Source organism: Grampus griseus, assembly GCF_964374135.1.
Source record: "Grampus griseus genome assembly, chromosome: 13".
NCBI lineage: Eukaryota > Metazoa > Chordata > Mammalia > Artiodactyla > Delphinidae > Grampus > Grampus griseus.
The window spans coordinates 43,001,703-43,073,791 of NC_139007.1; positions in this window are offsets into that span (position 1 = coordinate 43,001,703).

Here is a 72,089-nt window from a genome sequence, read left to right on the forward strand (position 1 = left end):
AGAATGCACAGCCTTCAGTCCAGTCTTTGAAAATAAAGAACAGTCTTCATGTGTACCAAGGGAAATTACTAAGAAACCTTGCAGACACTCCCTCTCTGGAGATCTTTATAAATAGGATAACTTTTCACCTGTTTTGTGTGCCGCTCTCTGAAAGCAGATAATAAGCAAAGAAATCCTTTCAAAATCCTTGTTAGATCTCTCATTCATGTTTATTTTCCAGTCTATTTGCCTTTTCCCCATCTTGCTATCAACACCCTTAAGAAAGGACAATCAGAGAGGATGAAGCAAATGGACTTTAGGGTTCCTGATAGAATGGTAACAACAGAATAGTTAACAAATATTCAACCGTTTCTATATTCCAAGACTACTTAGGACTCTACTTGAGTTTTCAAAGGGAGACGAAAAATGTAGCAGTTTTTATAACTCGAAAAGATACATGTACCCCTATGTTCATAGCAGCACTATTTACAATAGCCAAGACATGGAAACCACCTAAATGTCCATCAACGGATGAATGGATAAAGAAGATGTGATACATAGGTACAGTGGACTATTACTCAGCCATAAAAAAGAATGAAATAATGCCATTTGCAACAACATGGATGGACCTAGAGATTATCATACTAAGTAAAGTAAGCCAGACAGAGAAAAACAAACACCCTGTGATATCACTTACATGTGGACTCTAAAATTGGACACAAATGAAATTATCTATGAAACAGAAACAGACTCACAGATATAGAGAACAGACTTGTGGTTGCCAAGGAGTGAAGGAGGGGAGGGAAGGATTGGGATTTTGGGATTAGCAGAGGCAAACTATTATATATAGGATGGATAAACAGCAGGGTTTTACTGTATAGCACAGGGAACTATAATATATTCAATATCCTGTGACAAACCATAATGGAAAAGAACATGAAAAGGAATATATATATATATATATATATGTATATATATATATAAAACTGAGGTACTTTGCTGTCCAGCAGAAATTAACACAACATTGTAAATCAACTATACTTCAATAAAATTTAAAAAACAATTTTTTTTTAAATGTTGCAGTTTTCCTGTCTAGACCAAATCAATAGCCAAGTTTACAAAGAACTTTCCAGGTGCCAGGTCCTCTGCTGAGCACTTTGTATGAATGATCTTATTCAATCTAACAGCCCCTTGAAATAGACACTTTATTGTTCCCATTTTATAGATGAGAAGACAGAGTCTTAGAAAAATTGTCTTGCACAAACTAGCAGAACTAGGACATGCTGAAGGTAAGATTAGTGTATTAGTTTCTTATGGCAGTTGCAACAAGTTATAACAAACTTGGTAGCTTAAAATAACACGAATTTATTCTTGTCCAGTTCTGGAGGTCAGAATTGTAAAATCAGTCTCAGTGGGTTAATATCAAAGGTTCCTTTTGGAAGTTCTAGGGGAAAATCTTTCTTTATCTATTTCAGAATTGATGCTATCCTCATTCCCTGGCTCATGGCCCTGAATCACATTATCTTTTCTCTCCCTGTTTCACATCACTTTGCCTTCTCCTCTTCTTTATCAAATTGCTTTCTGATTCCCTCTTATGAGAATACTTGTGATTACATTTAGGTTCTACCTGGATAATCCAGGATAATCTCGCCAATTTAAGATCCCTAACTTAATTCCATCTGCAAAATCTCTTTTGCCATATAAGGTAACTTTCATAGATTCCAGGTATTAGGACCTGGATATCTTTGGGGGCCATTATTCAGCTACCACAATTAACATTCAAACTATCTTCCACTTTCTTAAGCAGTATAATGTATTCTTCCTAGATGAGTAATTCTTAACAAGCTCAATGACTGATCTTTAGCAAATGGGTGTATCCCATATAAACTAAAGAGGTTAACGTAAGTAATTTTCATGGATAGTAACACAATATAGTGGTATGAGCCTGGCTTATAGTCAGAAAATGGAGTTCTTATCATTAATTAAGACATGCAAGCTTGGACCAAGCCCTGCCTCTCTTGAAATCAGGGATAGTAAAGAGGTTTCAGCGTGTTCAGTACAAGTGGAGAAGGACTCCACAAATCTCTTCAAGTTTCAGGGAAATGTTGAAGCCAATTATCAGTGCCTGCTCTACTTAATCTCTAGTGTTCCTTCTAACTCTGACTTTGTATGATCAATGACTGCATTAATTTATCAATTGCTACATAAAATTATCGTAAAATTTAATGGCTTAAAACAACAAACATTTATCATCTCAAAATTTCTGTGGGTCTGGGAATTGGTGGCTCTGACTCAGACTCTCTCATGAAGTTGCAGTCAAGATGCCAACTGGGGCTGCAGCCATCCAAAGACTTGACTGGGGTTGGACAGTCTGCCTCCAGGATGGCTCACTCACCTGGCTGCTGGCAACTAAGATTCCTTGCCACATAGGGAAATCCATAGGCTACCTGAGTATCCTTACAAAATGTGACTGGGTTCTCCCAGAGCAAACCATCCAAGAGAGAGAGCAAGACAGATACCACAATGTATTTTACAAACTAGCCTTGGAAGTGACATACTATCACTTCCTCTGTGTTCCACTGGTCACACAGACCTATCCCAATACAGTGTACGAGGGGACTACACTAGGGTATGGATACCAGGAGGTGGGGCTGAGGCCACCATAGAAGTTCAATGCCCTGTGTGGACTAGCGCTTCCACAATAGGACCTTCATGTTGGTGTCTATCTATGGAAACCCATATTTCATAATACTATGTGATGACTGAGTGGCTTTGTGGCTTAAAAGGGGTATTAACATCATAAAACTTATATTTTTAAGAAGATTTCTCTGATGGCGAAGCAGAGGGTGAATTCGTGGGGGCTCCTATTGCCTCTCATGTGCCCCAGGCTGTAATACAAACTTCTAGCCTGGCCTGCAAGCCCCACATGTGTGCCCAATGTCTTCTGTCTGTGTGCTGTGCCTCTAGGTACTGTGCCATTCTCATCCTTTCTCAAACGACTCTCTCCACACCATGCCTTCAACAGCCTTCCTAGCTCAAATGCCATGCTCTCCATGAAGCCTTCCCCAATCCCTGAGACAGAGCAAGTAGCTTCTTCTACCATTTCAGAGCACTTTGTTCATCTATCTGTTACAATACATAACATGCTTTCCTTTTAATAATTTGATTATGTTTCTCTCCCCAAATATTCTATGTATCTCTTGAGGACAGAGGCCAAGACCTCACACTGTGGCTAGGATATCAGCTCAATCAACACATGTTTTTTGAATTAATGGGTAGCCTTCTTTCAGTAAGTCATATTTCTAACACACTTAGTGAACACCAACTAAGTGATAAGCATTTTGTTTGGTGCTAAGTCATACAATATTGATCAGTATGGGCAGGTCCCTACCCTCGACATGCAGTAGGAGGATCCTTATATGGTGCTTTTGCCAATGACTATCCTTGTTCTCTCTCTTCCCCACTGCATTTTCTATTTTCCTACCCGCTTCTTGCCTCTTCTCAATTTTCCTTCCTCTCGACTCTCCCCTAAGCATGTCATGGCACACATAGGTACTGCTTAGACACTCTGACAAATATCATGGCCAACAGTTGGTCACTCCAGGTCCAGTTTATGTTGCCTGCGAAGCCACGTGTACATGAAAACCTGTTGCTGTTTCCCAGCTACCACTTAGAAAAAAATGAAGGGTAAAAGAAGCATTCCCATGCCTATATGACTCAACATTTTTATCTTTTCCTGTCTTCATTGTCTCAGGTGAGTTGAATGCTAAATGTTTTTTAAATGTTGGTTAGAGTAGCATCTGTTGTGTTAGTGCAGGTGATATAAGTATGTAGAATATAAATTCTATGACAACAGAATATTTTGTCTCTTCTTTCCCTCCTGTATCCATAGCTCCTAGAATACGGATGTGCTCACTGACTTAATTGTGTTCCTTGAAGCTATAACTTCTTTTCATGTTAAGTTTAGAAATGACCTGTTCTCTTTCCCACTGCAAATGGCTATGTGGCCTCAGTCAAACTCACTTAGTATCAGTCTGAGTTTTCTTTCCTATAAAACAGAGATATTAACAGTTACCTCTCTTGCAGAGGCATGTTTTGAGTATGACAGAAAATGCACGTAAAGCATATAGTTCAGTGTCTTTCCAGAATATAAACTGAATAAATGGTTTGTTGCTAAATTCAGAATCCATCTGATAATCTTATTTCTCTGAACACATAGATTTTAAAAATGCTTACCTCTGATTGTCCGTAATACACCATGTAGAACAGCTTTCTTAAAAGTTGGGCTCTTGATAACTTTTTGAAACACAGGATATACTGAAACAATATTTATTACATAATTAGAATGAACCTGTTGTTATACTAGGCACTAGAAATACAAAGAATAATTTTAAGAGAGCCTATGAATAATTTTAAGTTGATAAACTGATAAATTGGATTTTATTAAAATTTAAAACATTTTCACCTCATCAAATTTAAAATATTTGTACTTCCGTTTTGAAAATAAAGAGGCAAGCCACAGACCAGAAGAAAATTTGTCTAATAAAGGACTTGTACCCAGCATATATAAAGAACACTTACAACTCAATAATAAAAAGACAAACACTTCAACTTACAAATGGGCCAAAGATTTTAAGTCATGTCACCGAAGAAGATATACAGATGGTTGATTAAGCACATGAAAAGATGTTAAACATTATTTGTCTTTTGGAAAATGCAAATTTAAACCACCATGAGATGCCACTCTACATCTACTAGAATCTATAATCAAAAAGACAGACAATATCAAGTGTTGGAGAAATTGGAACCCTCATATATTGTTGATGGGAATGTAAAATGTCACATCTACTTCGGAAAATGTTTGATAGTTTCTTAAAAATTTAAATATAAACTTACTATACAGCAAAGTAAGTCAGTTCTTAGGAATTTATGGGAGAGAAAAGAAAACATATGTCCATTCAATGATATGTAAATGAATGTTCATAGCAGCATTATTCAGAAAGGCCAAAACCTGGACAAAATTTAAGGTTCCATCAACTAGTAAATGGATATTTTGAATGCGGTGTATCCATAAAACAGAGTATTATTCAACAAAGGATCGCACAACTGATACATGCTACAACATAGATAAGTCCCCAAAAAAGCAGTCAGACACAAGAGGCATAATTATTATACAATTCACTGATGAGAAATATCTAGGAAAAGCAAATTTATAGAGAGAAAACGCAAGTCAGTGGTTGCCTATAGCTGTGGGTGGAAGCAGGGTGAACTGTCAATGGACACAAGGGAAATTTTAGGGGTAATGAAAATGTTCTAAAACTGAAATATGGTAATGGTTACACTTCTGTATAAATTTACTAAAAATATTTGAATTGTACACTTAACAATGGGTGAGTGTCATGGTATGTAACTTATATTCCCACAAAGCTGTCTTTAAAAAATTGTGTTACGTTAGACGGCATCTGGTCATAAACTACTTAGTAGCTGCTTATTATAAAGATATCCTCAGGATTTAAAAGCTCTGACCTATTTTTTAGTCTCTTTTCATCTGGTCCCAATCAAGGTAACAGAAAGTTAGTTTAGTTAGGTTCCCCTGAACATGAACACATCTTAAATGTGGAGGCAAAAAAAAAAAAAGTTAGTTAGCTCTCACATGATCCGAACTTGTTAGCCCATCTCTAAAAATGAGTCATGGAGGCAATTTTTTCTTTGCTTACGAAAATGTTTGAGGAAAAACTATGTGCTTGGTTTAGCATAATTGACCACAATAATTATAGTGTATGTGGATTTATGTTGCATGTATAAGACTACTGGATTTTGTATTAGAGGTTGGGGTGGTGCTTGAAATCTAGTCTTTAATCCACAAAAGCCATGTTTTTTTTGCTTTTTTTTTTTTTTATGGTTCAAACTGGCAATTATGGGTTGTAGAAGTATTTGTGCTTGTTCAGATGTTCCATAACCAAGAATTTGAAGATGTCCATTTTCAATGTACATTCAGTATTGAGGAAAGGTGTTGTCAAATCTGAGAGCTGTATCTTTTTTATAATTTGTCACATTTCTAGTAATGGAGTAGAGATGAGCCCATCTTTTTAAGAGAGACCAAGTTTGCATGGAAGTTATTTAGGAAGAAGGTATAATTCAGATTCTTGGAGGAAACAAAAAGTTGCACTTATAATTTGAACTCTATCACTAAATCATTAACGATGGTCCCAGAGCAGCTGTTAGACTAATATGGGTCACCAATTTGATTTCAAATCAATAAGAATCGCATAAAGACCCCATGTGTTCCCACAGAGCAACAGGGTGATCACATCTCTTAAGCTCCTGCTGCCTAAACTGCTACTTTTGCCATTTAGTCAAAATCGGTAAAGGCACCCGAAAGGTACAAGCTTCCAGTCAGAAGGTAAACAAGTACTAGGGATACAATGTACAACACGATAAATATAATTAATGCTGCAGTATGTTATATATGAAACTTATTGAGAGGGGAAATCCTAAGAGTTCTCATCACAAGATAAAAATTTTTTTCTATTTCTTTAATTTTATATCTATATGAGATGACAGATGTTCACTGAAATTATTGTGGTAATCATTGCATATGTGAATCAAATGATTACACTGTATACCTTAACCTTATACAGTGCTGTATGTCAACTGTATCTCAATAAAACTGGAAGAAAAAAAAACAATAAGGCACCAAAGCCATTATTTCAACCCAAATTAAGATCACAGGTTCAGGTCCATGAAGGTATGACTCTGCTGGACATTATCTATATATTACAGAATCAAAGTTAAATAGAGTAGCTTTCAAGTTTGTTATCCTACAGTTTTTCTGAGGCAAGATTATTTCAATTAAGCCTATCTGATAGATCGTTATAGTAAAAGCAGATAGTCCTTACATATGATAAAATAAGCCAAACATTTTCTTTTGTTTCTGTTCTGCCAAGAGCATAAAGAAAAAAGGAGTGTTTAACTACACATCTAGGTCACCTAGTAGCCTGTGTCTAGTACCTGTGGTAATGCTGAAAAGAATTTTGCTCTTTCAACCAGTGGTGAGAAAAGACATGAGACTATCAAAGCCCCTCACTTCTGGTCCTTTCCCTCCAATCCAGAACCACAGCTGAGTAATTAAAGCAGCTTGGTTCACATTTTGGATGGCAAAACTCCAAACCAGTAGAGAGTCTGTCAGAACCTAAGTTCAGCTACTATCTCATCCCATCTGCAATCGATTGATGTCAGCTCCTATTGCCACTGGGACATTCAAACCTGCACATGACCTGGAACCAGTTACTGCTCAGGCAAAAAGTGGACCAGAGGCTCCTGGCTGAGTCAAACCTTGCTTCCCAGGAATTAACTCATGGCACCACGACCTACTCTTCTGTCAGGTTCAAGATGTTGTACCTAAGCTGACCTCTGGGAGTGGCTCTTCCACTAACCTGGAGCTCATCTTGAATCCTCACTTCCCAACCCTTTTGAATCCTTGTCACAGAATGCATTTTTAATCCTTTCCTGATGCCTTCGGACCTCTGACTTCTCACTTCTTCTAGTCTCTCAGAACTCTACACCCTTGTACTAATTCCTGGACTCCTCATATCTGACATTTGCCCAGTGACCCCACATGCTGTGGCTGCCACTGGACCTAGCCTAGCCATGCCATGGTGGAATGGGAACCACTGTCACTGCAATGAGTTGTTGAATTGTCATATTGCTCCACGACCCTCAGTACAGCCAATTGTATTTTGGCAACAGGAGGCTTTAACCTAAATTCACAAGTCCTTTTTCCTTGATTGAACAAACATTTGTTAAGAACCTACTCTCTGCTAAGTATATTGTAAAAGTTACTACCTACACCTAACTCCCCAAATCCACAGCACTCTTCACCCCTCCCCCAAGATTTTTGGTTTCAAACTGGACTGAGGAAGAGTTAGTAATAAATGAAACAGCTGTCCCTGAATGCTTTGCTCTCTGAAGCATGAACCCAAAGTTTTCTCTGATTTATGAATCATAGTCATGACAACAACATTCTTTGAAGTTATTTTCCTTGAAATGTTAGTAAAAGGCATTTCCTATCCTCCTCACAGGGGTTTTATGTAAATTAGTGCTGCTTCTGGAGTGCTTCAAAGGAAGTATAAATGCACAAACTATATGTGTCTCTCTTCATGATGTTTACTTCCAAAACATCAAGACTGGCACTGTCCAACAGAAATAGAATGTGGGCCACATATGTAAGTTTTAATTTTCTGGTATCACCATTTAACGACGTATAAAGAAACAGGTGATATAAATTTTGATGATATATATATATATATATATATATATTTTGCGGTACGCGAGCCTCTCACTGTTGTGGCCTCTCCCGTTGTGGAGCACAGGCTCCAGACACACAGGCTCAGTGGCCATGGCTCACGGGCCCAGCCGCTCCACGGCATGTGGGATCTTCCCAGACCGGGGCACGAACCCACGTCCCCCGCATCGGCAGGCGGACTCTCAACCACTGCGCCACCAGGGAAGCCCCATGCTTTTGTAATTGACTGAACCTGTCCAATAACCATGATATTAGATCTTGCTTAAAGGTAAACTATAGATCAGAAATAATGTTTTTGATTTGTCAAAGCTCACAAGACTACAAAACTAATGAACTTCATCCAATCCCTTGCTTAGATCTTGCCTAAATGTGAAAGGCTTTCCTTTACAGGTCCCGCTGAAAGAATTAAAGATGTCACAGTTAATTAGATAAGATTTTTGATACTAGACGATTCCACCTTTTGAACTGAGCTCTCTCTCAAATGCACCAACGTGATTTATGATGAGACTTCATATCAGCATCAGAAAACAAGTTAACAAGGCTATTCAAGTTAGACTCCGTCCTTTGCATATCTTGTGGTATGTCTGGTGGCACTATGCCCTTGGCAAAGGTCAGAGACACAGACTTGGAGACTGAAGGACTGGTTTACAGTCTTGTGATAATTAACTTTGCAGACATACAGTTCCTGACCCTGAAAAGAGAAGCCTCCCTCCATTGAGAAAGAGTGTCTAGTCTTCCTGTGTAAGAATGTTTTGCTTCAATGTAAACAAACTAGAGTTGAAAAACGAGGTGCAGAAATGCCCTCTTTGGCATAAACAACCAAACTAGTTAGGATATGATTTTCCTGGAATGTGCTGTGAATTCCAAAGGCAGGCACACACTCGTCACAGAACAGGCCGTTTCTCCGATGGTCATAGCCTGAAGACTTAGTTGGACACATTCATGCATTAAATGCCACAAATCCAAATCTGTGTTTTTCATAATGTTTGTATACACACTCAAATATTTTCTGAATCTTAATTAAGAAAAAAGCAAGGCATAGCAAGTATTTGTTTCAAAGAACGACTTGGTTCTGAGCCCATTAGAACCATCCTTATTTGGTAGCCTCACTGAATATTATAATCACCTTCTAGTATCACTGACACCTGTCTTGCTTTTTGTTTTTCCTTTTATAACAGAGATCCAACATACTGACTAAAGAAAGAAAAGTTTCCTCGACTACCTGAGTATCTTAGTACAATTACAGTAGGGTATGGTTGCTTAAGCTCCTGAACATCCATCCAGCAGGGTAGGAATATATCCCCTGCTCCTGACATTTCTATCCGGAAGGGTCTCCATCCATTTACCCTTTTATCTTCTTGCAGGACTGGGATGCAGATGAGGGTACTGAGGTGCTCGCCTCCATTAAGAAATTTAAGGATGCATCCAAAAACTCAATAATCGAGAAAAATAATATTTTAATACAATATTTTTAAAAATCAAAATACAAGCAAAAAATCTAAGATGAACAAAATATCAAAATTTTACATAAAGACTACACTGCCTCACTTGCCTCACCCTAGTCCCGGCCCTGTTCAGCCTCCTGCCTTGGGAAGAGAGGTGAGTGTTCTGTTGGTGAGTTTGAGAGAAGGAACTGAGTGTGCTCTTCCTTCAAAATCTGCCTGCCTGCCCTGCTCTGCTATGTGAGCATAGCTCAGGTGAGCCCCAGGAGGCAGGGGCTGCAGTTGGCCAGAGCTGACAGAGACTCTGAGGTTATTAGCGAGTCCACCTCACTGACAGACAAAGCATGAGGTCCCCCCAGCAGCAGTCTTGGTGATAAGGGTGACCTTTTGCTCTCCAATTGCCTGACTCCTGTGGGTGTGTATCTTTCTCAATAGATTCTGAACTCAGGGGAAAAAGAGTTGTTGGTAGTGATTCCACTAACAGGCAAATAGAACACCAGAACTCCTGTGCAGCCTTCTAACCATGGTAACAAATGGTCTCATGGTAGCCAGATGGTGTGCCTCGGTCTCTCTTGCTTATTTGTCCTCAGGATGATCACGGTTGGGCCATTCAAATGTTAATTAGCTTAAGTTCACAAACTACAAATAGTCTTCAACACATTTTATGTCCTTTTGGGTCTACTTCTGCTTCATCCTGTAGCTGGTACTTGAAAGAAGAATTAGGCATATTTTAGTCAGACCTAAATGATCACAGGCCTAGCTCCCAAGAGCTTCAGAGAAAGCCCATCACCACCATTATCACCATTCATTGATTTCCAGAATATAACATGATAGAACTGTATCAGACTTTCCCTCAATTGGCTTGCAGTCTGAGATAGGTCAAATCAACATATAAAGAGCAGTAAAGTACATAAAAATGAAATAAGTAGTGAATAATTAGTTAAGGGCACAGAAATATCTTCTTAACAAAGAGAATGAATTCTATTGTTACACTACTGGTTTGAGTCATTATTACCAAAGGTAGAAATGACATAGAGACCATTAGAATGGTGTTCCCAGAACAGATGTTCATAGTACAACAGTGGTGTTATACAGTAAAGAAAATAAAATCTACTTGAAATCAGATGGTATGTTTCTCAGAATTTTGAGGCCAAAAGAGAGGTAGAAAGGGTCAGAGTTGGAGTACACCTACCAGACAGGACAGAGAATGACCTGTGGCCAGGTAGGTGAAAGGTAAGAAAGCACTATCAGAAAACATGTGGAAGGCTCCAGAAATTATTTATAACAAACGAGATAGCTTTCTTCATCCACAGTCAATCACCTGCTTTCACATGCCCCCTCCAACCCCACACCAAAAAACCCTCATCATTTGCTCGCTAATGCCTGGAATTTCTATATCTGGGAGTAAAGGCATTTATGGCAAGTTGGGTTAAGAATCATTAATTCAGACATATATTGAGATTGCAAATGGAACTCAATCACACTAACATGTAATCAGCTAATTAATCACTAAACTCTTCTCATTCTAATGAGGCCAGGACTGAAATGTTAAGATGGAAACCTGTGTGTCCTATTTATGTTTGTATCCTCAGGCCCTAGCACAGCATCAGGAATTAGCACGTGCTCAGTAAATATTTGCTGCACGAATGAATGAATGAATGAATGGAGATAGGGCAAGGGCAAGAGAGAGCACTGAAAGAGGGTAAAAGAGCAGAGAAGCAAGCGAGCAAACACACGTGCACGCATGTGTGAGGGAGAAAGGCCAGCCCTGGCAGGCACTGCAGTAAATGCTTTCTCTGTGTTTTTGTTACTCACTTTTCACAACAATCATATAGTATGTTAACCATTAAAGAATGTGTTCATCTGCCAATAACAGAAAGCCCAACAAACTGTAGCTTAAATATATAGGATTATTTTTCCCACATAACAAGATAAATGGAAGTAGGCAGGAGCTAGTGTTGATTAAGTGGTTCAACAAGGTCAAGGCTGTCATCTTTATGAGTCTCTTGGCCCCATATGGCTGCTACAGCTCCCTACATAGGTGTATATTCAAAGGGGAAAATTGGGAAGAGGAGACCACCAGGGTATCTTTCCCTTTCATCAGGAAAGCAAGCCTTCAAGAATCCTTTTCAGACTTCCACTCAGAACTCATAGGTTAGATATGTTCCCTTTGTCCCCTTTTCAGCAAAGAGATTCAGGAAAATAAAGTATTTTTCTGGGCAGCTTGACATTCTGAAGGAAATTTAGGTTTTGTTAATAATGAAAAAGGAGGGGGAATGGGTTTTTGTAGGCAACTAGACTAGTTTTCTATTGCTGCTATAATTACAGAATGACAATTTACCAGCTCAAAATGACATACATTTATTATATCTCAGTTTCCATGGGTCAGGAGTCTGGGTATGGTTTAACTGGGTTCGCTGCTTAGGGTCTCACAATGAAGGTGTCAGATGGGCCATGCTCCTTTCCGGAGCTCAGGATCCTCTTCCAAGCTCACGTGGTTGTTGGCAGAATTTGCTTTCTGGCTGCTGTATCACTGAGGCCCTTGGGTCCTAGAAGCTGCCCACAGTGCTCTGCCACGTGACTCTCTCAATACTGTTCACATGATAGCAACTGCTTCTTCAAGGTCAGCGGGAGAGTCTCTTTCTCTGTCTCCAGTCTGCTAAAACAGGGTCTCATATAAGGAAACATAATCACGGGAGTGACAAGCCATCACCTTTGCCATATTCTGTTGGTTAGAAGCAAGTCATATTCATGGGGAGGGGATCATAAAAAGGCATGGGTGATCGAGGGTCACCCTAAATTGTGAACTGACAGGAACTGACAGTGTCGTGAAGAAACCAAGAGGGGGTTCACTAGAGCTTAGAAGCCCACTCTGGTCATATAAAAAGTAAAGAGGCAGTTCTGGGATTAAGTCCCAGAACTCCACAGATGTCTCACTGGGTTGTCATTTTCAAAAACATCTTCTGCAGAACCCCACTTCTACAAGATAATATTTGGTGTATTTGAGGGGGAAAATCTTGGTGTTCAAATAGGTTTACAGAATGCTGGAGTAACTAAAGTTGAACTGTTTTTTTAATGCAGAACTGTTTAGCACTTTTATTATAAACCTCACAGGAAAGGCAGAGGGAGGTTGCAGCCTTTCCAAATTAATCTAATGCTGGAACATTTTTGTGCATAAACCAATAATAATAATAGCTAACAACAATCGAGCACATTCTATGCTGCAGGCATTATTCTAAACACTGTCACAAGCCAGTAATGCTGGAGGGGCTGCCAGAAGCTCTGCGTGTGTGTCTGTCTGTGTCTGCTGTGTCTGTGTGCACACACACACGTGTGTTCATACGTGTGGTTAGGGAACAAAATATGGGTGATGCAGCTTCTCCCTTTCCCCCACTCTTCCAGACTTCCAATTTCCCATCAATACCTCCAGGAAAGGAGTCTGGAATATATGGTGCACGTTTAAGAGAAGGTGAAGAAGGGTGAGTTTGAAACTTAGAACAGACTAAGTTTGCACATCTTCACATACGCACTATCATTTAAACAACTACTCAGTGACTCAGATCCAGATCTCTTGATTCCAGGTCTAGGGCTCTGCCAGTTGTGATGTGGCACTGTGTGTTAAAGAATGTAAGGGGTTGATCTTGCTAATCATACATTCTGTAACACTATCCATATCTGAAAGTTTATCTGGTAGTAAATGGAACAGATCAGAATCTGTAGCTTTATGGGATTCTTCCTAAAGTAACCAAAATTACTTTATTTTTTCATTTTGTTACAATCTCTTTCTTCTTGACTTCGTTTGGTTGATCATCCACTCCCTGAAATTTGCTTCCTTAAAAGAAGTATTAAGGAAGTTGTTAGCGGGCAGCCAGGAAGTGGGTGTCGCCTTCCATCAAAGGTCAGTGTAGAGCTGCAGCCGGCACCATGGGAAGGGGCCCCTTTGCGAGGAAACAAGACCAAGTATTTCTCCAAGTCCATGTGACAACAAGGAATCCTCCAGAGCTGAACAAGAGTAAATATTCCAGGAATGGCTTCGTGGTTGGTTGTACCATTCCCACAAAGTCCAAAGGGAATTTTTAAAGAACCTGCCCAAACTCTGCCTGTCTATGTAAAAACTGTTAGTCTGATCCTTTGTTTCTTCGTTTCCTCATTAGAACCAATGACAAAATGAGAACATCATTAGGCAGTTAGGAGAATTGCAAATGGAATGATCTGGGACTTAACCAATTCCTGAATAAAATTTATTACCTAAGAGTATATGTACATAACTTATTTTCAGTTTTTTTAAAACAAACAAGAAAATTCTAAGAAGACCTCAAGAGAAAACTTTTTATGGACCTGAGGGGGTCTGATAACAGGTTACAATATTATTCTGGCCTTTTTTAGTATCATTATTTGTTTCAAAATCACCTTACTTTAGATCATATTTTCTTTAGTTACTGCTTTTCCTTTGCACTAGACTGTTGGCCTTTCTTCAGTAAACAAAAGAATTCTGTATGAAATGGTACAAATGAAAGTCAGATATCTGGGGCCAGAATGTCTACAGGAGCCCATGTTCTGGACTCTGAGGGGTAAACAACCACGGGTCACAGGAAAAAAAGAGATGGGGGGAAGAGAAATTGAGACTTGGTCTTCTGTTTTCCCACAGGAAGAGGACTGTGTTTTTCACATGTCCATTTCCACTGAAGATAAAAGCAACACATTTTCCCAACCCACCGGATTGCTCTTGTTGCCCTCCCTTTTCAAAGCAAAAAGGCTTTTTCCTTAACTGGTTAATTCCTGAGGCCTTCTTCCTCACTATGAAAAAGAATTTCTTTGCATCGTATGTGTATATATTTTGAGGACTAACCAGTATTCCAAACTTTAGTGTTCCTGCTTTTCTTTACCACTCACTAATGACAATGATTCCTTAATAACATTCTGGATTAATTATGGCCAGAGAACAAGACTCTACTCAAGATCAGGGTAGACTCATTGCAGTAAGCATAAAGGTCAGAGACTGGATTCGAAATGTTACTGTAAGAAGCCATGAAAGGAGCAGAATAAGGCACTTTTTTTTTTTTTTTTATGAGTAATGACACATTGTGTTTGTTAACTCAAACCATACTCCATGAACGGTTCGGACAACCAAACAGCAGTGAGTCCCAGAAAGGATGAGGACATTAATAGGAAGAGCGAGCATATGAACGGTTCGGACAACCAAACAGCAGTGAGTCCCAGAAAGGATGAGGACATTTATAGGAAGAGAGAACATTAAAAGGAATTAAAAGAAAATATATTGTGTAATCCTTTAGACCAGCGGTTAGCAAACTTTTCCTGTAAAAAACCAAATGATAAATACTTTAGGCTTTGTGGACCACATAGTCTCTGTAGAGTATTGTCCTTTGTTTGGTTGTTCTTACAACACTTTAAAAGGTAAAAGTCATTTTTAATTCTTGAACTGTACATAAACAAGCCACATACAAATTTTGACCCATAGGCTGTAGTTTGCCAACCCCTGCTTTAGATAATTTATACCCAGCAATTAAAATCAATTCTTTCTTTTTTAATACAGATTCAGAAATCAAGATTCCTGGTTGTTTAAAAATAACTCAATGAGGTAATGGCTCAACGTGCTAAAACTTTTATGTGGTTAAAATACAATCCAAGGTGTCAAGTCAAAGGAGCTTACTTATTTGTCGGTTTTTATTTTCTTCCTTCATCTCAAAAATATTTAAACTTAAGAAATTGATTATAGGGTCGAATTAAAATTGCATAGCTTCAAAAGTAGGAAATTTTTCTTCTTTAACTTATTTACTTATCTAAAATCCATGAATATATTATAAACAACAATAGTTGCCTAATAAGCATTAGATGGCTAATTCTATATTTCCCATAAGTGCCAGGAGAATGTTAATTCTTGATTTGGTTATTAAAAAAGGAGAAGGAAGAGGATGAGAAAAAATATACACTATATTTTTTTAAAGAGTTGTGCCATTTTTTTAATATATATTTTTTAAATTTATTTATTTTATTTATTTATTTTTTTTTTTGGCTGCATTGGGTCTTCATTGCTGCGTGCAGGCTTTCTTTAGTTGAAGCGAGCAGGGGCTACTCTTCACTGCAGTGCACGGGCTTCTCATTGCAGTGGCTTCTCTTGTGGAGCACGGGCTCCAGGCACGTGAGTTTCAGTAGCTGTGGCATGCAGGTTCAGCAGTTGTGGCTCACGGGCTTGGTTGCTCCGCGGCATGTGGGATCTTCCCAGACTAGGGCCTGAACCCGTGTCCCCTGCATTGGCAGGCGGATTCTTAACCACTGCACCACCAGGGAAGCCCCAAAAATATACAATATTATAACCACTAGATTAATAAGCATAAAGAACAGTAACCAATAATAATTCAGCTGAATAGGTTAGCTTTTAAAAAGCACAAATGGGGGCTTTCCTGGTGGCGCGGTGGTTGAGAGTCCGCCTGCTGATGCAGGGGACGCGGGTTCGTGCCCCGGTCCGGGAAGATCCCACATGCCGCGTAGTGGCTGGGCCCATGAGCCATGGCCGCTGAGCCTGTGCATCCAGAGCCTGTGCTCCGCAACGGGAGAGGCCACAACAGTGAGAGGCCCACGTACAGCAAAAAAACAAAACAAAACAAAAAAACACAAATGAAGGCAAACACCTTATCTCTTTTTCATCAGAAAATGTAATCAAACAAAGCCATTTACTTCCTTAGGATGAGTCTCAGAAAAGCCCAACAAAGCTAAGAGCAGTCCTGCATGGTGGGTGTGGCAGCAGCTGATTTTAGGAATACAGAGCTAACTGACTTTCTCTACAATTTCCTCACATTACCTTAATGTCAGGGTAGAGTACGTCTACATTTTACATTATGAATTTTACTTTATTCCCACCTCAAACACCGAATTTCTTTAAAGCCTTTATGTGTATTTTGAATTCTACCCTATAATTTATCCACATCATTTTCATACCAGAGAATGGGCAAGTAGTTAAATACCTATGGTGCTACTAAAATTCCCAACGTCTACTTTATAGCTTGATCTGCTCCTCCGGACACCACACACACCCTTGGAGTCACACCCTTCCCGTGCTGCAGGAATCCAACAGAAAAAGGCTGAAGGATGTCCCCTGCCACAGGCCATCTCTTTGCCGGGCATTGAGTCTCCCTATAGGGATGTAGGGACTCCCAGCTCCGAGCTGAGGCTTCTTGATAGAACAGGAGGGAGGAAAAAACCCAGCCCGTGGGAACAGGGCAAACACTTTGTATGATTACATGTAGATTTGTAGAATGTGCTTAGGTCAAGATATGTATAAGTCAGAGAATATTTCAAATGCGCCAGAAAACAGCTGCTTAAAAAACAGAAAATCGAAATATTTGAGCAAAAATTATTTTTTAACACAGATTTTCATCTATTCACTTTTGCTTACAACACTAAATTACTTACATAACATTATACTATAACAATGAGGGGAAACCTACATTATCCTCAGTTTACAACTGAGAAAACTGAGCCTCAGGAAGGGCACATGAATAACTTGCCCACAGTCACGGGGCTAGGAGAGGCCAACTTGAACCCATACCGCTTGACTCCACAGCTGACTTCACCCCTGTACTCTTTTTTTTTTTTTCTTTTTTGCGGTACGCGGGCCTCTCACTGTTGTGGCCTCTCCCGTTGCGGAGCACAGGCTCCGGACGCGCAGGCTCAGCGGCCATGGCTCACGGGCCCAGCCGCTCCGCAGCATGTGGGATCTTCCCGGACCGGGGCATGAACCCGTGTCCCCTGCATCGGCAGGCGGACTCTCAACCACTGCGCCACCAGGGAAGCCCACCCCTGTACTCTTGATGATGCTATTCTGACACTGGACCGCATTAAAATCGAAATATTCCTCAGTAACTTCTTACTGTTATACTGCTTTATGCGGAAATTAACAATACTTCTATTTAATAAGCCATCACTGATTACAGTTATAATGCCAGCTGAAATATTATATTTGAAGAGGAAAGGAAATATATACTTCTAGCCCTTAGCTTCCTATGGCTCGCTTGTACCTGGTAGAATCTAAAGCATCACCCCATTAGCTTGTACTTAACAGCACATCCTTTGGGTCTGCACAACCCCTAAGCTATCTCACCAGCCACCCTCTGTGCTTCCATTTGCTAGGGTCCACCTGCTCCCTCTCATTAATATGCAAACAGGCAGTGGTTTCAGCTCACTCCCAAAACCTTGTCTTGACATAAAGTCATCTTTTCTCTCAGTGTGCTTCTTCGAGTGCCCATTATCTGAACTGTGAAATGTCCCGTAGCAACCTAGATATCTCTGAGAAATAGAAATGTTTCATAGCCCTGACAACAGAAACAAACGGAGTAATTCTCAGGTAAAATGACAGTGCAAGCATGAATCCCCGCAATCTGCTATTTCAACCCTCATCTCACCACAAGGCCTTGCTCAGGCAGAGTCCATCACAGCCATGAATACTTAAGAGCGTGACTCTGTTGGACTCAGAGGTAGCAAACATTCGGCTCACGTATTTCATGCTGCCCTAGTTGTTTTCTTATATTTAGCTCCGGTCGTCTTTGTTAGAGGGGACCTCAACCAGTCCAGCAGTCATTTTTTCTTGCTGCGTAAGCGTGACGAAGTTAACGTGTTGCCCCATTGTGATCTTCTAGCTTTCCTAACAAAATAGTTCACTTTGCAGCTACCAGGATGTGACAGAAAGGCAGTCTGAGCTTCCTGCTTCTTCATGGTTTGGGTATGGGACTTTTGCTGTCAAAAGTTCGGGGTGGGGCTTCCCTGGTGGCGCAGTGGTTGAGAGTCCGCCTGCCGATGCAGGGGACGCGGGTTCGTGCCCCAGTCCGGGAAGATCCCACATGCTGTGGAGCGGCTGGGCCCGTGAGCCATAGCTGCTAAGCCTGCGCGTCCGGAGCCTGTGCTCCGCAACGGGAGAGGCCACAGCAGTGAGAGGCCCTCGTACCGCAAAAAAAAAAAAAAAGTTCGGGGTGGAGGGGGGTGGAGGGGGGTTGGAGGGGGGGTGGGGGGTGGAGGGGTGGAGGGGGGGTGTTGGGGATAAAGTCCTGAGTCCAGTGTGCATTGTTTGTGGTGTGTAGATACCAGGCACGTAGGCAGCCTTTGAACAAGAGGGTGTGTGATTTTTAAGTTTTGAGAAAAATATTCCTATTGACCCTTTTGAGGACTGTGAGAATCTCTGGAGTTGAGTGAGCTCTGTCAGTCTTTGATTGAGTGTCCATTCCCCTTGTATAATTATGAGAAAGAATATTAAAGTGTCTAATTCTTCAGTTTCAAAGCATAGTACACACACAGTTTGCAATCTGTTTATTACTGAAAACTGATAGCATAGAATTGGGGCAATTGTCCACATAAGAGAAGCAGAAAATCCATCATCACAATTTTCTACATTTATCAGAAGACCATGTGATGTTGGCCTGATTTTATGGGTGAGTTTCCTCCAGCTCTATATTCACTTTGTATCAGACCAGGAGAAAATTCCATTCCAACCCTATAACCACTACCCTAATGCCATCCCTTTAATACATCCCTTTAGCTTCACATCTTCAACATTTTTTACCTTGAGTCTTATAAAGTCTTACTTTTGAAAGCCACACTAGATAAACCACAAAGCTGTCAATACGGAGAGGCAGCCCACACATGTGCCTAACAGTGAGGGGATCCAAAAAGAAGAGTTTTTAAAATCAAGATTCGAGTCAAGTTATTTACTTCCTCCTGGTAAATTGCACTCATTATGAAACAGAGACATCAAGGTCCTGTCCTGAGAAGTAACAAGATCGCATTGGTTAAGTGCTCTAAACCCTCTGGAGATGAGTCCATCATTTTACCTCCTGGGTGCATGATTAAAACAAAAAAAATCCAGTTTTCTTTAACGCACAGTACGTAGAGCCAGCAACAGCCAGCGCCTTTATTAATCTTCTTTCTTTCATCTCTTTAGTAACTAATGTTATTGAAGAGAGAGTGTTGTGAACCAAGGCTAAAAGTGACGTAAAGGCAGATAACTAAGAGGCAAATAAGAAACTGATTCCTTTAATTTTTACCCAACACATTAACCTTATAGCCAAATTTCACCAAATTCATCTGTTAGTCTATATGACAGAGCAGAATGAGCAAGAAATTGAGGATAAGACCAAATTAGGTTCAAGCTCTGGTTCTACTGGACATATATCTCTCTTTAGACTTCAATTTCTACATCTAAAAAATGCAATGACAAGCTTTCTTCTAATAATTACAATGTAAGTAATTCAGACCCACACTCCTATTAAGAACAAGCAAAACAGCCGAACAAAATATTTATAATAATAATCCAAGAGATAACAAGATAGTGAGGAATTACTGGACCAAAATCTGAAAGACAAGATTCCAGAGAGGTAAGGCCCAAACACAAAGCTACTTTTGCTCTGAAGTCATCTGCTGATCTAGAAAAAAAAAATAGCAGCAGAACTGAGCTGAGCTTTCAGCAGCCTTAGAGACTAGAGTGAGAAGGTAGAGCCCAGAGTCTACCGAAGCTGGGGACTTTGATAAACCACTCCCAGTCTAACCTGGAACCTCATACCCTCAGGGTGAGGGGACCCGGAAGTCACCTAGCCCACAGACCTGCAGTGCTCTGGTTATCCCAGAGAAGCTCAGGCCTTGGACGGGGACTGAGAGTTTCTCTAAGGCTCCTGGGAGCATTGCGTGTCTGGGTCAATGATGGCTCAATGCATGCTCATTCATAATGCAAGCTTCTGTATTTAACGCATCTTTCATATGTGTGTTATCGTTCACCTAATACAGGTTTGTTAATACAATGATTACACCAGTCTTTCAGGTTTATGATTAGAATTTGATGAGACTATTGATATCAAGGATTCAGCATAATGCTGAGGTAGTCTTATATACTAGCCTACTGTCCTTTCCCGTACCTTCATTCCTTCCTCTCGATTTCACATCTTTTCTTTTTCTCTTTGCCCCCTTCTCTCTTCAACACTCAGGTTCCACCTCCACTCTCAGTCCCATATCACCTAATTGCCTTCCCATTACTGCTTCACCATATTATGAGTTATTCTCAAGTTTAGCCAAGTCACATGGGAAACAGTGCAAAGAAGGGGGTAAGTGAGGCCATACAACATCAAGGCCACTTGAGGACATGTGTTCCAAAATTTTTCCTCAAATGGTACATCAGAAGAGTTTGTTATTTTATGATACGTGTGAATCCATCTACTTTAATACCTCCATTGCTAGGTGTTGAGCAGATGACATGTGTCCAACATTAGCCAGATGCTGGAGAGAGTAGAAAAGAAGTCTAAGAATGATTCCTGCCCCTCAAGGGGTGCACTTGAGCTGTAGCTGAAGAAAATGCATGACAACATGTCAGGCAATTAGAGAAACAGTGAGAATTCAGACAAGACTGTGTGAGGAAAGTAGGACTTTACCTGGGACTTAAGGGCGAAGGGCACTGGAAGTGCCAAGGAAGGAACAGAGATGATGCGGCCCAGGAGAGTGAGGAATCTAACACAGAGGACAGGAGTGAGGGAGCGCTGGCTGGAAGGTAAGAGTAAGTACATGAACTGAGTACCCACCGTGTGTTGTGTACTATTCTACACACCTTACAAATGTCACCCCGTTTCAGAAGCCTCTAAAAGCCCTATCAAGGGGGCACTACCATCACTTTTCAGATAATAAATTGAGGCTTAAATGGCCATACCACAGAGCCTGTCATTAAGTGGTGATGCTGGAATTTGAAGCTAGGTCAGGAGGACACCAAAACCTCTGCTTAACTACTACCCCAAAACACATTTCATTAGTGTCGTTTTACGGAAGGCCTAGCAAGAAGGCAACTATGGATTAAAGGCAATAGGCAAATGGGAGCCAACCATTACGGGTTGTTGAGGAAGGAAGTAAAATGCTAAGAGCAATTTTTAGAGCAATTTCTCCCATCTTAACATGCGAGAACAAACAGAATTTGGTTATGACCAAATAGAAGGCTGTGGGCCATATCCAGGGTTTGATGTGTTCTGGTCTTAGAACAAGTGGGTGGCTGTGAGAACAGAGACCTATGGGTGAATCTAAAAACCAGTTTCAAGGAAGAAAAGGAGGATGTGTTGACATTGGCAAGACAGATGAAGGAGAAAGAAAAGTAAAAAAAAAAAAAAAAAATCTGAGAGAAATGGCAAAAACAAATTGTAACATTGACAAACAGACAATAGACAGGGGAAGCAATCTCCGTAAGAAGAAAAGGAATTCTGGTTTTAATGTGTTCAGTGTAGGGCAATGGCAGGACATCCGAGGGTGAGTTTACCATAAATATTGAGGAACCCTATAGGATAAGAGACCACAGGGAGATGCCTGTGCAGCAGTACAGTGTATGAAGCACCAGGGTGTCAGTAAGATAACTGTTATTATTGTGTAAAGACTCAGAAGCTTCTTATAGGAAAGATGCAGCAAAAGTACAAAATGGTCAATAACGAGAGAGTTCCCCTAGTTGCCATTTGTGTAAATTTCTCTTCATTCCATGCTTTCCTTTCAGTACACATTAACTGCTAGGCATGCACGTCGAAATACTGGCTCTACTTCCTAATTCTGGCCCGTGTTTGTTTGTTTAGATGTGTCTATGCCTTTAATCCTGCCCTACTGTTGTGCTGTGTCAAATAATACAGACAGTAATGACCGGAATCTGTCCACTTCGGCCTATACAGCACTGATTGCTGTGATATTTCTCTATACCATGCTATTTCATGAAATAAAACTCAATTACATTGAAGATTAAATTCTTTAAGTCAGCCTTTCTAATAAGTCTGACCTCACAACCCTTGCATGACCTTTGTTACATTACTTTTGGTAAAGGCTAAGCTACTAGCTAAAAAAAAGAAAAAAACCCTCAAAATATAGGGGCTCGACCGCATGGAATTTTATTTTCACTCATGTCATAGTTCAAAAGGAGCAGTTAAGGTCTGCTGGCGTGGCTATGACTTCCTCAACTCACGGCTTTCATCTTAGAGACTAAGGTGGTTCTAAGATGGGAGGGGAAAAGAGAGAATGGAGGGTAGTGGGCTTCCTTTTTTTTTAAAGAATTGACATAGAATGTGCACAGGTCAGTTCTGCTCAAAGCCTTATTCCTCTGGACTTATTCATGTGACTTAGGGCTGGTTCGAGAGAGGCTGGAAAATATGGCTTCTATTTGGGTGGCCTTGTACCAGGCTTTTAAAATGGGAGGAGACCAGGGAGCTCAGGACACTAGTCCTAAAAAGAATGGATTTGTGGGAACAATCAGCAGACTCTACCACATCTGGGTTCAGATCCCCACCCCTCCGCCATGCTGCTCTTTTCACTTCATAAGGCCTTCCTCTCCAAGTGTCAAATTAATTTTTTTTTTTTTTTTTTTTTGCGGTACGCGGGCCTCTCGCCGCTGTGGCCTCTCCCGTTGCGGAGCACGGACGCACAGGCTCAGCGGCCATGGCTCATGGGCCCAGCCGCTCCGCGGCACGTGGGATCTTCCCGGACCAGGGCACAAACCCGTGTCCCCTGCATCGGCAGGCGGACTCTCAACCCCTGCGCCACCAGGGAAGCCCCAAATTAATTTTTAAAGCAGCAAGTCCATGTTGTAGTGTTACTTGCAAATGTAACATACTGCTATTTAAAAGAGAAGAGGGAGAGCTCCTTTGGTTGTAATTAGAAAGTGAGGGGCCGGAAGGAGCCTCTGGGTCTCCTCTGATCCCCACCCAACTCAATTCGTGGGAGACCTTTCATTCTAAGAAATAAAATGTGGAAACTGCTCTCGCAGTGTTTATCATCAAAAATAATATGCTATGCTTCCTCAGCAGTTAAGCACAGCCAGTGAAAATCACTCTCAGCCAGTGAAAATCACACTCTCCCATTTAAATAATGAAAAGTCCTCTTCAAATCCTGATTTACATCCATCTTGTCAGCTGAGTGAACACCCATGGAAGTGAACGTGGAGCCATTTCCCAGTGCGTCCTGAGAGCACTTCTGACCTTGCAGAACACACTGCCAAGCATGAATTAATAATCATGTTGATGCAAAGAGTAAAAGGGGAGGATATTTCTGATTCTTCCCCACAAATCTAATCTTGATAAATGAAGCAATGTTATGTCTCATTAGCTAATAAACTGTCTAGATTGGAGTTGCATGTAAGGGTAGAAACGAGCTCAAATTATGCCTAATACTCCTGGAAACAACTTTTCCTCTTCATTTCAAGAGTACAAGACAGAAAAAAATCAAACCAGTCCCAAAAGAAAAATCAACAGAACTAAAAAAGAAAAAAACTAAAGTTTTCTCTGGGTCCATCCATTTTGAGAAAACTTCTTTGCTTTTATATTTTTCTTTCTTTCTTTCTTTCTTTTTTTTTTTTTGGTTCTGTTGACTTTTCTACTGGAACTTGATTTTCTCTCCCTTCTACTTCAGCAACATGGATGGACCTAGAGATTATCACACTAAGCGAAGTAAGCCAAATAGAGAAAGACAAATATCATATGGTATTGCTTATATGTGGAATTTAAAAACTGATGATACAAATGAACTTACTAACAAAACAGACATACTCACAGACACAGAAAACAAACTTATGGTTACCAAAGGGGAAAGGGGAGTCAGGGAGGGATAAAATAGGGGGAAAAAAAAAAACTTAAATTAGGAGAAAAAAAGAAAACTAAGACATTTTCATTCCAGCCACTAATTCCATGGGCTCTATTCCTGAAATAAGAAAACATGGCAAACACTTTGATCACATAGGGCTGTGTTTGGCTATTTAAAGTCCTCTGAGCCAAAACCAGGCCATGAGCTTCATTAGGCTTTCTGATTTTTAATTTTTGTGCTATTATCACTTGGAGCTTATATATATATATGTGTGTATATATATATATATATATATTTTTTTTTTTTTGGCAGTACGCGGGCCTCTCACTGTTGTGGCCTCTCCCGCTGCGGAGCACAGGTTCCGGATGAGCAGGCTCAGCGGCCATGGCTCACGGGCCCAGCCGCTGTGTGGCATGTGGGATCCTCCCGGACCGGGGCACGAACCCGTGTCCCCTGCATCGGCAGGCAGACTCTCAACCACTGCGCCACCAGGGAAGCCCTGGAGCTTATATTTTATTTTAGATATGTTAGGGAATGGAATAAATCATTTGATTATAGATAGTTTTCAAAATATTTTCCTGCTTTTTTTTTAGAATAGTGCCATAGTTTCTCATCTATTCACCCATTTTCCAATAAAAATTCCCAGCGAGAGAATCCCTTTCTTGAAATGTAAATGTTTAAGGTACAAATCATTTGTGTTTCAGATTTCTGAGTGTGGAAGTATTCAGCTACTCATTAATATTCCTACCATGAGGTCAAAATGGGTCATACTGATGCTTGTTAAGCGAAGTTCTTTACAGAAAAATCTCATTGTCTGAATTAACAAAATATACACACTTTCTCACCATGTGACTTTGTCATGTACCAAGAGCATTCGCTTCTAGGTTATTAGTAGTATTTATAGAATTCAAATAGAAAACCCAAACTATTGATGCACTTTATATTTGCAAGAGTAAAATTTCTCCATAGTTTACAAGAGGTCTCCTATTTATAAAGAAAGAACTCTCAAGCTATACTAACATTTTTAGTGTCTCCTAGTGATTACTTTGCTACTGAAGATTACAGGAGACTATTTAAGAGCCATATTACAATGAAACACATGTTACAGTGTGTTTTGTTTAAGTTTTAAGTTTTGTTTCAGTTTCAATTATTTTAATTTGCATAGGACCTCATGCCAAAACTTATCCAAGAAAATATTAGGGTTTCAGATACTGCTTTACAGGATTTCTATCAAACAATATTTAGATGAACAAAATACTGTTTTTCAAGATCTAGTCCCTGGAGAGTCATGAATAACCGCTTGTATTCAGGAGAGAGAATCAATGGAAACAATCCCGCCTACAAGAATGCAACGTGTTATTTTTCCAACAACTCATATTCTAGGTGCCTGATCAAACCAGCAATTAAACTATCTAAGCACTACAGAGATAAAATCAGATTAAAATCAAATCATGGCACCTGGTCAAATACTTCTCCAAATGAAAACAAAAAGAGAGCCGATAATCCCTTTTTAAAGATGCCAGATGCTTCCACTCATAAGATAAACCATATTCAACAAGTCCTAGCCCATAGAGGCAGGGCTTGTTCTAGTGCATCCTATGGGCTCACAGTAAACTTCCCTTAGCCTGTGTCTTTCTTGCTTTCTTCAGCCTTCAAGGGTGTGTATGACTATGTGCACGTACACACGTAGTAAAGGTCTGTTTTGAAGTTGATCCCTGCATGATATCACAGCCTGTCCTCACAGTAGAATACTCTAAACTTGGAGAGGTCAGGGCAATGTCTTTCTTGTTCACCTCAAATTCTCTGTGATTGGCTCAAAGCAGATACTCAATAAATACTTTTGAATGAATTAGTGAAAGAATAACCAGTGTCAAGATTTTCACCCTCACGCTGTATAAAAACTACTTTTATCAGTGTCACCAATCACCCCACATTGCTAAACCCAGCTGTTCATTCTCGGTCCTCATCTTTTCAATTCATCAGCCGATTTGACAAGGTCTGAGGTCTTCATCCTTCACCACTACTCACTCTTTTTCAATCTCTGTTTCTGCTTTCTCTTCTTCTCCTTGAGCTCTGAATGTCAGAGAGCCTCAGAATCCAAGTGGTGGTATTCTTTATTCTTCATCTCACGGCTTTAGATAACACCACCAACTTTCAAATTTATGTCTGCAGTTTAGACCACCTTCCTGAATTCCAGACTATCCAGTCTCTTACTGACAACTCCACTGGGACAGCACCTCAAACTTCACATACCCAAACTCGAACTCCTATTCCCACCACTCCTGCTCCAAACTTGCTCCATTTACGTTCCTCTCCTTTTCAGTTGATGGTCTTTCCCTCCTCTAGGTGCTCAGTTACCCACTGTTCCTACTGCCACCACAGCTGGAGGTGCCACCAGGAAAAATGGTGCTCCCCTTCCTCCTAGGTTCATTTTGACACCATGCTTTCCAGTGGCAGATCCTCTGTGGAAACCAGGTGGCAAAGGATTCCAGGAAAACAGTTTGCAAACTTCCAGCCTCACAGTACCAAGGAATGTTTAGAAGACTGACTGTGCAGCTGAGCATATGTGGATGTTTTCTGCCACAGCCTCCTAACTGGTCTCCCTGCTTCCACACTTACCCCCAGCCTATTCTCAACACGGTACCCACAGGCATTTTTTTAAAAAATGCAGATCAGGGCTTCCCTGGTGGCGCAGTGGTTGAGAGTCCGCCTGCCGATGCAGGGGACACGGGTTCATGCCCCGGTCCGGGAAGATCCCACATGCCGCGGAGCAGCTGTGCCCATGAGCCATGGCCGCTGAGCCTGCGCGTCCGGAGCCTGTGCTCCGCAACGGGAGAGACCAAGCAGTGACAGGCCCGCGTACCGCAAAAAAAAAAATGCAGATCAGACCACGTCACTCCTCTTCTAGAAGCAAATAGAATAATAAAATAAATAAAATTTTAAAAATAAATTAACTTCCCTTGCTCTCCATTTCACAGAGTAAAAAACAAAGTGCTCACAGATGGCTACCGATGGACTATGATCTAACCTCTGTGATCTTTCTGACTTTCTTTTTCTATCGTTAGCTCTGTGGCAGCTACACTGGCCTCCTTGCTGTTCCTGGAATACAGGTACACTCCATTTTTGCCCTTGGCACTGATTATTCTGAAAGCCTGAAACAACTCCTTTACCACTAAGTCTTTGCTCAGTTGTAACTTTCGTAATGAGTTTTATTTTAAATTGCAATCCTCCCACCCCAGCATTTCTACTACCCCTACTGATTTTTTTGTTAGTGGTAATGGTGTTTTGAACATAATGCTTATCACCTTCTAACCCACAGAATAATTTACATGTTTAGCTTTTCATATTTTCTTTTTGAATTATCTCTCCCTGCACAAGAAGTTCAACTCCACAAAGGCAAGAATCTTTGTTCGACGACATTTCACGGGCCTAGACCAGTGATTAAATAGTTATGAAAAAAACACTTTTCCTCATGATTAATGCAATGGCTATCAGGGCAGGGCTACTGATAACCAGGCAATTGGTTTGTGTGAATGATAAACATGACAACCGTGGCTAACTCTTTATGCCTTTTCTAATAAATAGCTTTTCAGAAGGAAAAATAGAGAATCGGTATTACAATGAAATGGTAGCATAGCTGCAAAGTGACAGAAGCCAGTATTTTGCAGAATCTCTCTCATCTTCAAGTAAACAAAAACCCAATCAAATCAACTTAAAGCCAAAAGTTGATTTATCGACTACCTAAGTGAAAACTCTAGGAGTAGATGTGGAAATGGCATGACTGAATCCAGGTACCCTGGCTGAGGCACCAGGGATCAGTCTCGCTTCTCCACATGACTTTTTCTCCTGTGTTGGCTTCATGCTCAGTCAGAGTGTCCCCAGCTGCTGTCAATCTGGTCACCAGCAGCAGTAGTTCACCTCCTGCCCACGAGGACCACAGTGGAGAGAGTGGCTCTCTCCCAGTGGTTCTGACAAAGTGCCCTGATTAACTCTCACTGGCCTGGATGAGTCCCTCTGCTCCTGGAATGAAGCACTCCATCTTCAGTCGTCCTGGTTTGGGTGATACCCTGTTTCTCAAGTCAGGGACTAGGGTGAACTCATTCAAACCAGAAGAGAATGAAGTAAGTGCTTTCACAATGACTAGTCAAGGGCTTTTACAAAAAGAAGGAAGAAGGGGCACTGGGCTGGCATTACAACTGATGTCTACTGTATTAGGAAATACCCGAGGTCTGAGGAAAGGTAACAGCACATCTAGAGTAAAGTGATAGGAAATGAGGTTGGAAAGTTAGGTTGAAGTCTTAGTATAAAGAGCTTTTTTTTTTTTTTCTTCCAATGAGAAAAGCACTGAATGAGGTCTCAGGAGACCTGAGTTCTACTCCCAAACCTTTCCAGAACTATCTATGTGACCTTGCCAGGTAAGTTAGTATCTATATAAATGTGCCCTCAACTATGAAATGATAAATTACGCTAAAATAATCTCTACGTTTCCCACCAACTCTGTCAGCTGACAGTTCCAACAGGGCAAACTAGATGTTTCAGCCAGCCAATGTCCACATACTGTAGACATTCCTATCATTATATGAAGGAAGAAAGAGGGAAGTACCTGCTCCCTTCTCTCTTGCCACAGGCTAGGGACCCCGTTTAGCACCATACCTGGTACGGAGGCAGTCTGACAGATGTTACATTTAATTACAGGCAGAGAGAACTTGGGTTTTGCCAGTGCTTCCCAAACCTGACTATGCTTCAGCATTACGGGGAGCTCATCAAAAATATCAATTCTTGGGCTTCCCTGGCGGCGCAGTGGTTGAGAGTCCGCCTGCCGATGCAAGGGACACGGGTTCGTGCCCCGGTCCGGGAAGATCCCACCTGCCGCGGAGCGGCTGGGCCCGTGAGCCATGGCCGCTGAGCCTGCGCGTCCGGAGCCTGTGCTCCGCAACGAGGGGGGCCACAACAGTGAGAGGCCCGCGTACCGCAAAAAAAAAAAAAAAAAAAAAAATCAATTATTGGGCCTACCCCTACGGTATTGAGTTGGACTTTTGAAATTGTAGTTTTAGAATTGCCCTTGTTTTTACTTCTTCCTACTTTCCAGTCTTGGATGTGGCAGTTTTCTTTTGGTCAATATTATTTAATGCTAAAAATAAATCTTATATATCTGCATACCAAGAGAGATCTTGGTTTGGGAATATGTATCCAAAAAATAGAGTCTATATTGCTTGTCACTAAACATGGGAGGAAAACGAAACACCACATTCACTAACATATTTGAGTGTTTTATGCATTTGACAAGAACTGTGGTTTTCATAATATATACAAGACACAACCTCTTTATTCTGCCAGTTTCAGAGAACTAGTCATAACTTGGCAATTTTCACGAAACATCCAAGTCACAATAAGAATAAAAGCATCCTTCACATTTCTTCAGTCATTGATTTTTTTCAATTCATCTCCAGAACTTTTAAAACTGGGTAACTCAATATCATATCGCATCTAGTACATCCGCTCTCTTACGTGATGACTTTTTGAATAGATCACTACATTATATTTGATCAAGTTCTTAAGTTTATGAATCAATCAGCTTTAATCTTAATTTTTCTCAAAATATTGTTCTTTGATTTGTTTAGCCAATATTTTAATTTTTAAAAGTCTTTCCATTCAGATGTGATCACATCAGCCACACAAAAAGCCTGAGTCCTGAGGAAACGACATCTCAATGCCGACATGTTTACCTTAAATAGTTTGTTCACACAGACAAGAGGGTCAGAATGACAGAATGTGCTCTGGGTTTGTCAGGAAATAGTTAATTCCAGCACGATGCAGGTTCCTGGGACCGTAGGAAGGGAGTTCTGAGAAAGCTGAAGTGACATGTAAATACAATATTTCCTCTCCACAAACACAAGTAAATAAACAGGCCTGCACACACACACAATACATTTAGGGTCTGTCTGTGAGGTGCCCTGAGAAGAGTTCAAGCATGTGCCTTAGGTTCAATGGGAATAATCCAAACATCCAATAAGTTCTGACTTTGCGGGCTTCCCTGGTGGCGCAGTGGTTGAGAGTCCGCCTGCCGATGCAGGGGACACGGGTTCGTGCCCCGGTCCGGGAAGATCCCACATGCCACGGAGCGGCTGGGCCCGTGAGCCATGGTCGCTGAGCCTGCACGTCCTAAGCCTGTGCTCCGCAACGGGAGAGGCCACAACAGTGAGAGACCCGCATGCTGCAAAAAAAAAAAAAAGAGCCCTTCCTGTCCATGAAGGTAAATAAGGCCCAAGACTCACCACTATCCTCCTGCCTCACTTTCTTTAAAACGTGTATTATTCTCCGAAGGTATTGTGTCCAGTGACTTTCTTGGTTTTTGTCTGTCCCCCTTCACTGAGGTGTCACCCTGTGAAGAGCAGCCGTGCCTCCAGGAGCTAGAACTGTGCTGGTGCAGGGTAACGCTCAATCATCTTTTAAAATTGACTATTAAATGCTGAGCCTTCCACTATGCATGAGGAGGCACATGCAAAACACTTGCTGGAGAGCAGGGAGAGGAGATCATCAAGAGGAATAGCAGTTCTGAGGATGGAACAGCCCGCTAGAATCCTCTCATGGATGACTGGGGTCAGAGGTGGGGTCAGTGGAAAACAGTGAACCAACGTGCAGGAGGTCATGGGAACAAAGAAAGAGCACATTTTCAGTAACTGTTTTGAAACTTACCTGACCCAACGCGGAGTCCCTGGGTGGAGAACCACTGACTCAGGAAGTACGTGTCTATGTCATGCATTTTGTCACTGAATTACAGCATGCCCGGTGTGGTAATTTGACTCTTTAATGTACGTGTGTATGCCTTGCCATGAGAGGCAGTGTGGTGTGATGCAAAGTGCACTGACCACAGGATCAGAAGGCCCAGATCCTAGGACATTAACTAACTCTGTGACCTCGGGGGAGACCCACACATGTCCAGTCCCACTGAGTAGACTGTTCGCTGTCCTCTAAACCAGTCAGAACACAAAACCTTGCATCATTCCTCTGGGCTAGGATTTGAAAATGCTCCTCTTCCCATTTAGTAACTTGACCTTGGCTGCTCTTAGATTTAACCCACACCCAGTTCTTTCCACAATGGCCCATTTTTATTTGTTTATAACCTTATTTTTCTTCCCTAGGCCAGATCTTCTTTGAGGTCTTGTTCATGTCTACAACCCGTCTTCCAATCCAACCCCTCATCCCTCCCTACTGACAACTTCATCCCACCGCTATTATGCATGTGGTAAAAATTTAAAAATATTTAAAATGTTTGTCAAAAATTTTTAGAAAACAAAGTAGTAATACATATCAAGTACTTTAAACGTTCTTTGATCTAAGTATTCTTGTGGAATCCTAGACTTAATAAGCAATTCCAAATGCAAACAAAAATATATATGCAAAGATGTTCGATCCCGTGCTGCATTGATTGCAAAACATAACAAAAAACAATGGAACAACATAAATAATCATCAAGAGAAGAAAGCTGAGTAATTTATGGAATATCCAGTGGTAGAAGCATCATATGTATGATACAATATATGATAGAAGGACATTAAACATCCTTGAAAAACAATGTTTTAATGGTCAGGAAAGTAAGACATACTATTAAGAAATCAAGTATAAAAAAACCCTATGCTTTATGATTCTGGTTGTGCAATGTTATAAACACACACAACACACATACACACACACACACACAAAGAAAAAAGACTATGGAAGTATAAAAAATGTTAATCAAGGATATTCTTGGAATGAGATCACGCATGATTATTTTCCTTCTAAATCCTTTTCTGTGTTTTCAGTTTTCTATAATGTCTGTGTACTACTGCTTAATAATCAGAGAAAAAAGTCTTAAAATGTTGCTAATGAATTGATGAATTTTAAAAAAATCATTGTACTAATTTATTTAACAATAAAATGGGACTAATAATGCTATTCTCCCTCCCATATTCTCATATATGAAGCAATGGAAACACTATTATAATTTCCCATGTCCTCACATACAACGCATAACGGAAACACTATTATATTTGTGTTCAAATTGTTAACATTGGTTTCCTCCATAGGTTAGTAAAATTTAAAAAAAAAAAAGACAACATCTATATTTCTTTCAAATTAATGACTTCCAGGGCACATAGTAAGATGTGGCCAAAAAGCAGTTGTTAATAATTATGACTTATGAAGATTCATTAAATACTATAATTTCTAAACTCTGAAATTCACAGTAATGCAAATCAGTGCTCATCCACAGATATCACAGAAGAAGGAAAAAAGAGCTAGATTTGTTCAGAGCATTTAATTTACATCTGTTTACTGAGAACAGTTGCAGAGACAGGGATCATTAGCCTTGTTCTACAGTTTGAGGAGGTTGAGATTTAGAGAAGCAACCTCACTAAGATCACTGAAGTAGATTATATTCAGACTATTTTCTGCTACTTCCAATGAGCTTATTATACAATCCTACCCCACTGACTCAGGCTTGGCCGTGTGCCTTATTTAAGCCAATGAGTAGAAATATCACATTGTCTACTATGGGCCCTCGTTTTTCCCTCTCCCATGAGGCCAACAATGCCTTCAACAACAAGAAGATATGGGTTACTTCTTAATTTGGGGTTCTGAAATAAAGAAAACATGGAGCAGAGGCATGGCCAACCCCATAAAACATGTAATGCAAGTAAGCAATAAAAGTTGGCTGTCATAAGCTACTGGAGGGATCTGGCCGCAGTACATCCTAACTTAACCTACACTGACGCTGACTGAGAGTCACTAGTAACTGGTGAGGACAAAACTCAAATCCAGGTCTGTTTGGCTCCAAAGTCCATGCTCTTTCGACTTCATCACACTAGCTTCTCAAGTTTTCAATCATTTTGATGAAATTTATTTTTATGCTGAGAAAAGAATTTATAGTAAAACATAGCTTTGGTGGATCAGAGATGTTTTTTCTAAATATAAAACTGAAATATATAGTACTCTGCTTCCCCGTGACTCCTATATCTTCTATTATACAATAAATAATTCAAAAGATTTAATCTAACACCCTGGAAATTGTCACTCATTCCTGCTGATTGATGCTGAGCTAAGATTTCATGTTTGGGGTTAGCTTTACTACCTGAGTGTCCAGACACAAAACCCACATATGGGCAAATCCCCTGCCCCTTTGCTTTGGAAGATTAATTGAGTTCACGGGTACACGTCACCTCTTATTTGCAAACCATTCCTGTAGATCAGTAAATAGGCTTTTTTAAGGCTTCTGCTTTTATCTTGGCAAGGTGCCATGAGGCCACCCTGTGGGTGGAAATCTCTCAGTCCTAGCGTTGGAGGTGGCTCAGAGTCTACCAGGAAGCCTTTCCAAAAGAAGCGGCTTCTACCTGGGATCAGCTCCTACTGAGCACAGCCATTTGCTGCTGTGGAGATTCAATCTTTCGGCAGCTACCGCCGGACTGGCTATAAGATTTTACAAAATTCCTGGCAAGCTCGCCCTGTTTTGAAAGTCTGGAAACTGAAAGTCATTTTCTAACTGCTTACAGACTGCAGCAATAAAACTGATGATCAAACCCAGTCAGACGCATTGAGCTTTGACATTGGGGTCCAAGAGCACACACATGAATACAAATCCCGCATACCATCTCCTCCTGAATGTAACCCAATGGCCCTAGACTCACCAGCCTTGAAGAAAGCTGACGTCGCAGTCATTTTACCTCTCTGACTCATCTCTCACTTTTTCATAGAGAATTTTTAGTCCCCTTTAAAATAACATCCCTGCCCCCAAAGATGCATTCTGGAACAAGTCTAACTTGGACATAGTGTAACTTTTCTCAGGCTTATGTTGGACAAACACCACACCTGTGAGCATCCCCCGTGTCCACCAATATTTCTACTGCTTCTAGAGGACACTGTCTTGCTAAAGGTACTTCTCCTAATGTATTGAAATTATATGACCCTTAAGGTACGGAAACACAGCTGTGCTCACATTCTCTCTAAGCTAGGGATCTGAATCTATATGCCACCCTCAACTATCTTTATTTCCATCCTCCCTCTCCTCCCAGTAGCGATGCACGAGCTCCCTCCTCCCTCAACCAAAATACCAGAGCCACAGTGTAGATTAAACTGCCTCCTCACCACGTCTACAACTTCTTCAGGTTGTCCTCACTGAGGATCCAGCACAAATTTCCCTTGTAATCTCTTCTTTCTTTACAATATCTTATGAGTTTTTCTAAATTTATGTTTATGGTACTTTATTGAAGTATAATTTACATACAGTATAATATAAACCTTAGTTGTACAGTTTGATGAAATTGTACATACATTATACTTCAATGTAACCAGATCAAAATAGAGAATATTTTCACAACTCTGGAAAGCTTCTTCAGTCCCTTCACAATCAGCAACATCCCACATCTGCAGATAATCACTATTCTGAATTCTATCACCATGAATGAGTTTGATCTATTCTTGAATTTTATGTAAATTGAATCATACATTCACTTTTAATGTCAGAATCCTTTTTCTCAAATAATTTATTAGTAGTTTATTCCTTTTTATTGCTGAGTAGTAGTCATATACATATATAAATATGCCACAGTTGTTTTTTCCACTGTTATACTGATGGACATTTTGGTTGTTTCCATTTGGGGGCTGTTATGAACAAAGCCACCATTAATACGCTTATGAAGGTCTTTTCAGGGATGCATATCTAAAAGTGCAATGGATTAGTCGTGGGGTAAGTGGCTCTTTGTTAGAAACTGCCACTTTTACAAAGTGGTATACCATTTTATTTTTCCTCTGGTAATGATGAGAATTCCAGTTGCTTCATCTACAGAAGGATGTGCAGTGGTCTTTCCTAGGAGTTCCTGAAAGTCTGTGAGTAAATCTAATCTAGTCTTATGGCAAACATAACATAATTCCTGTGTTCAAATGAAACAATGATGATTCCTATAGGCTTAAAGATTTCTCAACACTAGAAGCTCAATATAGATTTTCCTTTTCTGAAGTCAGGAAAAAAGAATTACAGTAAAAGCCTGGACTCTTTCATCCAAATAAAATTTCTCTATATAGGCTGCTACTGTTGTGCATGCCTCTAGGAGAAGTTATTCTGTCTTGACATATTTATCACCTGATTGCTCGTTCTCAGAATTCCTCACCCTTGAAGCGTACTTTGTGATTTCACGAATTCATGGGCACTCTCATGGCAGCCTTTATAAGTTAAGGAGATAAAAGTGTTATCCTGCTTGGAACTCCACGGTTGGTAGATCGGTGCTGAGCAAAATTAGCAACCACAATAATGAGGTTTCCCAGAAGAGGAGCCTAGACGTGAAGCTCGAACTATGTTCCAGATCAGCACTAGAATCACAGGTAAAGAGATTTCACACCTGGAGATGTAGTCACTGAGCTCCCATGCCCCTCAACACATCTCAAATACGCAACGGTGTTGACTAATGAGTCCACAGCTGCCACGTGCTGTTTACTTCTGGGCTAGGTATTTCATAACCAGCTCAGCCGAGGCCCAAATCAACAGTTACAAGGTGAAGGAATTTAAGGAGATAATCATTTCTTGCGAATTCAATTCATAATTAATTAAACAGACAGCCCCTGCTTCTCCATTGGAATTCTTCATAGGCAGGGAAGTACATCCTAGGTTTCCTTTTACTCTGTTCTTTTTATCTTGGTTGCATTTAAGGTTAATTAATACATAATATGCATTATTTGACCAATATTTTCCCTGGATTATTTCTCTGGATATATTCCATTGTAACAGTAATATATTTTTAAATAAATTATTCAGAAGAAGAGGATTAGGTACATGCAATTATTAGTTAACTTTAAAATGGACTAAAATTAACCAACATCATCTCTACTTTTACTTTCACTAACTTGATTTACATATCTGTGGACATGTGTTTGTATATGTGAATGTTTGTGCACATGTGCAAGCCTCATAATTAATTAAGTCAGGAGCCCTCAATCTGCCCGATGCTGCAAGCCAAGCCCAACCATCTTTGTCCTGCACAATCTAAATGGACACAGGATATCCATTCTCCTCTTTGCAATCTTGGACTCTTTAAAAAGAACTTCAGATAAAAACCAGGAAATGGTTGGGGACTGGGTTCTATAATCTCTTGCAGTCAACAGACACTTGCCCAGGGAACTGTTGTTGACCTGAGATGCGGCCACACTGCTGCTGATGCTGCTTTTTGTTCTTCTTTCTTAAGTCACTCGCTTTCCCACCCTCCTTCTGGCTATTTCATACTAACTATGGAAGTTCATTAAGTCTACTTGAGGAAAGAGCCTATCCAGTGCCCTAAGAGAATATTCATTTGACATACTGTTTCTTGGTCCACCCATGCAGAGTTGCATGATCTTCTAAAGCATAAGTTTTCTACTCTGTAAAACAAAACTCATAACACTTCCTCTTGGGATAGTCGTGAAAAGCGAATAGACTAGTGAAAGCCCTTTATTAATCTTAAGGTATGGCAAAATATTACCCGCTGTTCTTTAAAAACAGAAAAGCCAAAATGCGTGCCTAGAACAGGGTATCACTAAACGTCTGCATCTGAACGTACGAATAAAATGTGTGGTATTTTTCTCAAAGTGTTTTATATTTCATGTCAAGGAGAAAAAATAAGGTAAGTAATGTCCAAAAGAGAGGCTGCTGACAGAAGTTATGTCAAGATGATGTCTGACAGAAGAGGGTGGTATTAATGCTAATGCTAAGAATAAGAGTAAAGGAAGGGCAGCTAGAAAAACTGAAAAAAGGAGTTCATACAGAGGTGATAACACAGACAGATGAAATGTAATTGTGTTCATAAAATTTAGCAATAAAGCTGTTAGAGTATATGATAACTAACTCTACTAAGATACATATTAAAGTGACATTTAGAGATCATAAAAATCAAAGAACTATGTCAATTCTCTTTTCAGGTATTCCTGATGTTTGCAAAATCTGTCCCTACTTACCACTCAGCCACTTGTGTTGTGGGATCATCTTGAACCTTTGGCCCAAGAGCTGTTCGGTGATTGTGCTTCCGACTGTCCTGTGCTACGGCTGTTTATTTTCTGCATCCAGGCTGAGGATCGTCTATACTCTGGACTCTATTGGCCCCAGTTCAGTCACCTTACAAACATTCTGGGGGGCATCCTGCTTTCTTTATCCTCCAGTAGCTCAGTGGAATTACACTTGGATTCAGGAGACCTCAGCCCTGATCTCCAGGACCTATTACTGCTAATCACAGCTTGACCTATTGAAGTGAACTTAGAGGTGACTGTGATTACAGTTCTCTGATTTCTGTATATGGTGGGGCTTTGTCAACTGCAGATGTCTTTCAGCCTCACATGTGACAAAGCCTGATTCACAAAAACGTCTACCTCCTCAATGGATCCACTTAAAAATGCCCCTTGGGTTTAAGAAAAGATTTGCTATAGGATTCCTTTAAATAACTCTTTTACTTCATTTGAATAAGATATTATTTACCAGTTTCCAGGAATGCATCTATCACAGGTAAAATGTGATATTTCTGCATAACAATATGACAGGAAGAATATCCTTAAAAACCTAAAGGCCTGCCTAGGCAGCATAATAAAAAATGATGCATATGACTAGCCTTGTTCACAAGGAAGAAAATGGCCTCATTCTTCCCCCAAGTCCTGTTAAGGCTCTATCCAAACATGGGTCACCCATTACCCAATGTCCTTTGCATTCTAGTTGCTTAGGCTTGACACCTAGATGTAACTAGAATCACTATATATATATATATATATATATATATATATATATTTTTTTTTAAGGATAAACCCCCTTTTATATAAAAGAAAGGAAAGAAAGTAGACTCCTAGAGGGAGTCATAAGGTTGAACTTACATTTTGAAAATTGGGGGAAAAGAAGAGTAGAAGCAAGTAACCCTCAATTATCTATGTTAATCAGGGGCAAAGTTAGGTTACTTAATGCAAAAACTTTCATTTTAGACATCACATTCAATTTTTAAAATTCATTCTTTCATGATAAACATTGCTTTTACTTTTTTGATTAATACATTTTCCCATTCTCCTTCCTAAATCTCCATGTAATTTTTGTTTCCTAAAACCCCAGCAGCATTCTATAGACATGAAGAAGTTAGATCATACCTCTTCAACTAATTCATTTAATTGCCCAACTCACCCCTAAGCAATGTGCTAACCAGGAAGACAACATATTTCATCAGTGAGTATCTCTGGTTGGCAAAACTGGATCAACTAGATTCTGCTCTATCAAGGTCCTGGTTTCTGAATTTCTGTTCTTAGTGAAGCACTGTAGGGTCAGGCAGCATAGCAGAGGCACAGAGGTTTGGGTGAGTTTCTGGCTTCTTCCTCTTTCAATATTCTTTAAACATGTACAAGACTCTTCCATAACCATTTTTTTGAAAATCTCCTTTTGTCCCATTCTGTCTCCGGGTACACCATTCAAATTTTTTACCCCTTCTCCAAATTTCTCAAAAGCAAAACCTGCACTCCCATTTGCTTGAGAACTCAGTGAAATCTAACATCTGCTCCATGACTTGACTGAAATTGTTCTCATTGCTCCCCTGAAGGTCACAAGCAACTTCTAAGTTCCCACCTCCAGGAGCTATTTTTCAGTCTTTACTTGTGGAAGGCAACTTGGTTTTAATTCTCTTATCGTCTCAGGCTTCTTAAAACTCTACTCCCTTGGTCTCTGTGCCACCACATTTCCCTGATTTTCCTTATGTTTCTATGAGTCTTCTTTTTGCCTGTTTTCTCCGCACAAACATCCAGTATTGCTCAGGCCCAGAGCTTTATTGCACTGTTCTCCACCTATGTTCTCTCCCTCTGTGGTTTCATCTACACCTGTGTTTTAACAACCACATGCCTACTAATGGCTTCCAAGTTCAAATCCTTGGTTCAGATCTCCCAGTGGAGATTGAGATGCATATGCTGAACTATAGGCTAGATAACTCCACCAGAATAAACAAGAAAACTTCAAACTCTTCACATCCAGAGCTGAAATAATCATTTTCCCTTAAATTTGTTCCTGTTCCATATTCTCTGTTTAGTGTATAATACTGCTGTTCAAACAAATATTTAAACTAGAAACCTAGGTGTCATTCCTGACTTTGCATCTACCTTAATTTTCGTATGTAATCAGTGAAATCACAAAATTCTGATGATTTGACTCAAAGTACTTTTAAAATCTATCCTTTTTATTACTCCAACTACTACTTTATAACTAAGGCTCTTGTCTCCACTTAAACACTGTGGCAACCTCCTCTCTCTATCACCTCGTTTACATTTGTTTTATTTTCTCTACCCCCAGAGTTATGTCCAAAATGTCTGTCTTTTAACGGAGCCCTAGCTCCTCAGAATGAAGTCCTTGACATGGAACACGGTCCCTTGCCCAACTCTATGCCCTCATTTCTTGTCATGCAACCTAACACCTTTAATTTTTTACCATTCAATCTCACTCTCCGTATTTCAGAAAACTTGAAATGTCTGTCACTTCCCATATAGCATTCAATTTTTTGCCTTCATACTTTGCTTAGGCTGTCTCCATTCCTATCACTTATTGTCCCCTTACCTCCACCAACACCACCTCCCTGCCTAGCTTCTACTCATCCTTGGAGAATGAGCTACATATAAGTTTCTAAAGCTTTTCTGAGAGCAACGCCCCTCCACACTCCAGGTGGAGCTGAATCTCTCTCCTCCAAGACCTCAGAATGTCTTGCAGAGCTCTCCTGCATACTCATCCTTAGTCTTTAACACTGGGCCTGACAAGTGTTGGCTCTCATGAATATTTATTGAATGAGTGTGAAAGAGCAGGTTGGCTCCCTGCTGACCATGCTTTAAGCCTTGTATCAGCCTAAGATCTGATGTCACTTCTTTCCAGTATAGAGGAGACTCAGCAGTGGAGTGTGGCAAGTGATTTTATCACCATTTCCTTTTAACAGTTGAGCCTCATGATCTCGCTTGAAGTGTTAAAGCCTTGCAGAATATCAGACACATGCAGATCTAAATGCGGCCATCAAATTACGTTTCAAAATAATTTAAAATTTTTAATATTTTAAAAATATTAAAATATTTTAATTTAATACTAATTTAATATTTTAAATTAAATATTAAATTAATATTTTAAAATATTGAAATGTAATTTCAATACTTAAAAATCTTTTTAAAATAGGGCCCATTGTGGAAAATGGGTAATGTTTCCTCTGATAGAGGACACAATCAAAGGTTGCCTACAGTATTCATGTCCTTCCATGAAGTTTTCCCTGGAGACACCAACAAGCAGTACCAAGATCACCTGCATGTCTAGTTTCTATCCAGACCCTGATACAGGCGTGGCAATTGATGTGAATGGTTAGGAGGTTGGTCACCAAAGAGGAGAAAAATCTAAACGCATAGGAACCACCCTTCCAATAATCAAGAGAGAACATAGTGCATTATTACACTATTTTAGCATTCTCAACTAGAAAAAAGGAACAGTGCTTCCTGTAACTCATAACTCAGCGCCTGTGCTTTGTCTCACAGGAAGCATCTGGGTGCTGCAGGTCAGAGGCTATGAAGGTCACAGTGGGCAGGTTTCACAGGGAGGGATTAAGTGTGTGGAAACTGCAAGTTTAAGGGAATAGGACATGAATACTGTTTAAGACAAGAGCAAAGAAGCTTAGACAACAGAAGAACTATCAGAAGAACTATCTGAAAAACAACAACAAAAACAAAAGACACACAAGAGGCTTTAAGAGGTAAAAAACAAAATAAGATAATTACTACCTACTGTGTAAAAATGATAGAAAGGGAAAAATTGAGAAAATGAGGCTTTAACTTTAAAAAGTGACAAAAGAAATGCAGCAGAATCTGTAGATGACCAGATCTAACTTCCTTTGCTTGGGAAATGATGGGGAACAAAGATACTGGAAGGAGGAAGAATATTTTTTATCAGAAAGTTTTCCAGATTTATAGACAAGAAAGCATTTAATTCTTTACCTGCATAATGTTTGTTTTGTTAAATCTTATGTTAAATATCACTCATTTTCATTTAAGTTTTAAAAGTATTTAATCACCTTAAATATTTGATTCTGATAAGATAAAACTCATTAGGTTGTTCTACTTATCCTGGTTTATTTTCTAATTTGCAATATTAGCATTTGGAGATTTATATTCTACTCTCATCCAGTCGGTATCTTCCATTCAAAGTACCCTCGTGATCCTTTTCAGCCGTTGTCTAAGATCAAGTGCAAAGTACTTTCATGAAACCCAATCCCCGAACTCTCCAAGCTCCTGTGTTCCTTCAGCTACCAGAAAGACTCAAGCTTGCTCTTTTATTCCCAGGCCCTTTCTCCAAAACCTCAGCCAACAAGAGCACCCTAACAGTTTCTCAGATAACAATTTCTAAAGACTCAAGATTTCATATGGAACTAAGTTCATACAAGACAGTTTACTTTTGTCCCTCTGATGAAACGAAGTAATAGAAAAGTACATGCACATAGTACTTTGGATGAAATAAAATGTGTTTGGTCTGAGCTTGAAAAGTCAGTTATATGATACTGATTAATATTTTACAGTAACACAGTGCATAGGTACCACTAATACAAAAGCTATAGCTTCAGAATATTTAGACATGTCTTTAAAGTTCAGGATCACCAAATCATTTTATATCCCAGAAGCCCAAACTCCACATAAAACAATGTATAACCCACAGTGTTTTAGACCTCGCAGTAAAAAACTGCATGTACTGAGAAGTCAAATTTCATACTACGTTGTGGAATCCTGAATTCATCTACTTGTTAAGCAAAAACTGAGTAATATTTTTTTTTCAGTTTCTCAACTATAAACACACTTGTAAATGTTGTAAATAAAGCGTCTTATTGATGCCTAAAACTAACTCAAACACGAAACCATTATTCCAGGCTGCTCTCCTGCGGCCACAGTGAAGCAGCAGTAAAAGAAGAAAAGGCAACAGCACTTGATATTTTCTTTGGCCTCAGCATTTCTTTGCTGTTTTGGCTTGTTCACAGGTAGTAATTCCATCGATGTTCACGTAGGGCATTCCTACTATTCCAGTGAGAAGGCATTCTGTTAACGTTTCTCCACAGCCGTTGAAACAAAAATTAAGGTGCCAGGAAAAACAAAATGTTCTCTGTCCTATAGGAAAGTAGAATCTGGAGAAATCTCCCAAGCAGAGGTGTAGAAAATGACAGCCTAATCCTTTGCATTTTCCAATATCCTTTTGGTCAGGACAGAATGTGGCTTCTTGGTGCATGTGATGTGGTATGTGAATTACTTATCCATTGCTGGTGACAGATTACCACAGAAAACATTTAGTATCTCAGGGATACTGGAAAGTCAGGGATCTGAGAGTGGCTTAGCTAACAGGGTGTGGCTCAGGGGGTCTCGGAAAGTTGCAGTCAAGCCAGGGTGACCAACCATCCCAGTTTGCCTGTCATGGAGGAGTTTCCCTGGATAAAGAATTTCAGTGCTAAAACTAGGAAAGTCCCTGGAAAACCCAGACAGTTGCCCCACTGCGTCATCCACATACACACAAAAGAAATCAGGTGTCATTTGGGGCTGCAACCTCTAAAGACTTGACTGTGGCTGGAGGATCCACGTCCAAGTTCACTCATGTGGCTGCTGGCAGGAGGCTTCTGTTTTCTGCTGTATACATACCTCTCCATAGGACAAGTTCATGACATGGCTTCCCTCAGAGAGAGTGATGCTCTGCTGCCTTTTACGGCCTAATCTCCGAATCATACAACCTCACATCTGCCTTAGTCTGTTTATTAGAAGCAAAACACTTAAGTCCAGCTCACACTCGAGGGTAGGAGATGCATACCAAGAGACAAGGATCATTAAAACCATCTTGGAGACTGGCTACCACAGTAAGGTATGGTATGGTGGTCTGGATGCTAAAGGAATGTGTTGAAAACACCACAGGTAGGTGTCCGGGTGAGGCCCTTTCATGTTTTCATTCAACAAGCATTTATTAGGGACCAGATACCAGGTTAAGAACTCTCGTTTGAGTTTATCCCAGGAGAATCATGAGAGCAGAGCAGTGCCCAAGGAATGCGCACTCTAACAAATTATTCCCTCAGCAGTTTATACGGGAGACATTGGGTTTAAAAGAATTTCAAGGTTAACCTGGAAAGGGAAAAGTAAGTATAAAAAGCTAAAAGTAAAACGAAGAGACCATGATATTTCATAGCTTCTCCGGAAACTTAATAGGCCAAACTCTCAGTGTAACGCAACATAATACACAGGCTCTAGGACCAGACTGCCTGGGTTCAAATCCCAGCTCTACTGTCTTCTAACTACATGACCCCGGCCAAGCTACAGCTCTCAACTGGGGACAATAATGGTACCTACCTCATGGAGTTGCTGTGAGGGTAAAAGAAGCTAATCTTGGAGAGTCTAGAACAGTGCTCGACACACAACAGGCAACTGTGAGCCTTTATTACCAATCATCACCATTCTTTCCCCGTTTTTTTTGGTACGTGGGCCTCTCACTGTCGTGGCCTCTCCCGTTGTGGAGCACAGGCTCCGGACGTGCAGGCTCAGCGGCCATGGCTCACGGGCCCAGCCGCTCCATGGCATGTGGGATCCTCCCGGACCGGGGCACGAACCCGTGTCCCCTGCATCGGCAGGCGGACTCTCCACCACTGCGCCACCAGGGAAGTCATCACCATTCTTGAAGCCAATGTCCCTCAGTTCTATACCACTGTGCTTTTAGTTCTCTATCTCTTCTATAGATCATTTCTCCTCTAACTCAATTTTGTCTGCCATTCCTCTTCCCATTCCTGTGTTTCTCAGGTTCCTCGCTCCAAACCACTTTTTTCCCTACACATTCTCCCTGGGAAATGCCATCTTTACACACCACCACCACAGTTTGAACCACCAACTGTGTGCCAAAGACTTCCAAAACCCATTTGCCTGTTCACACTCCTCTCCTGTAGGCTTTAAGTATCAGCTAGACTCATAAGCAGTAGGAACACAACAGATCTAAAACTGACAACACTACGTTTCCTGCTCCATTTCTTACCCACTGTTTCCCCTTCTTGGTAACTGGTGTCACTATCCTCCTACTTGCTCAAGCCAGAGTTCCACCCAAGAGTCATCCCAACTGATTCCTTAAGTCACACTCAGCATTCAATCGGTCACCCCATCTTATCCCTTATAAATCTTTTCAATCAATCTCTGTCCCACTGCTTCCATCTAATGCCTCAGCAAGACCTTCCCACCCCCAAGGGAGTTGACATAGTATGGGCAAAGGACATGGGCTCCAAATCCCAACGTTGTCACTTCTGTTTACATGACTTCTCTAAGCCTCAGGATCCTCTCTATTAAAAACAAAAAAACAAAACACCAAAAACAAAACCTCTGGCCACCAGCTGAGGGACATTAAGACCCCCCACTCAAGGCTCCCACAGTAGTCTCCATTGGGGGCTGATATCTGACTATCTCCACTGTGCTGTGGACCTGTTGAGGGTAGAGGTTTGCCTCCGTGGTGCTATACACCGAATAAAGTGGGAGCCTGGCCCAGAAAGCCTCAAAAGTGCGGAATAAATTGCACTGAGGTACGTAGGCCTTGAGCTTGTCCAGCACCCAGTGTTAGAACCATCACTGCTCCCTTGTCAACTACATCCCTGAGCCCAGGGCATGGATGTTCACCATACCACCCGCATCTGTCCACCATGAATGACTTAACTAACCACCTGCTGACCATTTTACATGAAACTGCATTTTACCAATCATAAACATATATGCATTACATGGAATATATTTTCCTTTTTTTTAATTGACGAATCAAATCCATAATAAAACCACTTGAATTTGATAAGAATCATACCTTTTATATAAAATTTTTCTTCAAAGATAGGGAATTGGTGAGTAAATAGTATTCATTACATTTTTTTCCTCTTAAAAAATGTAATAATACCTTATGTAATTTTTTTTCACTTCAGGCCTGACAGCTATGATAATGATCTGACTTAACATTGAAAAAGAAATATTATTTTTGCTGGTATAAGCCCTTGAAGTATAATTTGGTTTCACGCTGGGAAAGAAGTATGATAAAAGTATGTTATCAAGCCTTCTCAGTTCTCAAACTACAAATATAAATTCTGAGGCCCTTGCAGCACTGACAAAGCAGGCGATTCAGGTGTCCAATATCATGAGTAGGTAGGAATATCCCCGCTGTGGCTAAATACCACAACTATGACATTTTTCTTCAGAATCCACAGCTCTGCCCAGGCTTCCCAATCCCTGGATGCACCTCGACATTCTGAACTATTATGTGAATCTGACTGCTGAATTCGTTTACACCTAAGAAAATGTTTTTGTTAAATTCAGGTCGTTTCTATGTTTGTGATCTCAGAGCAACTGACATCTGACAACTTGTCAGAAACAGCAAAGATACTTTCTAGAAAGGACAACCTTCCATTGGTCACAGATTTGGTAATAGAGGAGATCTCTAACACAATGTCATCTTTGGTCTACTTTGGATATCTTCCCACAATCACTCAGACATGGTAAATGACTTTATCGGTGACAGGGTAAATACTCTCAGAAAGGACAAGTCTATCAGTGTTTACATTAACCTGGGTAATTAGAGCCAGTGTGAGGTATAGTTAGACCAGAATCAGAAAGAAATGAAATGAAACTAAGTTTTAAAAAGTCTTTGCCCAAAGAGAGCAAACATATATTTAACTTTGGAGCGTGAGGAAGGTTTCTAAAATCTTTTTTCTAAAGAGAATTTCTTCTTCTCCTAGGCAAGCTATGTGTTATTATTTCTCAGTATTTTGGTCCCTTGTTTCTAAACTTTAAGCTTTATCCTTTTTCTTTTGGAAATTTGAAAAGATAGCAGGATATCATTGATCAAATTAGATGTGGCAAGCTACAAAAATAATAATAATACAACGGATTCATGACATAACCCTATTAAAAATATGACCCTATTAAAAATATAAAAGAAGAACCACCCTTTATAACTTTGTTAAAAGACACTTAAGCACAGGTTTTGTTTCTTATTCCTCCCTCTGCCCTCCAATTTATAATGCACAGTGGGAACCAATTAATGATTATTGTAATGATGATTCTCAGAATTAGCCAAACTCCCTTGAAAATTTTTAATAAAAATTGTTGTCCTTTTTATTATCTGCAGATCATTTAAACTTGTAAAAGTGTTTAGAAAATGTAAATAAACATAAAGAAGAAAACATAGGACATACCTAATTTCACTTCCCTATAAAAATCACTTTAACATTTAGAGATGGTTCTTATTTCTCTAACCTTTAAAAAAAAGTAAATATTATACTATACCTATATTTTTATAACCATCTAAAATAGTTCATGTTGTATGGTACTTGCACAAAAACAGAAAGATGGATCAATGGAACAGGATAGAAAGCCCAGAGATAAACCCACACACATATGGTCACCTTATCTTTGATAAAGGAGGCAGGAATGTACAGTGGAGAAAGGATAGCCTCTTCAATAAGTGGTGCTGGGAAAACTGGACAGGTACATGTAAAAGTATGAGATTAGATCACTCCCTAACACCATACACAAAAATAAGCTCAAAATGCATTAAAGACCTAAATGTCAGGCCAGAAACTATCAAACTCTTAGAGGAAAACATAGGCAGAACACTCTATGACATAAATCACAGCAAGATCCTTTCTGACCCACCTTCCAGAGAAATGGAAATAAAAACAAAAATAAACAAATGGGACCTAATGAAACTTCAAGGCTTTTGCACAGCAAAGGAAACCATAAACAAGACCAAAAGACAACCCTCAGAATGGGAGAAAATATTTGCAAATGAAGCAACTGACAAAGGGTTAATCTCCAAAATTTATAAGCAGCACATGCAGCTTAATAACAAAAAAACTAACAACCCAATCCAAAAATGGGCAGAAGACCTAAATAGACATTTCTCCAAAGAAGATATACAGACTGCCAACAAACACATGAAAGAATGCTCAACATCATTAATCGTTAGAGAAATGCAAATCAAAACTACAATGAGATATCATCTCACACCAGTCAGAATGGGCATCATCAAAAAATTTAGAAACAATAAATGCTGGAGAGGGTGTGGAGAAAAGGGAACACTCTTGCACTGCTGGTGGGAATGTGAACTGGTACAGCCACTATGGAAAACAGTATGGAGGTTACTTAAAAAACTACAAATAGAACTACCATATGACCCAGCAATCCCACTACTGGGCATATACCCTGAGAAAACCATAATTCAAAAAGAGTCATGTACCAAAATGTTCATTGCAGTTCTATTTACAATAGCCCGGAGGTGGAAACAACCTAAGTGTCCTTCATCGGATGAATGGATAAAGAAGATGTGGCACATATATACAATGGAATATTACTCAGCCATAAAAAGAAACGAAATTGAGCTATTTGTAATGAGGTGGATGGACCTAGAGTCTGTCATACAGAGTGAAGTAAGTCAGAAAGAGAAAGACAAATACCGTATGCTAACACATATATATGGAATCTAAGAAAAATAAAAAATGTCATGAAGAACCTAGGGGTAAGACAGGAATAAATACACAGACCTACTAGAGAATGGACTTGAGGATATGGGGAGGGGGAAGGGTAAGCTGTGACGAAGCGAGAGAGTGGCATGGACATATATACACTACCAAATGTAGAATGGATAGCTAGTGGGAAGCAGCCACATAGCACAGGGAGATCAGCTCAGTGCTTTGTGACCACCTAGAGGGGTGGGATGGCGTGGGTGGGAGGGAGGAAGGGAGACGCAAGAGGGAAGAGATATGGGAACATGTGTATATGTGTAACTGATTCACTTTGTTATAAAACAGAAACTAACACACCATTGTAAAGCAATGATACTCCAATAAAGATGTAAAAAATAAAATTAAATAAATAAGTAAATAAATAAAAATAAAATAGTTCATGTTGATATCTTGCCTAGTGAAATCATTATGGAGAAGGAAACAATAATAAAAAAAAGAGCCATTGAGGGCTTCCCTGGTGGCGCAGTGGTTGAGAGTCCACCTGCCGATGCAGGGGACACGGGTTCGTGCCCCGGTCTGGGAAGATCCCACATGCCACGGAGCGGCTGGGCCCGTGAGCCATGGCCGCTGAGCCTGTGCGTCTGGAGCCTGTGCTCCACAACGGGAGAGGCCACAACAGTGAGAGGCACGCGTATCGCAAAAAAAAAAAAAAAAAAGAGCCATTGATACTCTTCAGTGCCTCACATGGAGCACTTACACAAATGCTCAATAAAAATGAATGAATGAATGAATGTCTGAATTGACTTATGAATAATTTTCTTTGTGGAATTTTGAATGGTTGTTTTAATGTAGTGCTCACTTACTGGCATTTTTAATAGCCCTTTGCTAAGCTTCCCAGTAACCTGAGAAGATAGGTTTTGTCCTCCATCGCCACCATTTCAAAGGTCTCTGAGAGAATGAAGAACCTGCCCAAGTTTTAGAGTCAAGATTCAAACTCAAACAGAATGGAATCAAAAACCTACACAGTTCCTTCTACCATAACACAGTGCCTTTTAAATATTGCTAATATATTGAAGTGAAGCGTTGTTGAAAAGACATCCCTATGACCTACAATAAAGGGAATCACATATAGACAAGCTTTTCAGAACTGTGCACTGCACGTACAATTACTGTCTTCCCTGGTGTTACAGTACAGCTGTTACCATCCATTTGTGTGCTGGCTGTTTCACACTGCACTGCTGGGGTCACTGAAATCACAGACACATTCACTCAGAAGAAAATGAGTGGATTTTCTTTTTCTTTTTGAGAAAGCTTTTTACATTAATCCAATAATCCCACGGCTGATTTGCCATTGAAATCTGAAGCAGAGCTTCTTTTACTGGGAAATTCCTAACTCTGAAAAAAAATTAAATTAGCCAATACGATATTTTTATTGCCCCTTCTTAACTTTCTAAAAAATAGAAGTATGTGAGTGTGTGTGGTTGGGAGGGCGGAGGTGGGGAAGTGGGAGTCAAGGAACAGATGGATCCTTTCAGCAAAATGAATATTATTTTACCTCTGAGGAAAACTACAAGGAAGATTCCGTAAAAGCAAAGCAAAGTGTGAAAATTTGTTTGCTTAGTAATAGCTAAAAATAATTTTTTTAAAGTGGGATTTTGGATACGTATCATTATACTTTCATCAAAACCTATAGAACGTACAACACCAAGAGTGAACCCGAATGTAAACTATGGACTGTGGGTGATAATGATGTGTCAACGTAGGTTCATCAGTAGTAACAAATATCCCACTCTGGTGAGGGACGTTGATGGTAGGGGAAGATACATGTGTTGGGGGCAGCAGTTTTACGGGAATTCTGTACTTTCCACTCAGTTTTGCTGTGAACCTAAAATTGCTCTAAAAAACAGTTGGTTATTTTTCTTTTTTAAGTAGATTGGCATGACACAAATAAATGTACTCTCTAGCTTTTAAGAGAAGTAAAAGATGTTTTTCTCATTCCAGTGGGATAGAGACATATTTAAATATGTATGTATGTACATATATAACTGGCCTTGCAGTTTACTTATTTATGAGAGGTGATCCCATAGCCATAGAATTCTGCCTTAGTTCTCGCCAGTCCTGAATAATGACATCACAACCTCACATTATTCAGCCCAACACAGCATCAGCATCACCTAGGAACTTGAATTTCAGGCACTACTCAGACCCACTGAATCAAAAACTCTGGTGCTGGAGCCTAACAATCTGTTTTTCAACAAGCCCTCCAGGTAATTCTGATGCACACCAAAGTTCAAGGACCATTGCTTTAGACTTCAACGTTACTGCGTTCCCTAGCCAAATCATTCTTACTCTGAGTTGAAAGGGACCACAGAGATCCAGCACTTTTCTTCCACAAACATGGGACCAAGGATCAAGAGTTCAATCATCTGTAAAAATGGAAAAACAATACCTACTTCACAAGATTCCTATGATAATTAATGAGTGAGTACATATAAAATACTTAGAACAAAGCCTGGCGTATATGTGCCCAATAAATATTAGCTTATTATCGTTATCATTGCTACCATGATATGGTAGCATAGTTCATGAAATGGTTCATGAGCATAATTAAAAAACTATGTTGGGACAAGTGAACTTCGATTCTGTCAACTGCTCTTAAATTCTTTATTGAGGGGAAGTGTTTATATGCCTTTCATTGTTAGTAACCTGTGGACCCTGAGGCAGCTCCACGCAGGTTTCTTACTGTCTAGCACCATAGGCCACGGATGATGTCCTCTCCTCGGCAGGGGTGCAGTGCGAGAGTGATGATGAACCAGCCACCCTGGACAAGGTGTTGAGAGCAGGTGAATAACGTCAGAGCTCTTAAACAGGTACTCAAGTTATTGGGGAAGGGAGAGGTGGTGCCAAACAGCTAAGGGGAATGTTGTAAAGACACATTAAAGAAACAAACTACGTAGGGAAATGAAATTAAGTCATGTAGCCTAGCTGTGGAGACCCAAACAGGGTATTTTCTACAGCTAAAAGGAGTAATGATGCAATGAAGGAGGGAAGACCAGGGACAACAGAATGAATGGTAGGGATCAAAGACGGGACCTTCAGATGGGCGCATGGCCTCATCAAAAAGGCCACTGCTGTTACCTGGACTCTTAAGATTCAGATCAGACTGATTTAAACCCCCGTGACCCAATGCCCTCCTGAGATTTCTGTGCCTTTCCAGTGGACTTATAGTCTTACGGTACTCATGAAATTAACGTAGCTTATGGATTAATAGTAATAGCTAACACACTTACTAAACTGGGCACTGTTCTCTGAGCCGTACAGATAATACCTTGTTTAATATTCACAACAACCTTAGGGGGACTATTACTATTATCAGAGGAAACTGAAGTACAGAGAAGATAATAACTTCCCGAGATTAACAGAGCTGGTAAGTGTTGTTGCTAAGATCCAAGCCCAGGCAGTTTGGCTCCAGAGCCCAAGTTCTTGTCCATTAAGTTTTGCTGACCTAATATTGTCCTGTCCTGCAGGGCTGTTTCTGTTTTGCACCTCATAGACCTTGAATGAAATAACCTCTTTATTTGATTTACCAAAAAAGAAAAAAAAAGAGAGAGAGAAAAGAAAAACAAGGTCACACAAAACATTTATGTAGCAGACTTTATTTATCCTTTATTAGAGGATGGAACAAGTCTGCCTTACAGCTATTAAAACAACTTAAGACTGAATTGTAAACACCAGGGTACCTAAAAGGCCTTCTTTTTTTTCTGTTCTCACCTTCCAGACTGAACCTTCTGAAAGAACCTAGGGCCTCCTTCTCACACTCTATTGGGCCACTTAACCTTTTTTATAAAGAAAGGAAAAAAAAAAAAAAAACAGTTTGTTCCCGAAGAATAATCCTGACACTTGCCACCAAGGTGATTATTTTTATTTACCCTTGTTGCCCTGGCATTCAGAAACCAGAGAAAACCGAAAGGCAGTTTTAAGTAAACGCCCTCTAAAGGGCTAAGAAGCTGGAATTACATTAACAATAGTCCCTCACACACACCTGGCTTCACCTGAGCGCAGCGTGAAAAGGACTGTTGTTCACGGTTTTTCTTAGGTCATATGCACACATGTCAAGGGACAACTGTGTCAGCAGCAGCAGGTGCAACATCTTTGAACACTGATACCACATGGGCCTCAGTAGACTCCAGAATGAGTTCCACAGGGATGCCTCCTAGAGCACCTGGCAGTGCAGGCACACGGCGTCTTGCTCTCGGGTATTAAAGTTCAATGGAGCAATTTAAGGAGCCCAGTCAGGGACAGGATCATAGGTATGCAACCTTTGCAACTGCACAGAGCCCTACCCTCAGAAGGGCCCTGAAACTTGATTTAATTCTCTGCCATCGCTGTCGTGAAATTCTTAATAACTTCTGAAGAAGGAGCCCCGTATTTTCATTTTGCACTGAGCCCTGCTCATTCTATTGCCAGCACTGGCCCAGGTGGGTGCCCTGCATCTTCTCATCTGCTAGGTCAGCAAAATACCTTTTAAAGGGACAGGAAAGTGAGTTAAAACTGTCAGAAGATATTAAGCCAAACAGCCTCTCAGCTTGATCACATACCAACTAGAATTCGACTTTGAATGGCATCAGGTACCTCGGAGCTGTCTCCTCAAAGAAGAGCCCAGATACTGTAAGCCCATCTACAAACTGTTACCAACTCTCAAAGAGAGAGACACAGAAACTGAGACTGAGCATACAGAAATGTTTTTAACAATTTGACATTGCCACAATATTCCAATACATGATCTTTTTTCTAGTCATTTGCATTGTATTTTATAAAAAGTGGACTCCGTGACAGATGGGAAGGGAGGGGGGAATACACTAGTCCTTGCCACAGATGTTTTGAAAAGCCCTGCCCAAGAGTCAGAATCTCTTTTCCAACAAAGACTAGGGAACAGGTCAGGAACACCAAGAAAAGAGACACCACCAATGAATTGTCAGATTAAGATACTGCCCTTAGGAATTCAGGGCTCTGGGACTTCCGACGGAGACTTACAAAACACCTAAAATATTTTAGAAACTGGCTCTTGTCTAACAGCTGCCATAGAAAACATACTTTATTTCTTGGAAAGTCTTCCTGATGTTATCAAATTTGAAGTATATTCTTTAGACTCAAATGGAGGGCAACAGTAGTTTTATATTCCTACCATCTTCAGGTCCACAATTAGATGTTAGCAAGCGGTATGCTCTAGGCTGGAAACTGGCCTTTCCACACCCCAGGAAGGCCAGCTAGACTCAGGGAATTGTTTACTGCCCTAGTGCGCTGGTGCTAATTAAAGACTGCATATGAGGGCTTCCCTGGTGGCGCAGTGGTTGAGAGTCCGCCTGCCGATGCAGGGGACACGGGTTCGTGCCCCGGTCCAGGAAGATCCCACATGCCGCGGAGCGGCTGGGCCCGTGAGCCATGGCCGCTGAGCCTGCAAAGACTGCATATGAAAACATACTAACACAATTTATATTCTCTGGAACTCAATTAATTTTCTAGGCAGTATTTGCTTCCTCTCTGGGAGGAGGATGACTCCCAGTAAGCTTACATTCCACGTAGGTGGAACTAGGTCAAACGAGGCTGCTTCCAGCCTAGTGAAGGAAACTTCACGTCCTCTCCTGAGCTTTATAAGTCACACTCTTCTCTGCGGAGCAGACAAAAAGAGGCAGAGCAGTGACCAGGGCTCATCAGATTGTTGTTACCAAACAGAGCTTTGGCAAGATGCCATCTGCTCACACCCAGGGGTGCTCCATGAAGTAGCCCCCAAAACTCATTCTTGTGTCTACTAAGAGGTCGTTTGTTGGGTTTTTTGTTCATAACTTTACACCCTCAGGAGAAATTCCTCTCTGTCCTTATTACAAGCAATAGTTAAGTTTTTTCTGTCCATTTAGTCTCTCTATGTCATGGACTCTCTAAGTTATATAAGTGATCAAGCAGCGTTCTCTTTCTTCTCGGCTGCTAGGATGCCAATTAGTATCAGATTCCCGGTCCTTTTGTACATACTATGTAGGCTTTTATGGAATGTGTTTTTACATTTGGTTTGTTCTTAGCTCTGTATTACATATCGCTCTAGCTTGCTTTCTCTTTCCTGAACTACTTATAATTTATATCTCACTGTAAAATACTTCAGTTGCTGTTGGAAGAAAATATCAGGAAAAGAGAGACCGGAGAAGAAAGAGGTGGGACACAAATAGGGTAGACGGGAGAAGAGGAAGAAGGAAAAAGGGAGGGAGGATGGAAGGAATTTAGGAAAAAAGAGAAAAGGCAAGGCAGGGAGGGGCCGTATTCTTATGGCAATGAACTGAAGAGTCTCACAGAATTCACACATTCAAAGGGTCATAGAAAAGGAAGTGGAGGATAGATTACTCTGGGCTTCAATCACGTAGAAATAATTCCAAAGCTGAAATCTGAGAATTGCCCTCCAACTGTGTTGCTCACTATCGCTCTTAGAGTATGTCCAAGTTCAAATGTAACAAGATACGGAATGAAGATTTTCCTATTGTTTCAGAAGTTTGGCTTCAAATCCGAAAGCTTCAAATCTAAGGACCAAAGTGGAGTATTATCCCCTTCCCCATTTAGAAAAAGAGGTCCTAGACACATCCCCACAGAACTTAACTAAGAAGTGGTCAAACTGCTTTCTTCAACTACAGAGTCCATCAGCCTGGAGGAGCTGAAGATGCAATAGAGGAGATTTTTCTTGAAAGACACTGGTAGGAATGAAGAGAGCTTAATGTTTTCTCTCACCTCCTGTTGGGATGCTTCCTTTCTCACACACACACACACACACACACACACACACACACACACACACACACACACACACACACACCTCAAGCCCTGAGAGAAACTCTCTTTGAGATTGGAATTATCTTCTCTAAGTGTCTGGTACCTCAGCCTCCAGCTGGATATGTACAGAGCTGCAGAATCTCGGAGGTTTGTCCTTCAGAGAAGACTTGGGAAAATGTGACATGTTGACAAGTGTCTCCAGGACTTTGGGGCTACACCTGAAGAGAGAGACTGATGGCTGCCTCTCCTTAGAGAAGTCTGAGGATGGGAGGCTGGTTGGAGGAAACTAGAACAGAGGATGAGGAAAGAAGGCAGCAGTGGGGGGTAACCTACACTTCCAGAGTTTTCCTTTAGGCCAAGAGAAAGTTGCAGGAGGGACCCAGGCTCTAGCCATCTTGAAAGGATCCCAGCGGAGAGGGCAGCCCACAGGGTGGAGGGAACTACAGAGGTGTACCTCTGAAGCAGGAGAGGAGGAAGGTTCAGAGAACTGACCCAGAGGAAGCCTCACCTGTGAGGGATTTGCACTGTGGACATCCCCTGAGGGGCCTCCCCGAAGAACCCACCAATGCACCAAGCAGGAAAGCAAGCATTGGGCATCCACCATAAAGAGGGATGACAGCTGGACCAGGGCACAACAGTCAGGCAGGGGGCCCTTTGCTCCTTTCCTCTGATGCCTGGGAAAGCAGAGGCCATGCCTGGGTTAGGCCTTAGTTAGAGAGAAGTGATACTGCTCCGAATTTAGTGCCAGCTTAATTTTTTTTAATTAAATTTTTTTCATAGCTGGGAAAAAAAGAAAAAAAAAAAGACTGTCCTAATACCTAAAAGCAACTATAAAAGCAATGGGATCTCTGGTTCCTGGGAAGGGAACTCTAAAAGGCAGTAGGAGGAAAAAAGTTTTCCTGATTTATACCCTCAGGTCCCACCCATTCGCCCATTCAATAAATCATTTACATAACTTTAAGGATTCTGATTCAAAAGACAAAACACTTGAAACGTTACCAAAAAGAAGACTGAGAAACCTAGTAATATAAAGCACCCACATTCTCCTCAGAACTCTAATGTGTTAACTAAAAATTAAATCGATAATATTATCTCACACCTTATTTTTTCTCTTTCTCAGGTAAATGGTTGAGCTTCCCTCTTCCTTCTCCTTTCCCAGATTCCCCCATTTTTAGTTTACTTTTTCTAATTAGTTTAATTAGAGTAAAGAAAAAAAGGACAAATAACAAAGGCAGGAGTTTGTAAGTTTCAGAAAATTAGTACGGTTTCTAAATTCATAGGGTATAGTACTTATAATAACTCAGTTACAGAGACATTTTCATACAACAATGAATTCATTCAATTTTGTATGCAGCCCTATATGCTGTGACTTGCTTAGAGGACTTACTCCCCAGAACAGAAGGTTTATAAGCCATATATGCATAGTGACTTAGACTATATCACTTTCAACAATGTAGCTTCATGAAATCAGCCCTCACCAAGCTCCTTTCTCAAAGCAGCTTCATATTCTTGCTGCAGTCAGCAGTGCCAAATGTTTCACCATTTGGATAAAAAATTCTCCACTGAGAAATCCTAAATCATTTGAAAATTGCTTTCATGACTATACCCTAAATTGGCCCTCCAAATTTTTTTCTCTCCATAAAATTGAGTTTTCAAAATGAGTGTAGTTTATTTTCTTTCCTAATGACTACTTCCAAAATCTCTGCATACAGGCTGTTTTAACTGGGTGGAAACAGGTGGCTGGAGCCGGAAAAACTGGGGCCTATGTCTCCAGCCCACTGAAACCTGTTTCCTCCCTGGCAGCAGCTATCCTTCTGAGCATAAACCATGAATCCTCCGCACTAATAATACAATTAATCAGTGACTGCTTTTAGATAAATGCATGTAAAATCTAGAATGCATGATTAAAATTAGACAAAAATTGGACAGTAGAGTAAATCAATTTTTATGGACTGTGTGTGACCCTAACTGGTAAAAACCTTCCAATCTACAAATTGTTCCAGAAATCCATAAATGAATAAATAAATCAGTAGGTGATTTCATATAAATTTTCTGATACTCTTCTATTTACACGCACTACGTCACAAATGATTACAGATCTTAGTGCCTTAAAACAACTGTTTCATTTGAGGCAGTATTTTGTGGATCAAAGATGTAGGAAGGGCTTGTCTGGGCGGTTCTCAATTGGGTTGTCTCAGGAGGTGGCAGTGAGATGTGGGCTGGGATCAACCGAAGGCTCTACTGGGCCACCCAAGATGTCCCCCTCACAAGGCCGGCAGCTAAGCATTGAGCTGGGGACAACCAGAGTGCCAACACATGGCTTCTCCCACACGGCAGTCTCGGGGCTGGACCACATAGCAGCTACTTCCCCCAGAGTGAGCTTCCTAAGAAAAACTGGAAGAAGTTGCGTGGCTTTTTCTGAGCAAGCTTCAGAAGTTCCCCAGTGTTGTTTCCACTGCAATCTGTTGCTTAGAAGCTAGTTACTATGGATAACCCAGATTCCACAGGAGAGGACATAGATCCCACCTCCCCATGGGAGGAATGTCAAAGAACGTGAGGACCTGTCTAAAACTGCCACGTTTCAGTTCATCTATTATCAGGAAATAATCCCCCCACCTGTTTGCTTACGAACTGCCCACCATGCAAAAGAAAACTTCTGAACTTACATTACCCTTTAAAAATCCTGGCTGAAATGTAAAGCATTTGAAAATACAAGATTTAATTAGTTAGTTTAAAGCAAACATTTCTGGTTTTGGTTTTGTTTGGGGGTTTGGGGGTGTCCACAGATATTTTGTTTATTTTTACCTGGATGGCATAGATGAAATTTAAACATTTTTTAATGGGTTGGACACTGTTTCACTGGGACTGAGACATCTCTATGAATAATTCAACTAATGAATTTGGTTCTAAGACGTGGCTTGGTTAGTATTTTGACACCATCAATTCAAACAAATTTTCCAAATAGAGCTCCATTCTACTAACTATAAAATAATGAATCGCTAGGTTACTGACAATACAAAGGTCAATTAAAAGCTTCTCTACCCCTTTGGCAATGTGCAAGTCATTATCGTTTTTCCACCGCTCTGAAGTTCTCTTGCTTTGCGTTATCCTTTTCCCAGGCAGACTAGAAACACTTGAGTAACTCTAAGATGAATTCATGATCTTTCCAGTGGAACCTCGAATCTAAGGGTTTGGGCATTTCTAAAACTCACTTTTCACCCAGAAGGAATAGCATACCCCATGTTTCCTGTCCCACTCACCCTGTATGTGGTTCACATATAACAGGTTGTGAACATCTTTGTTTCCTTGTCTCTCTCTCCTGCTGAACTATAAACGGTCTCAGTGGCAGGAATGGAGCTTTAGTCATGGTTTCATCTGCCAAGGCTAGAACATGGAAGATGCTTAACAAATGTTTGATGATTTTATTCTTTCTTTTTCTAGTAAAAGCATTGCTTTTGAAGCCTTAAAAAATGTGTAAGTATATACTGCTTATTTAAATGAAAGCTGGGGGCTTCCCTGGTGGCACAGTGGTTAAGAATCTGCCTGCCAATGCAGGGGACATGGGTTCGAGCCCTGGTCCAGGAAGATCCCACATGCTGCGGAGCAACTAAACCCGTGCGCCACAACTACTCAAGTCCGTGTGCCACAGCTACTGAAGCCTGCGTGCCTAGAGCCCACGCTCCACAACAGGAAAAGCCACCGCAATGAGAAACCTGCACACCACAACGAAGAGTAGCCCCCACGCACCACAACTAGAGAAAGTCCGCGTGCAGCAACAAAGATGCAACACAGCCAAAAATAAATAAAATAAATTTTTAAAAAATTAAAAATAATAAAAAATAAAAGAAAGCTGAATACCAGGGTTTTTTAAACCTTCCAAGGACTACTGTTTTGGTAACCTAAATCAGTGGTTCTCAATCCTGAGGCATACTGAAGATCTTAAAAAATTCCAAGTCTTAACCCCAGAAATCCTAATTTAATTGGTCTGTGATGGGACTTAAGCAACCATATTTTTTAAAACACTTTTTTAGCTTTTTATCTTGAAATAAGTTTAGACTTAAACATAAAATTGCAAAAGTAGGGCTTCCCTGGTGGCGCAGTGGTTGAGAGTCCGCCTGCCGATGCAGGAGACGCGGGTTCGTGCCCCGGTCCGGGAGGGTCCCGCGTGCCGCGGAGCGGCTGGGCCCGTGAGCCATGGCCGCTGAGCCTGCGCGTCTGGAGCCTGTGCTCCGCAACGGGAGAGGCCACAACAGTGAGAGGCCCGCATACCGAAAAAAAAAAAAAATTGCAAAAGTAGAACAGCCTCCCCAAATGTTAGCATCTTACAAATCTGTAGTATAATTTTCAAAACTAAGAAATGAATATTGGCACCAAACCTTTAATCAAACTACAGATGTGAATCAGATTTACCGGTTTTGCAGGAATGTCCTTTATTTGTTCCAGAATTCAATCCAGGATTCCGCATTGCATTTAGCTGTCATGCCTCCTCGGCCTCCTCGGGTCAGTGACAGTTCCCATTCTTTCCTTGGCTTTCATGACCTTAACATTTTTAAAGAGTACTGATCAGTTAACTTGTAGAATATACCTCAATTTGGGAGCATTTTGTTTTATGATTATTCAATTAAGGCTTTCACTTTTTGCCAGAATTCCACAGAAGTGGCCGGCCCTTCTCAGTACATGATATTAACAGGTACATTATGTTGACATATCTTATTTCTGGTGGTGGTAATCTTGGTCACTTGATTGAGGTGGTATCTGCTGGGTGTCCCCACTATAATACTACTAGTTTCACTTTCGTAATTAATACATTTCTTGAAGAAAACACTTTGAGTCTATGCAAATATCCTCTTTCTCCACAAACAAGTCAACTAACTTCAGCAGGTGTCCCTGGATCTTGCCTGCAACAATTCTTACTGTGGTGTTCAGATGGTTACTTTCTATCTCCCTCTTTCCTCCCACACTTATTAATTGAATTCTTTTGTAAGAGAATACTATCCCTTCTTCCCCCATTTGTTTAACTAGTCATTTAATTTTATTTATGTTAGTATGGACATGTGCATGTAATTTTTTAAGCTCCCAGGTTATTCTAACTTGTACTCGGGATTGAAAATCCCTGCTACGTGATCTGTGAACCTGACTCCTGTCCGTCAGCTAACACGACCTTCATCCTTTCAGTGTGTGTGTCATTGATATGACCTGTTCCCATACTTCTACCAACTTCTCAGTTCCAACTGAGTGCATCTCTCCTCTGCCCTAGACAAGCTTGGCCACACCTTGAAACATCATGACTTAGAACTCTTGTACTTCTAAATTTCTGAGCCTAATCCCAAACTCGTAGTTATTTACATAGCCCACTTCTTCACACGTACTAAAATGAGCTTTGCTTTTAGCATAAACTCAAAACCTATAATATCATCCCCACCACATCACTTTCCTTTAGTCTTCATTAGCCTCCTACCTAATTATATGCATTAGTTAATCACTTCCATGTTACATTCTCTAGCAAGTCATGATTACATGAAATTTTAAACTCTTATAAGGAGGGGTTTTGTATCACTGCTGTTGTTATCTTCCTTTCACTGCATTACATTCAGTAGATATTCTTGTCCCTTATTACTCTTAAAAAGGAGACAGCAGGCCCAAAATGGACTCACTTGTGCTAAAGCCCACATCAGCAAACCAAGACTTAATACCTAATTACTGTCTCAACCTCGCTAGGAATATAACCTTGAACCAGTCAACCTGAAATTTTCTGGTCAGCACTAGTGAGGTTATCCACCCAACAGGCCCTTAGGAGGGTGACCTTGCCTGAAACAATGCATTCTTTGCGAATACTGTCCTTTTCCACCCCCTTCCCACCTTTAAGAACATTTTCTACAGCTTGGCAGACCTCTTCACTACTCACTAGATGGGATGCTGCCTGATTCATGCCTTGCTCAACAAAGCCAATTAGATCTTTAAAATTCACTCCTTTGAATTTTTCTTATTTAACACAACTTTAGTGTGAATCACAGACCCAAAACACTGACATCTCCTGGGTGCTTGTTAGCAATGCAGAATCTCGGGCCCCCCTTCAAACCTACTGAATCAGAATAAGAATCAGTGTTCTAGCCCAGTGAGTCACAAATTTAATGTGTATATGAATGACCAGAGGATTTCACTAAAATGCAGATTACGATGAGTAGATATGGAGTGGGCCAGAGATTCAACATTGCTAATAAGCTCACAGGTGATGCTTATGCTGCTGGTCTCTGGTCTATACTTTGAATATCAAGAATCTAGTCCAGTCATTCTTAAAATGTTGTTGTAGAATATTATTATCAGTATCACCTGGGAAATTTTTAGAAATGCAAAATCTTGGGCTCAATCTCAGAACTATTGGATCAGAAATTCTGTGAGTATTACTCAGCATCTGTGTTTTAACAAGTCCCTTTGGTGATTCTGATACATGCTAAATTTGAGAACCAATGGTCTAGTCCGTTAGTTCTCAACGTTGGTTACACATTAAAATCATCTGGAGAGCATTAAAAAAAAAACACTGATGCCTGGTTCCCTCACTCATAGATTCTTAAAGTGAACACAGAATACGTTCACTTTTTTTTAATGTGTCCATGGACCACTTACTAACACAGACCATATAAAACAAGTCTCAATAAATTTGAAGGGATTCAAATCATACAAAATCTGTTCTATTCCCAGACTGTAGTTAAATGAGAAACGACTAAGAGAAAAAAATCTGGAAAATCCCCAAATATTTGGAAACCAAATACACTCTAATAATCCATGATACAAAGGAAGCATTGAAAGGGAAAGTATTTTGAAATAAAAACTTACCCTTTTTTGTAGATAAGGCATCTACAAAAAATTTACAGTTAATATCTTATTTAAATGGTAAAAGACAGAAAGCTTTTCCCCTAAGATCAGAAACAAGACAAGGATAGCCACTTCCATTATTCCTATTCAACATTGTCCTGAAGATTCTTACTAGTGTAATAAGATAAGAAAAAAAGAGACAAAAGTATCAATATTGGGAGAATATGGAAAGAAGTAAAACTGTCTTTATTCAAAGAGACAATTTCTATGTAGAACATCCTGTGGAATCTACCAAAAAGCTACTAGAACTAATATAGATACCAATTTGATCTACACGTTCAACATAATGCAGTCAAAATAGGCCTTTTTTTTCTGTCGAATTTGACAAGCTGACTCTAAAATTTATATGAAAATTCAAAAGACCCAGAATAGTCAAAATTTTTGAAAAAATAAGAATAAAGATGAAGGAATTACACTACCAGGTTTAAAGCCTTATTGTAAAGCTATAGTAATCAAGACGTGTTGCATTGACATAAAAATAGGCAAATAGATCAATGTAACAGGATATAGTCCAGAAATAGATGCACACATATATAATCAGTTTATATTGATTCAGTAATAAGAGGAAAAATGACCTAATTTTTAAAAAGGTGAACAGACCCTCCACCAAAGAATATATATGATTAGCAAATAACCACATGAAAATATGCTCAACATCATTAGTCATTAGGCAAGCACAAATTAAAAGCACAATGGGCTATCACTATGAATCAATTAGAAATGACTAAAAATGTAAAAAGAGTGACCATATCAATTGTTGGCAAGGATGTGAAGGAACTAGAAATCTTATACTGCTGATAAAAATGTAAAATGATACAGCCACTTTGGAAAACAGTTTGTCAGATTCTTAAAACTTAAACATCCACTTATCATATGACCCAACCATTTTACTCCTAGACATTTATGCAAGAAAAATGAAAGCCTATTCCTCTACAAAGACTTGCTCATAGCAGCTTTATTTGAAATAGCTACAACTCAGATGTCCATCAATAAGTGAATTGATAAGCAAATTATGGTTTTTCCATAAAATGGAATACTACTTAGCAATAAGAAAAAGAAAATAAGGAATGAATACATGCAACCTCTCTCTGGTAAAAGAAGCCAGACCTAACAGAGTATGTACTATACGATTTTATTTCTATAGAATTATAGGAAACGCAGACTAATCTATAGTGACAGAAAACAGATGGGTGGTTGCCTGGAATGGCAGGAAGGGGCAGGAAGAAGAGTTTACAAAGGGGCATAAGGAAACATAGGGATACGTTCATTATCTTGATTGTGGTGATGGTTTCATAAGGGAATACATATGTCAAAACTTACTGTATGTTAATGATATCCAGTAAAGCTGTTTAAAAAAAGAAAGACATTACAAGAAAACAAAACTACAGGTCCAAATCCCGCATGAACATAGATTAAACAACAACCATAAACTAGATCCCAAGTTCCCTCACCCAGAAATTTGGATTTAATTGGTATGTGATATGACCTAGATATCAGGACTTTAAGTTCCCTGCACGATTTTGATATGCTGCAAAATCGCTGTCCTATTCCATGACCCTAAACTGGCCCCCACACCCTGGAAAACCCTCACTTAAATTAATGCCCACAGTTGCCAGGGAACCATGTTTGAAAAATGTGAGTAGGCAACGTAAACCCATCATCGCTTCCAGAAAACAACCTGAAGTACCTAATATTGCTGGCTAATCAGTAGTATCATCTCAGTAAAGTGAAGAATAACTTTATTTAAAAACAAACAAAAACCAGCAGTGGGATGCTAAGAGTTCAGTGCAAGTGCTAACAACTAAAAACACATGTAACCATAGCTGCAGCATGTAAGGAATAAGTAACTCAGAAAATGACGTTTTCTTAAATGCTCTGATGAACAGGGAAAAGTGAAAGGTACAAGATAATTTTAAAGAAAAAAAAGGAAAAAATGCAGAAGTTCTACATAAGGGATCAGGTAGTGAAGGAAGTCAACAACTTGAATCACCCCTCTTAAAGGCACTCTGTCAATCGAAGTTTATATTTACTTTCTTTTATTTGGTGCCGTCTACGTTTTTTCTATTGTATAGTATTAACTGTTGTTTTAGTTTTTAATCTACTGTTTTATTGTTCCTTTCTTCAAAAAGATAGCCGAAATTCTTTTCTTTCTTCTTATCAGCCATGTAAATAGTTGTGCAGTTTTATGTTTTGGTTTACTGGTTTATTAATTTTAAGGATTTAGGGCTTCTTTTTGAACTCTTTTTACTGTAAGAATGTTTACATTCCTTTTCACCAACTACTGCTTATTGAAGGATGTGGGGAAATTAGTTCACTGGGCTCAATCCTCAGCTGTTTTCTTTCAGCAGCTCTGATAAGGCCCAACAGAATTCCTTTAGGAACAAGAAAAGAGACAGAAATCGATGATTTCAGTCATTTGTCCCTCCCTAATGCGGACTAACGTTTGTCCTGAATTCCACTGAAACACTTTGTAGATAATGATAAATCCGTATGATCCTAACTGAATACTTGGTAACCTTTCTATTTGTTAAAGGCAAGAACCCAAGAGGGAAGCAAGAACACTTCCAGATCATGTTCGACTTTCAACCAATGTGCAAAAACTAAAGGCGCTAAAATCCGTAAGTTTTGTACCAGTCTTCCTCGACTTACAAAGAGGTTAGGTCCTGATAAACCCATTACAAGCTGAATATATCATAAGTCAAAAAATGCATTTAAGAGACTTCCCTGGCAGTCCAGTGGTTAAGACTCCACACTTCCACTGCAGGGAGTGTGGGTTCAATCCCTGGTCAGGGAACTAAGATCTCACATGCCACGTGTGGGGAGGGACAAAAAAATGCATTCAATACATCTAATTCACCGAACATCATAGCTTAGCCTAGCCTACCTTAAACGTACTCAGAACACTCACATTAATTAGCTTACAGTTTGGCCAATATCACCTAACACAAAGCCTATTTTATAATAAAGTGTTAAATATCTCACGTAATTTATTTAATACTGTACTGAAAGTAAAAAACAGACTGACTATATTGGTACAGAATGGTTGTAAATGTGTGGGTTGTTCACCCTCACGATCACGAGGCTGACTGCCCAGCATCACGAGAGTATCTACTGCATATCACTAGCCTGGGAAAAGATCAAAATTCAAAATTCAAAGCATGGTTTCTCTTGAAGGTGAATCACGTTTACACCACTGTAAAGTCAAACCACAGTTTGACAGGGAACACCTGTATATGGAAAAACCTTTAACATCATTTATTAGAAATGGCAAAACTGCAATTTTGTTTTTTAAATCTTTACAGCCAGGATACTATTTAACTGTAGAAGGTACAGGACTCTCTTCCGGAGGAAATGAAATAAAAAAGCTCAGATCTATATTATAATAATATAATAACTATATTATTTCATACAGAAATATACCAGGTAACATTACAAATTTAGACATGGATCAAAAAATGGCTTCCGAATATTTATGCCATTAGGTGGTACAAAAAAATGGACCCTGGTTCTACACGGCCACATTAATAAGAAGAGAAAGTAGAACTTCCAGGCCCTCACTGTAGTGCGGAGTGCAGCCTTAATGAATTGGGCTATTGGAGAGGAAATATATTAGGGTTTCTGGAGAGAATCTGGTGACTAGAAGAAGGAATGAATAGGCTTTACCACATGTGATCTTGAGCACAGTTTGACAGAAATGAGTCATGATAAGGAGAATATGAGAAAAAAATTTCACAAAGAATGGTGTGTATCATTACTGATAAGCACAAGGGCAACTCAAATAGAGAACTGCAAAGTAGATTTGTTGTAGCAGACACAGTCATGACAAAGGTTCCATTAAGATAGGATGACCCTATAGTTTCATATCTAAACAGGACACTTTTGAGAGTAAGAAGGCACAATTAATAATTGCTCTGCAGCAACAGGCATAAACCAGTACTATCCTGGGTGAACCAGGATATACAATTCCTTACAGAGAGCAGAGGGCAATGAGATTAGGAGGAAGAGGGCCATGGAAAGACCAGAATCTCTTGAGAAGATACTTAGACTTGATGTGACCGGTTACTGGAAGTTACTACAAAAGAAGTCATATAAAATAAAGAAAAAGATATTTTTTGTGTGAATGCAGCCATTCAAATGAAGATAGACTAAAGACAAGGAGATGGGCAAGGAGGTTGCTAAAGGCAGCAAGCTGGAGGCTCTGTGACTGTAGAATGAAAAGATGCCAGGAGTGGACTTCAGAAACATCTGAGGGAAAGAAACACAGGACGGATGGTAAACTGACTGTTGGCCAGTTAAGCAAAACAATACAGTGATATGACCATCAATGTAGGGATGGGAAAAGAGTTCAAAAAAGAAACCTGGAGAAACGTCAACACAGATAAAGAGGCTCAGGAAGTACATGCAAAAACACATGCATGTATTTTTGTAGAAAATAAGACAAGGAATTAGAAGAGTCCAGAAAAGCATGAACAAAAGGAGAAATAAGTGTGAGGATGGCGAAAAGAGCACAGAAACTTTGAAATCAAGAGCACCCAAGATGAGAAGGTGGTCAGTGCTGTTAGACCAATATCAAGACTGAGAAGGAAAAGATAGATTTGGGGGCTTCCCTGGTGGCACAGTGGTTGAGAGTCCGCCTGCCAATTCAGGGGACGCAGGTTCATGCCCCGGTCCGGGAATATCCCATATGCCGCAGAGCGGCTGGGCCCATGAGCCATGGCCGCTGAGCCTGCGCGTCCGGAGCCTGTGCTCCGCAACGGGAGAGGCCACAACAGTGAGAGGCCCGCGTACCGCAAAAAAAAAAGAGATAGATTTGGCTTGAGAGACCTCGCCAAGAGGTTTCATTAAGCAATTGAAGTCAGAGATTAAAAATATTTTGTTACTGTGGTTATAAAAAATGAGAGCTATTACAGTTCTTTGAGAAATACTTGCAATTCTTTCCATATGATATAAGAAATTGATTGGAAATATAATTGGAAAATAGGAATTTCATAGAATTTTGGAGAAAATGCATGATGGCTGCTCTTTTGTTGCATTTATTTATTGTTGTGTTCAACATGCAAAACTCATTAATTTACCTCTTTTGATACTCTCATTCTTGGTAACTCTGGGCTCTCCTTGGTTTTCTGATTTATAACTTTGCACTCAATTTTGACTTCAGACTCCTACTAGGCAAGCTTCAGTTCAATCAAATCCCATCCAAGCTAACTAAAATATTTTAAACCATTACTCCTTTATGAATTGATTCATTTTTCAGTGTGATATAATTTGAGGAGGTATTGAGTATGAGAGTAGTCACCCAATGAGATTACAGAGCTGGGGAAAAATGGAAATGATCCTTTGGGCAAGTTCTTCCAATGACCTAGAATCTTTAGAACTAGATCTCTCAGTCACCTGTGAAATACAGGTGGGGAAAAATTCCTCTTTCCCTAAATTGCTTGATATCTGAAGTTGTGTAGATTTATTTTCTAATTAAGTCTAATTTTTTGGAAAATTAGGCCTGGCGCCTGAAATTTCTGTATTCACTCTGTTATCTGATAGGACACCTATAATATGCAGAATGTACCAATCGTCTTTTTGATCTTAAACATAAATTAGATTGTATTCTCATTAATTGCCTTCTAAGTGAATTGACCTTGAAATGAAGAATTCTAATAACCCTTCTTTTTGGCTTCATTCTCACCTTTTTCCACAAATTTCTCCTGATTCAGGGCCTTACTTGCCTTAAACTTTTGTATAAATTAGAAAAACACCTTTTCCTCAACATTTTCCTTCAGTGTGTCAGAACAATATCATAAGAAATGTGAACATCTATAACATCTTTGACTTGAACGGTGCCCCTAAAGTTGGGTAGTGTACAGCCTGCACAACCGTCCACAGCAGCCCTGGGAAGCTGCCCCTGGTGCCGGTCTCCCTCTGCTCCAGTGCACAGAGTCACCTAGATGAGCTAAGGCATGGACTTGAGGCCCAGAAGAATGAGGCAATTCTTCCATAAAATCTCATAACACACAGTGATAAAACCAAAGGCAGAGATCTAACTTCCTGGCACTTCTGACCAGGATAACCTGAATCCCTCTCAGTAATCCTCCCAGAGCTGCCAATCTCCCACTCAGCAGTGATGCCCCAGCTCACCCCAGGAGGGATGACATCAATGTTACCTCTGCTCAGGGCTAAAGCTCAGTTAGGGAAGCAGCCTTGTTCTAGGAAAGAATGCCATTTTCTGACAGCGTGTTTCTAATAACTGTCGGTGCTTCTACATCCAAAGAGGATGGTAATACCTTCCTGCCTATCTCACAGACTTTAGGACTCTCTAAAGGAATAATCTCTACGAACATTTTCTTAACTATAAAGTGTCATAACCAGATAAGCTGGCATAATCTTATAACAAAGATATTTACTAAAAGGCAAAAAAAAAGTAAAACTTACGATTAGTGGGAGGAGAGGTTGGGTTGCGCTTACCCTGGGGCTTGTTCTAAGAAGACTCCCTGCCAGTGCCTCCCTCTCTCTGATTCTGCTGTTGCAACAGGTATAAGTCATATCCCCCAAATACCCTGGCTGCCAGCTAAACAGTTGAGACACATCCTAGCCATACACGTACCCGGCTCCACGCAGCCGCTCTATAATAAGAATACATTAATTTTATGCAGCACCTTTCATCTGAGGATTTCTAAATATATTTTAGTCATTAAGTAAGTCTTAGAGCATCAAGTCAGCCTCCTAAATTTTAGAGAAGTTGCGGAATGTTAAGGCTCAAGATCAATGCCTGGATGGAAATGAAATATTCACTAAAGTTCATTCCTCTCCTCAGGTGTAGGTGATCATCTCATTTTACCTTTTTTTTTTCTTTGTGAGTCAATATACATGAACCAGGGTGGGAACTAAGAGCCTTGACACAATGCACAAAGTATTAAAGACCTGGGCCCACGCTCTGACTTTGCAGTCACCCGGACCTGTGGCCAACACCCTTCCTGGGTCTCAGTGTGCATATGTAAAGGACTTGAGGCCACTGAGGTTAATGGTTAGAGCATCTCTAGGGAGGTAGATGTGAACTCATTGTGACTGAAAAGAAGATTAAATAGCAAACAACTGCACTAAAATTCAAATATATATTCTCTGCATAAGCCTTTCATCTTCTGTTCTGTATCTGGTCTTTGCCCCCAAACCTCTCACCGTGTTGATTGACCGGAAATGAACAGTAATGAGACAGTGATTGATTGGTTCAAACCAATGAAGACGTAATCGGGTCATGGTTTTGAATATGAAATACTGTGCACAGAGTTTTCAGATAATCTATCAGCCTGAGTTGATTACTACTAACACACCTGAACCTCTTTAGATGCCGGTAGTACCTATTTTCCCCCCAATGCTTCTTCTGGCTTGATTAGATGCTCCTAACACTTAGAAGTGCTACATACTCAAGCAAACTGTCTTAAAAGATCTTAAAGCCTTCTTCCTGCTGAATCTTCACAAATGTCCTTCATACTTGGCTTCCCTTTGAAGTCAGCAGACAATAACACTTGATTAGATTTATTTAAGCTTCTCCCAGGCCCTTGTTCCATGTTGCTTTCAAAAGCCCCACATTGGGTTTGTCCTGAAGAGGTAGAGGCATAAAGAAGATAAAAAGGCTGAGAAATGATACGCTTTATATGTATCCCTTTTTTCCAAGGGATGTGCTACTGCTGCTGCTATTAAAACATTGATTTAACAGAATTACTTTATATCCTAAGACCCCAAGCAGAAGAGGCCCAAAGGGATTCTTCAGACGTTCAGTTCCTTTCAACTATGTAGGCTGCCTCTTCTTTAGAAACCGTAAGAGATAATCAATGCTACTCTGAGGGCTCTCCTCCTATTAAATAAGAATTATAATCCAAGGAAGTTTTAAAGCAATACTTTGACTTCTGTTTTAACTTTTTTTTGTTTTTTGTTTTTTGGGGGGCTGGGGTACACGGGCCTCTCACTGTTGTGGCCTCTCCCGTTGCGGAGCACAGGCTCCGGACGCGCAGGCTCAGCGGCCACGGCTCATGGGCCCAGCCGCTCCGCGGCACGTGGGATCCTCCCGGACCGAGGCACGAACCCGTGTCCCCTGCATCGGCAGGCAGACTCTCAACCACTGCGCCACCAGGGAAGCCCTGTTTTAACTTTTGGTGCTGGCTGTACCAGAGGACCATTTCATGATTTGAGGCTGACGCTTAATCCCTGTGGGCCCCTCAGCTTCCTTATCTGAAAGTTGATGAGCTAGAACTGAATGACCTCTGAGATCTCCCTTTCACCAAGAACCCAGGCACTTCAGAAGCCCTGGGTGGTGGGGGTCAGGGGCGTGGTGAAGAGTGCAGGCTCTGGGGTTAAGCTGCTTGGTTTGACCTCTTGGCTCTGCCACTCCCCTGCTATAATTCTGTAATTTGTTCATTATTCTCTCCCCAAATATGGCCTCATGTCTATCAAACTGCTCAGATGCCATGTGTGGTGAATCCTTCCCCGAATGGGTCTTCTCCCCTCCAGTCACCATATCATCTCCGAAAACCTCACCACATCTCCTCTCCATTTAGCTGAACATCCCATGGCTGCACCACATACAATCTAGCAGGGAGGGGAAATACGTATCAATACTGCTTATCAAACTGCCTACCCAGAGTTGGACACAATCTATTCATAAATTCAGGGTACTGTCAATAACCTGTATATCACATTGAAAGTTCAAGTTGGAAGTTCATTCAGTAAGAGCTAGGAAATTGGACACTTTTTTTACTCAGAATGAAGATAATCATTTACATTTATCCATTTATTCATTAAAAAGAGGACCCTTATTTATTTCCTGATTTTTTCTGCTTTGTTCCTTGTGGTGCACAGACCTAAAGTGGCTCTCTTGATTATTGCCCTGTGGTATTTACACCCTTGTGTAATCCCTGCCCTTGAGTGTAGATGGGATCTGTGGTTTGTATCTTACCAATAGAATATAGCAAAGGTGACAGGATGTACAGAATTACATACATGTGATTATAGTACATAAAATTGTAATGTCCTTCCTACTAGGATATTCTCCCTTCATTCCTGGCTTTAGGAGGCAAGCAGCCATGTTTGGAAAGTCCGCAAGGCAAAGGGCTGAGTACTAACAGCTAGCAGGTAACTGAGGTCTTCAATCCGACAGCCCACAGAGACCAAAATGCTGCCAATAACCACCTGAACTTAGAATCGGATCCTTCCTTAGGTAAGACCCCCAGCCCCAGCCAGCAGTGATTTCAGCCTTGTGAGATACTCAAGCAGAGGTATCAGCTAAGCTGTGCCTCAAATCTGGATCCACAGAAACCGTGAGATAACAAATGTGTGTTGTCTTAATCCACCATGTTTGTGCTAATATTATTACACTGCAATAGACAAGCAACATAAGCCTCAACTTAAACTATCTACTTGAGTCAAATCTGTCTCATTCCTCTTATCTTAGTCAGCTCAGGCTGCTATAACAAAATAGCATAGACTGGGTGGCTTAAACAATAGACATTTATTTCCCACAGTTCTGGAGGCTGGGGAGTCCAAGATCAAGGTGTAGCCACATTTAGTTCTTGGTGAGGGTTTGCAGACAGCTGCATTCTTGTTGTGTCCTCCACAGTGGAGAGAAGAAACTCTGGTGTCTCTTTCTCTTCTTAGAAGGTCACTACCCCTATCATAGTGCCCTGCCATCATGATCCAATCTAAAGCTAATTACCTCCCAAAGACCCACCTCCTAATACCATCACATTGGGGATTAGGGTTTCAACATATGAATTTTGGGGGAATATAATCATTCAGTCCATAACATCTCTCTTTTTGTTTCTTCCTTCCATAATTTAGCTCATTCTATTACCACTTCCTGAAACATTTTTCCATTTTTCAAAGCCAAACACAGTTGTCTCTTACTTCTCTGGACTCTCATGGTACCAAATTAGAACATCAGCACTCTAAGAGTTAGAACCATATTTATTTTATGTTATTTTATTTTATGCCACTACAGGTATAGTGGTCTTTGCTTTTTGAAGCCTAAATGAATAATAGAGTGCCTTGCATATAACAAAAACTCAGAATGGTTATTTTTACATTAATAGAGGAAAATACTATGTTCCAATTTGTATTGATGAAAAGTACAGTGATTCATATTTTTAGTGAAAACATTAATTACTGTTACAAGTAAGTGTTAATATCCCCTTAAAACAAATACATATTTTAGGGACAAGCTTCAACTTAAAATTGGGTTTAATATTCCATTCATCAAGGGTGTAAATATTCTTGCAGAAAGAACTCTTAAAAAATGGGTGAATAAAAAATAACGTTATAAATAATATTTTTTGTTTTGCTTATCATATTTTCTTTTTGGAAATAAGTATTTGTTTCCAGAATGGTACTCATTATAGATTCAGAAAGTTAAAATGTACGCTTAAATCTCTGTTTTTAGAAATTATCTTTAGAAAAAAGATAATTACTTGCTTTAAAGATGAAGTATATTTTAAATAATTCATTCATAAATACAAAAGACTCTTTAATATCTTAGTCTGTTACAACTAACCCTCATTAAATTACTCACAGTAGTGAAAAAGAATAGACACTAAAATGCTGAAGTTTAAAATAACCCCAGGCACTGATGTTGTTTTC